Source organism: Petromyzon marinus, unplaced genomic scaffold, assembly GCF_048934315.1.
Source record: "Petromyzon marinus isolate PM22_M1 ecotype Great Lakes invasive population unplaced genomic scaffold, UKy_Petmar_22M1.pri1.0 PM_Scaffold_2, whole genome shotgun sequence".
Taxonomy (NCBI): Eukaryota; Metazoa; Chordata; class Hyperoartia; order Petromyzontiformes; family Petromyzontidae; genus Petromyzon; species Petromyzon marinus.
In genome coordinates, this window is record NW_027423168.1 from 2,256,473 (window position 1) to 2,328,561 (window position 72,089).

Consider the following 72,089-nt stretch of genomic DNA (forward strand, 5'->3'; position numbering starts at 1 on the left):
TTAGCTTGCAAGAACTAAGAGACACTGTGTGGCCATGTGGCCTTAATGAGAAAGACTCACTCCAGCTTAGCTTGCAAGAACTAAGAGATTCAGTATGGCCATGTGGCCTTAATGAGAGAGACTGACTCCAACTTAACTTGCAAGAACTAAGATACACTGTGTGGCCATGTGGCCTTAATGAGAGAGACTCACTCCAGCTTAGCTTGCAAGAACTAAGAGACACAGTGTGGCCATGTGGCCTTAATGAGAGAGACTGACTCCAGCTTAGCTTGCAAGAACTAAGAGACACAGTGTGGCCATGTGGCCTTAATGAGAGAGACTGATTCCAGCTTAGCTTGCAAGAACTAAGAGACACAGTGTGGCCATGTGGCCTTAATGAGAGAGACTGATTCCAGCTTAGCTTGCAAGAACTAAGAGACACAGTGTGGCCATGTGGCCTTAATGAGAGAGACTCACTCCAGCTTAGCTTGCAAGAACTAAGAGACACAGTGTGACCATGTGACCTTAATGAGAGAGACTGACTCCAGCTTAGCTTGCAAGAACTAAGAGACACTGCGTGGCCATGTGGCCTTAATGAGAGAGACTGACTCAAGCTTAGCTTGCAAGAACTAAGAGACACAGTGTGGCCATGTGGCCTTAATGAGAGAGACTCACTCCAGCTTAGCTTGCAAGAACTAAGAGACACTGTGTGGCCATGTGGCCTTAATGAGAAAGACTCACTCCAGCTCAGCTTGCAAGAACTAAGAGACTCAGTGTGGCCATGTGGCCTTAATGAGAGACTCACTCCAGCTTAGCTTGCAAGAACTAAGAGACACAGTGTGGCCATGTGGCCTTAATGAGAGAGACTGACTCCAGCTTAGCTTGCAAGAACTAAGAGACACAGTGTGACCATGTGACCTTAAAGAGAGAGACTGACTCCAGCTTAGCTTGCAAGAACTGAGAGACACTGTGTGGCCATGCGGCCTTAATGAGAGAGACTGACTCAAGCTTAGCTTGCAAGAACTAAGAGACACAGTGTGGCCATGTGGCCTTAATGAGAGAGACTCACTCCAGCTTAGCTTGCAAGAACTAAGAGACACAGTGTGGCCATGTGGCCTTAATGAGAGACTCACTCCAGCTTAGCTTGCAAGAACTAAGAGACAGTGTGGCCATGTAGCCTTAATGAGAGAGACTGACTCCAGCTTAGCTTGCAAGAACTAAGAGACAAAGTGTGGCCATGTGGCCTTAATGAGAGAGACTGACTCCAGCTTAGCTTGCAAGCACTAAGAGACACAGTGTGGCCATGTGGCCTTAATGAGAGAGACTGACTCCAGCTTAGATTGCAAGAACTAAGAGACACAGTGTGACCATGTGACCTTAATGAGAGAGACTGACTCCAGCTTAGCTTGCAAGAACTAAGAGACACAGTGTGGCCATGTGGCCTTAATGAGAGACTCACTCCAGCTTAGCTTGCAAGAACTAAGAGACGGTGTGGCCATGTAGCCTTAATGAGAGAGACTGACTCCAGCTTAGCTTGCAAGAACTAAGAGACACAGTGTGGCCATGTGGCCTTAATGAGAGAGACTGATTCCAGCTTAGCTTGCAAGAACTAAGAGACACAGTGTGGCCATGTGGCGTTAATGAGAGAGACTGACTCCAGCTTAGCTTGCAAGAACTAAGAGACACAGTGTGACCATGTGACCTTAATGAGAGAGACTGACTCCAGCTTAGCTTGCAAGAACTAAGAGACACTGTGTGGCCATGTGGCCTTAATGAGACAGACTGACTCAAGCTTAGCTTGCAAGAACTAAGAGACACAGTGTGGCCTTAATGAGAGAGACTCACTCCAGCTTAGCTTGCAAGAACTAAGAGACACTGTGTGGCCATGTGGCCTTAATGAGAGAGACTCACTCCAGCTTAGCTTGCAAGAACTAAGAGACTCAGTGTGGCCATGTGGCCTTAATGAGAGAGACTGACTCCAACTTAGCTTGCAAGAACTAAGAGACACTGTGTGGCCATGTGGCCTTAATGAGAGAGACTCACTCCAGCTTAGCTTGCAAGAACTAAGAGACACAGTGTGGCCATGTGGCCTTAATGAGAGACTCACTCCAGCTTAGCTTGCAAGAACTAAGAGACAGTGTGGCCATGTAGCCTTAATGAGAGAGACTGACTCCAGCTTAGCTTGCAAGAATTAAGAGACACAGTGTGCCCATGTGACCTTAATGAGAGAGACTGACTCCAGCTTACCTTGCAAGAACTAAGAGACACTGTGTGGCCATGTGGCCTTAATGAGAGAGACTGACTCAAGCTTAGCATGCAAGAACTAAGAGACACAGTGTGGCCATGTGGCCTTAATGAGAGAGACTCACTCCAGCTTAGCTTGCAAGAACTAAGAGACACTGTGTGGCCATGTGGCCTTAATGAGAGAGACTCACTCCAGCTTAGCTTGCAAGAACTAAGAGACACAGTGTGGCCATGTGGCCTTAATGAGAGACTCACTCCAGCTTAGCTTGCAAGAACTAAGAGACAGTGTGGCCATGTAGCCTTAATGAGAGAGACTGACTCCAGCTTAGCTTGCAAGAACTAAGAGACACAGTGTGGCCATGTGGCCTTAATGAGAGAGACTGACTCCAGCTTAGCTTGCAAGAACTAAGAGACACAGTGTGGCCATGTGGCCTTAATGAGAGAGACTGACTCCAGCTTAGCTTGCAAGAACTAAGAGACACAGTGTGACCATGTGACCTTAATGAGAGAGACTGACTCCAGCTTAGCTTGCAAGAACTAAGAGACACTGTGTGGCCATGTGGCCTTAATGAGAGAGACTGACTCCAGCTTAGCTTGCAAGAACTAAGAGACACAGTGTGACCATGTGACCTTAATGAGAGAGACTGACTCAAGCTTAGCTTGCAAGAACTAAGAGACACTGTGTGGCCATGTGGCCTTAATGAGAGAGACTGACTCAAGCTTAGCTTGCAAGAACTAAGAGACACAGTGTGGCCATGTGGCCTTAATGAGAGAGACTCACTCCAGCTTAGCTTGCAAGAACTAAGAGACACAGTGTGACCATGTGACCTTAATGAGAGAGACTGACTTCAGCTTAGCTTGCAAGAACTAAGAGACTCAGTATGGCCATGTGGCCTTAATGAGAGAGACTGACTCCAACTTAACTTGCAAGAACTAAGATACACTGTGTGGCCATGTGGCCTTAATGAGAGAGACTCACTTCAGCTTAGCTTGCAAGAACTAAGAGACACAGTGTGGCCATTTGGCCTTAATGAGAGACTCACTCCAGCTTAGCTTGCAAGAACTAAGAGACAGTGTGGCCATGTGGCCTTAATGAGAGAGACTGACTCAAGCTTAGCTTGTACGAACTAAGAGACACAGTGTGGCCATGTGGCCTTAATGAGAGAGACTCACTCCAGCTTAGCTTGCAAGAACTAAGAGATTCAGTATGGCCATGTGGCCTTAATGAGAGAGACTGACTCCAACTTAACTTGCAAGAACTAAGATACACTATGTGGCCATGTGGCCTTAATGAGAGAGACTGACTCCAGCTTAGCTTGCAAGAACTAAGAGACACAGTGTGGCCATGTGGCCTTAATGAGAGAGACTGACTCAAGCTTAGCTTGCAAGAACTAAGAGACACAGTGTGGCCATGTGGCCTTAATGAGAGAGACTCACTCCAGCTTAGCTTGCAAGAACTAAGAGACACAGTGTGACCATGTGACCTTAATGAGAGAGACTGACTTCAGCTTAGCTTGCAAGAACTAAGAGACTCAGTATGGCCATGTGGCCTTAATGAGAGAGACTGACTCCAACTTAACTTGCAAGAACTAAGATACACTGTGTGGCCATGTGGCCTTAATGAGAGAGACTCACTTCAGCTTAGCTTGCAAGAACTAAGAGACACAGTGTGGCCATGTGGCCTTAATGAGAGACTCACTCCAGCTTAGCTTGCAAGAACTAAGAGACAGTGTGGCCATGTGGCCTTAATGAGAGAGACTGACTCCAGCTTAGCTTGCAAGAACTAAGAGACACAGTGTGGCCATGTGGCCTTAATGAGAGAGACTGACTCCAGCTTAGCTTGCAAGAACTAAGAGACACAGTGTGGCCATGTGGCCTTAATGAGAGAGACTGATTCCAGCTTAGCTTGCAAGAACTAAGAGACACAGTGTGGCCATGTGGCCTTAATGAGAGACTCACTCCAGCTTAGCTTGCAGGAACTAAGAGACACAGTGTGACCATGTGACCTTAATGAGAGAGACTGACTCCAGCTTAGCTTGCAAGAACTAAGAGACACTGCGTGGCCATGTGGCCTTAATGAGAGAGACTGACTCAAGCTTAGCTTGTACGAACTAAGAGACACAGTGTGGCCATGTGGCCTTAATGAGAGAGACTCACTCCAGCTTAGCTTGCAAGAACTAAGAGACACTGTGTGGCCATGTGGCCTTAATGAGAAAGACTCACTCCAGCTTAGCTTGCAAGAACTAAGAGATTCAGTATGGCCATGTGGCCTTAATGAGAGAGACTGACTCCAACTTAACTTGCAAGAACTAAGATACACTGTGTGGCCATGTGGCCTTAATGAGAGAGACTCACTCCAGCTTAGCTTGCAAGAACTAAGAGACACAGTGTGGCCATGTGGCCTTAATGAGAGAGACTGACTCCAGCTTAGCTTGCAAGAACTAAGAGACACAGTGTGGCCATGTGGCCTTAATGAGAGAGACTGACTCCAGCTTAGCTTGCAAGAACTAAGAGACACAGTGTGGCCATGTGGCCTTAATGAGAGAGACTGATTCCAGCTTAGCTTGCAAGAACTAAGAGACACAGTGTGGCCATGTGGCCTTAATGAGAGAGACTCACTCCAGCTTAGCTTGCAAGAACTAAGAGACACAGTGTGACCATGTGACCTTAATGAGAGAGACTGACTCCAGCTTAGCTTGCAAGAACTAAGAGACACTGCGTGGCCATGTGGCCTTAATGAGAGAGACTGACTCAAGCTTAGCTTGCAAGAACTAAGAGACACAGTGTGGCCATGTGGCCTTAATGAGAGAGACTCACTCCAGCTTAGCTTGCAAGAACTAAGAGACACTGTGTGGCCATGTGGCCTTAATGAGAAAGACTCACTCCAGCTTAGCTTGCAAGAACTAAGAGACTCAGTATGGCCATGTGGCCTTAATGAGAGAGACTGACTCCAACTTAACTTGCAAGAACTAAGATACACTGTGTGGCCATGTGGCCTTAATGAAAGAGACTCACTCCAGCTTAGCTTGCAAGAACTAAGAGACACAGTGTGGCCATGTGGCCTTAATGAGAGACTCACTCCAGCTTAGCTTGCAAGAACTAAGAGACAGTGGGGCCATGTAGCCTTAATGAGAGAGACTGACTCCAGCTTAGCTTGCAAGACCTAAGAGACACAGTGTGGCCATGTGGCCTTAATGAGAGAGACTGACTCCAGCTTAGCTTGCAAGAACTAAGAGACACAGTGTGGCCATGTGGCCTTAATGAGAGAGACTCACTCCAGCTTAGCTTGCAAGAACTAAGAGACACAGTGTGGCCATGTGGACTTAATGAGAGACTCACTCCAGCTTAGCTTGCAAGAACTAAGAGACAGTGTGGCCATGTATCCCTAATGAGAGAGACTGACTCCAGGTTAGCTTGCAAGAACTAAGAGACACAGTGTGGCCATGTGGCCTTAATGAGAGAGACTGCCTCCAGCTTAGCTTGCAAGAACTAAGAGACACAGTGTGGCCATGTGGCCTTAATGAGAGAGAGTGATTCCAGCTTAACTTGCAAGAACTAAGAGACACTGTGTGGCCATGTGGCCTTAATGAGAAAGACTCACTCCAGCTTAGCTTGCAAGAACTAAGAGACTCAGTATGGCCATGTGGCCTTAATGAGAGACTCACTCCAGCTTAGCTTGCAAGAACTAAGAGACAGTGTGGCCATGTAGCCTTAATGAGAGAGACTGACTCCAGCTTAGCTTGCAAGAACTAAGAGACAGAGTGTGGCCATGTGGCCTTAATGAGAGAGACTGATTCCAGCTTAGCTTGCAAGAACTAAGAGACACAGTGTGGCCATGTGGCCTTAATGAGAGAGACTGATTCCAGCTTAGCTTGCAAGAACAAAGAGACACAGTGTGGCCATGTGGCCTTAATGAGAGAGACTGATTCCAGCTTAGCTTGCAAGAACTAAGAGACACAGTGTGGCCATGTGGCCTTAATGAGAGACTCACTCCAGCTTAGCTTGCAAGAACTAAGAGACACTGTGTGGCCATGTGGCCTTAATGAGAGAGACTCACTCCAGCTTAGCTTGCAAGAACTAAGAGACACTGTGTGGCTATGTGGCCTTAATGAGAGAGACTCACTCCAGCTTAGCTTGCAAGAACTAAGAGAATCAGTGTGGCCATGTGGCCTTAATGAGAGAGACTGACTCCAACTTAGCTTGCAAGAACTAAGAGACACTGTGTGGCCATGTGGCCTTAATGAGAGAGAATCCCTCCAGCTTAGCTTGCAAGAACTAAGAGACACAGTGTGGCCATGTGGCCTTAATGAGAGACTCACTCCAGCTTAGCTTGCAAGAACTAAGAGACAGTGTGGCCATGTAGCCTTAATGAGAGAGACTGACTCCAGCTTAGCTTGCAAGAACTAAGAGACACAGTGTGGCCATGTGGCCTTAATGAGAGAGACTGCCTCCAGCTTAGCTTGCAAGAACTAAGAGACACAGTGTGGCCATGTGGCCTTAATGAGAGAGACTGATTCCAGCTTAACTTGCAAGAACTAAGCGACACAGTGTGGCCATGTGGCCTTAATGAGAGAGACTGACTCCAGCTTAGCTTGCAAGAATTAAGAGACACAGTGTGCCCATGTGACCTTAATGAGAGAGACTGACTCCAGCTTACCTTGCAAGAACTAAGAGACACTGTGTGGCCATGTGGCCTTAATGAGAGAGACTGACTCAAGCTTAGCTTGCAAGAACTAAGAGACACAGTGTGGCCATGTGGCCTTAATGAGAGAGACTCACTCCAGCTTAGCTTGCAAGAACTAAGAGACACTGTGTGGCCATGTGGCCTTAATGAGAGAGACTCACTCCAGCTTAGCTTGCAAGAACTAAGAGACACAGTGTGGCCATGTGGCCTTAATGAGAGACTCACTCCAGCTCAGCTTGCAAGAACTAAGAGACAGTGTGGCCATGTAGCCTTAATGAGAGAGACTGACTCCAGCTTAGCTTGCAAGACCTAAGAGACACAGTGTGGCCATGTGGCCTTAATGAGAGAGACTGACTCCAGCTTAGCTTGCAAGAACTAAGAGACACAGTGTGGCCATGTGGCCTTAATGAGAGAGACTCACTCCAGCTTAGCTTGCAAGAACTAAGAGACACAGTGTGGCCATGTGGACTTAATGAGAGACTCACTCCAGCTTAGCTTGCAAGAACTAAGAGACAGTGTGGCCATGTATCCCTAATGAGAGAGACTGACTCCAGGTTAGCTTGCAAGAACTAAGAGACACAGTGTGGCCATGTGGCCTTAATGAGAGAGACTGCCTCCAGCTTAGCTTGCAAGAACTAAGAGACACAGTGTGGCCATGTGGCCTTAATGAGAGAGAGTGATTCCAGCTTAACTTGCAAGAACTAAGAGACACTGTGTGGCCATGTGGCCTTAATGAGAAAGACTCACTCCAGCTTAGCTTGCAAGAACTAAGAGACTCAGTATGGCCATGTGGCCTTAATGAGAGACTCACTCCAGCTTAGCTTGCAAGAACTAAGAGACAGTGTGGCCATGTAGCCTTAATGAGAGAGACTGACTCCAGCTTAGCTTGCAAGAACTAAGAGACAGAGTGTGGCCATGTGGCCTTAATGAGAGAGACTGATTCCAGCTTAGCTTGCAAGAACTAAGAGACACAGTGTGGCCATGTGGCCTTAATGAGAGAGACTGATTCCAGCTTAGCTTGCAAGAACAAAGAGACACAGTGTGGCCATGTGGCCTTAATGAGAGAGACTGATTCCAGCTTAGCTTGCAAGAACTAAGAGACACAGTGTGGCCATGTGGCCTTAATGAGAGACTCACTCCAGCTTAGCTTGCAAGAACTAAGAGACACTGTGTGGCCATGTGGCCTTAATGAGAGAGACTCACTCCAGCTTAGCTTGCAAGAACTAAGAGACACTGTGTGGCTATGTGGCCTTAATGAGAGAGACTCACTCCAGCTTAGCTTGCAAGAACTAAGAGAATCAGTGTGGCCATGTGGCCTTAATGAGAGAGACTGACTCCAACTTAGCTTGCAAGAACTAAGAGACACTGTGTGGCCATGTGGCCTTAATGAGAGAGAATCCCTCCAGCTTAGCTTGCAAGAACTAAGAGACACAGTGTGGCCATGTGGCCTTAATGAGAGACTCACTCCAGCTTAGCTTGCAAGAACTAAGAGACAGTGTGGCCATGTAGCCTTAATGAGAGAGACTGACTCCAGCTTAGCTTGCAAGAACTAAGAGACACAGTGTGGCCATGTGGCCTTAATGAGAGAGACTGCCTCCAGCTTAGCTTGCAAGAACTAAGAGACACAGTGTGGCCATGTGGCCTTAATGAGAGAGACTGATTCCAGCTTAACTTGCAAGAACTAAGCGACACAGTGTGGCCATGTGACCTTAATGAGAGAGACTGACTCCAGCTTACCTTGCAAGAACTAAGAGACACTGTGTGGCCATGTGGCCTTAATGAGAGAGACTGACTCAAGCTTAGCTTGCAAGAACTAAGAGACACAGTGTGGCCATGTGGCCTTAATGAGAGAGACTCACTCCAGCTTAGCTTGCAAGAACTAAGAGACACTGTGTGGCCATGTGGCCTTAATGAGAGAGACTCACTCCAGCTTAGCTTGCAAGAACTAAGAGACACAGTGTGGCCATGTGGCCTTAATGAGAGACTCACTCCAGCTCAGCTTGCAAGAACTAAGAGACAGTGTGGCCATGTAGCCTTAATGAGAGAGACTGACTCCAGCTTAGCTAGCAAGAACTAAGAGACACAGTGTGGCCATGTGGCCTTAATGAGAGAGACTGACTCCAGCTTAGCTTGCAAGAACTAAGAGACACAGTGTGGCCATGTGGCCTTAATGAGAGAGACTGACTCCAGCTTAGCTTGCAAGAACTAAGAGACACAGTGTGACCATGTGACCTTAATGAGAGAGACTGACTCCAGCTTAGCTTGCAAGAACTAAGAGACACTGTGTGGCCATGTGGCCTTAATGAGAGAGACTGACTCCAGCTTAGCTTGCAAGAACTAAGAGACACAGTGTGACCATGTGACCTTAATGAGAGAGACTGACTCAAGCTTAGCTTGCAAGAACTAAGAGACACTGTGTGGCCACGTGGCCTTAATGAGAAAGACTCACTCCAGCTTAGCTTGCAAGAACTAAGAGACTCAGTGTGGCCATGTGGCCTTAATGAGAAAGACTCACTCCAGCTTAGCTTGCAAGAACTAAGAGACTCAGTATGGCCATGTGGCCTTAATGAGAGAGACTGACTCCAACTTAACTTGCAAGAACTAAGATACACTGTGTGGCCATGTGGCCTTAATGAGAGAGACTCACTCCAGCTTAGCTTGCAAGAACTAAGAGACACAGTGTGGCCATGTGGCCTTAATGAGAGACTCACTCCAGCTTAGCTTGCAAGAACTAAGAGACAGTGTGGCCATGTAGCCTTAATGAGAGAGACTGACTCCAGCTTAGCTTGCAAGAACTAAGAGACACAGTGTGGCCATGTGGCCTTAATGAGAGAGACTGACTCCAGCTTAGCTTGCAAGAACTAAGAGACACAGTGTGGCCATGTGGCCTTAATGAGAGAGACTGATTCCAGCTTAGCTTGCAAGAACTAAGAGACACAGTGTGGCCATGTGGCCTTAATGAGAGAGACTGATTCCAGCTTAGCTTGCAAGAACTAAGAGACACAGTGTGGCCATGTGGCCTTAATGAGAGAGACTGACTACAGCTTAGCTTGCAAGAACTAAGAGACACAGTGTGACCATGTGACCTTAATGAGAGAGACTGACTCCAGCTTAGCTTGCAAGAACTAAGAGACACTGTGTGGCCATGTGGCCTTAATGAGAGAGACTGACTCAAGCTTAGCTTGCAAGAACTAAGAGACACAGTGTGGCCATGTGGCCTTAATGAGAGAGACTCACTCCAGCTTAGCTTGCAAGAACTAAGAGACACTGTGTGGCCATGTGGCCTTAATGAGAGAGACTCACTCCAGCTTAGCTTGCAAGAACTAAGAGAATCAGTGTGGCCATGTGGCCTTAATGAGAGAGACTGACTCCAACTTAGCTTGCAAGAACTAAGAGACACTGTGTGGCCATGTGGCCTTAATGAGAGAGAATCCCTCCAGCTTAGCTTGCAAGAACTAAGAGACACAGTGTGGCCATGTGGCCTTAATGAGAGACTCACTCCAGCTTAGCTTGCAAGAACTAAGAGACAGTGTGGCCATGTAGCCTTAATGAGAGAGACTGACTCCAGCTTAGCTTGCAAGAACTAAGAGACACAGTGTGGCCATGTGGCCTTAATGAGAGAGACTGCCTCCAGCTTAGCTTGCAAGAACTAAGAGACACAGTGTGGCCATGTGGCCTTAATGAGAGAGACTGATTCCAGCTTAACTTGCAAGAACTAAGCGACACAGTGTGGCCATGTGGCCTTAATGAGAGAGACTGACTCCAGCTTAGCTTGCAAGAATTAAGAGACACAGTGTGCCCATGTGACCTTAATGAGAGAGACTGACTCCAGCTTACCTTGCAAGAACTAAGAGACACTGTGTGGCCATGTGGCCTTAATGAGAGAGACTGACTCAAGCTTAGCTTGCAAGAACTAAGAGACACAGTGTGGCCATGTGGCCTTAATGAGAGAGACTCACTCCAGCTTAGCTTGCAAGAACTAAGAGACACTGTGTGGCCATGTGGCCTTAATGAGAGAGACTCACTCCAGCTTAGCTTGCAAGAACTAAGAGACACAGTGTGGCCATGTGGCCTTAATGAGAGACTCACTCCAGCTCAGCTTGCAAGAACTAAGAGACAGTGTGGCCATGTAGCCTTAATGAGAGAGACTGACTCCAGATTAGCTAGCAAGAACTAAGAGACACAGTGTGGCCATGTGGCCTTAATGAGAGAGACTGACTCCAGCTTAGCTTGCAAGAACTAAGAGACACAGTGTGGCCATGTGGCCTTAATGAGAGAGACTGACTCCAGCTTAGCTTGCAAGAACTAAGAGACACAGTGTGACCATGTGACCTTAATGAGAGAGACTGACTCCAGCTTAGCTTGCAAGAACTAAGAGACACTGTGTGGCCATGTGGCCTTAATGAGAGAGACTGACTCCAGCTTAGCTTGCAAGAACTAAGAGACACAGTGTGACCATGTGACCTTAATGAGAGAGACTGACTCAAGCTTAGCTTGCAAGAACTAAGAGACACTGTGTGGCCACGTGGCCTTAATGAGAAAGACTCACTCCAGCTTAGCTTGCAAGAACTAAGAGACTCAGTGTGGCCATGTGGCCTTAATGAGAAAGACTCACTCCAGCTTAGCTTGCAAGAACTAAGAGACTCAGTATGGCCATGTGGCCTTAATGAGAGAGACTGACTCCAACTTAACTTGCAAGAACTAAGATACACTGTGTGGCCATGTGGCCTTAATGAGAGAGACTCACTCCAGCTTAGCTTGCAAGAACTAAGAGACACAGTGTGGCCATGTGGCCTTAATGAGAGACTCACTCCAGCTTAGCTTGCAAGAACTAAGAGACAGTGTGGCCATGTAGCCTTAATGAGAGAGACTGACTCCAGCTTAGCTTGCAAGAACTAAGAGACACAGTGTGGCCATGTGGCCTTAATGAGAGAGACTGACTCCAGCTTAGCTTGCAAGAACTAAGAGACACAGTGTGGCCATGTGGCCTTAATGAGACAGACTGATTCCAGCTTAGCTTGCAAGAACTAAGAGACACAGTGTGGCCATGTGGCCTTAATGAGAGAGACTGATTCCAGCTTAGCTTGCAAGAACTAAGAGACACAGTGTGGCCATGTGGCCTTAATGAGAGAGACTGACTACAGCTTAGCTTGCAAGAACTAAGAGACACAGTGTGACCATGTGACCTTAATGAGAGAGACTGACTCCAGCTTAGCTTGCAAGAACTAAGAGACACTGTGTGGCCATGTGGCCTTAATGAGAGAGACTGACTCAAGCTTAGCTTGCAAGAACTAAGAGACACAGTGTGGCCATGTGGCCTTAATGAGAGAGACTCACTCCAGCTTAGCTTGCAAGAACTAAGAGACACTGTGTGGCCATGTGGCCTTAATGAGAGAGACTCACTCCAGCTTAGCTTGCAAGAACTAAGAGAATCAGTGTGGCCATGTGGCCTTAATGAGAGAGACTGACTCCAACTTAGCTTGCAAGAACTAAGAGACACTGTGTGGCCATGTGGCCTTAATGAGAGAGAATCCCACCAGCTTAGCTTGCAAGAACTAAGAGACACAGTGTGGCCATGTGGCCTTAATGAGAGACTCACTCCAGCTTAGCTTGCAAGAACTAAGAGACAGTGTGGCCATGTAGCCTTAATGAGAGAGACTGACTCCAGCTTAGCTTGCAAGAACTAAGAGACACAGTGTGGCCATGTGGCCTTAATGAGAGAGACTGCCTCCAGCTTAGCTTGCAAGAACTAAGAGACACAGTGTGGCCATGTGGCCTTAATGAGAGAGACTGATTCCAGCTTAACTTGCAAGAACTAAGCGACACAGTGTGGCCATGTGGCCTTAATGAGAGAGACTGACTCCAGCTTAGCTTGCAAGAACTAAGAGACTCAGTATGGCCATGTGGCCTTAATGAGAGAGACTGACTCCAACTTAACTTGCAAGAACTAAGATACACTGTGTGGCCATGTGGCCTTAATGAGAGAGACTCACTCCAGCTTAGCTTGCAAGAACTAAGAGACACAGTGTGGCCATGTGGCCTTAATGAGAGACTCACTCCAGCTTAGCTTGCAAGAACTAAGAGACAGTGTGGCCATGTAGCCTTAATGAGAGAGACTGACTCCAGCTTAGCTTGCAAGAACTAAGAGACACAGTGTGGCCATGTGGCCTTAATGAGAGAGACTGACTCCAGCTTAGCTTGCAAGAACTAAGAGACACAGTGTGGCCATGTGGCCTTAATGAGACAGACTGATTCCAGCTTAGCTTGCAAGAACTAAGAGACACAGTGTGGCCATGTGGCCTTAATGAGAGAGACTGATTCCAGCTTAGCTTGCAAGAACTAAGAGACACAGTGTGGCCATGTGGCCTTAATGAGAGAGACTGACTACAGCTTAGCTTGCAAGAACTAAGAGACACAGTGTGACCATGTGACCTTAATGAGAGAGACTGACTCCAGCTTAGCTTGCAAGAACTAAGAGACACTGTGTGGCCATGTGGCCTTAATGAGAGAGACTGACTCAAGCTTAGCTTGCAAGAACTAAGAGACACAGTGTGGCCATGTGGCCTTAATGAGAGAGACTCACTCCAGCTTAGCTTGCAAGAACTAAGAGACACTGTGTGGCCATGTGGCCTTAATGAGAGAGACTCACTCCAGCTTAGCTTGCAAGAACTAAGAGAATCAGTGTGGCCATGTGGCCTTAATGAGAGAGACTGACTCCAACTTAGCTTGCAAGAACTAAGAGACACTGTGTGGCCATGTGGCCTTAATGAGAGAGAATCCCTCCAGCTTAGCTTGCAAGAACTAAGAGACACAGTGTGGCCATGTGGCCTTAATGAGAGACTCACTCCAGCTTAGCTTGCAAGAACTAAGAGACAGTGTGGCCATGTAGCCTTAATGAGAGAGACTGACTCCAGCTTAGCTTGCAAGAACTAAGAGACACAGTGTGGCCATGTGGCCTTAATGAGAGAGACTGCCTCCAGCTTAGCTTGCAAGAACTAAGAGACACAGTGTGGCCATGTGGCCTTAATGAGAGAGACTGATTCCAGCTTAACTTGCAAGAACTAAGCGACACAGTGTGGCCATGTGGCCTTAATGAGAGAGACTGACTCCAGCTTAGCTTGCAAGAATTAAGAGACACAGTGTGCCCATGTGACCTTAATGAGAGAGACTGACTCCAGCTTACCTTGCAAGAACTAAGAGACACTGTGTGGCCATGTGGCCTTAATGAGAGAGAATGACTCAAGCTTAGCTTGCAAGAACTAAGAGACACAGTGTGGCCATGTGGCCTTAATGAGAGAGACTCACTCCAGCTTAGCTTGCAAGAACTAAGAGACACTGTGTGGCCATGTGGCCTTAATGAGAGAGACTCACTCCAGCTTAGCTTGCAAGAACTAAGAGACACAGTGTGGCCATGTGGCCTTAATGAGAGACTCACTCCAGCTCAGCTTGCAAGAACTAAGAGACAGTGTGGCCATGTAGCCTTAATGAGAGAGACTGACTCCAGCTTAGCTAGCAAGAACTAAGAGACACAGTGTGGCCATGTGGCCTTAATGAGAGAGACTGACTCCAGCTTAGCTTGCAAGAACTAAGAGACACAGTGTGGCCATGTGGCCTTAATGAGAGAGACTGACTCCAGCTTAGCTTGCAAGAACTAAGAGACACAGTGTGACCATGTGACCTTAATGAGAGAGACTGACTCCAGCTTAGCTTGCAAGAACTAAGAGACACTGTGTGGCCATGTGGTCTTAATGAGAGAGACTGACTCCAGCTTAGCTTGCAAGAACTAAGAGACACAGTGTGACCATGTGACCTTAATGAGAGAGACTGACTCAAGCTTAGCTTGCAAGAACTAAGAGACACTGTGTGGCCACGTGGCCTTAATGAGAAAGACTCACTCCAGCTTAGCTTGCAAGAACTAAGAGACTCAGTATGGCCATGTGGCCTTAATGAGAGAGACTGACTCCAACTTAACTTGCAAGAACTAAGATACACTGTGTGGCCATGTGGCCTTAATGAGAGAGACTCACTCGAGCTTAGCTTGCAAGAACTAAGAGACACAGTGTGGCCATGTGGCCTTAATGAGAGACTCACTCCAGCTTAGCTTGCAAGAACTAAGAGACAGTGTGGCCATGTAGCCTTAATGAGAGAGACTGACTCCAGCTTAGCTTGCAAGAACTAAGAGACACAGTGTGGCCATGTGGCCTTAATGAGAGAGACTGACTCCAGCTTAGCTTGCAAGAACTAAGAGACACAGTGTGGCCATGTGGCCTTAATGAGAGAGACTGATTCCAGCTTAGCTTGCAAGAACTAAGAGACACAGTGTGGCCATGTGGCCTTAATGAGAGAGACTGACTCCAGCTTAGCTTGCAAGAACTAAGAGACACAGTGTGACCATGTGACCTTAATGAGAGAGACTGACTCCAGCTTAGCTTGCAAGAACTAAGAGACACTGTGTGGCCATGTGGCCTTAATGAGAGAGACTGACTCAAGCTTAGCTTCCAAGAACTAAGAGACACAGTGTGGCCATGTGACCTTAATGAGAGAGACTCACTCCAGCTTAGCTTGCAAGAACTAAGAGACACTGTGTGGCCATAATGAGAGAGACTCACTCCAGCTTAGCTTGCAAGAACTAAGAGACTCAGTGTGGCCATGTGGCCTTAATGAGAGAGACTGACTCAAACTTAGCTTGCAAGAACTAAGAGACACTGTGTGGCCATAATGAGAGAGACTCACTCCAGCTTAGCTTGCAAGAACTAAGAGACACAGTGTGGCCATGTGGCTTTAATGAGAGACTCACTCCAGCTTAGCTTGCAAGAACTAAGAGACAGTGTGGCCATGTAGCCTTAATGAGAGAGACTGACTCCAGCTTAGCTTGCAAGAACTAAGAGACACAGTGTGGCCATGTGGCCTTAATGAGAGAGACTGCCTCCAGCTTAGATTGCAAGAACTAAGAGACTCAGTGTGGCCATGTGGCCTTAATGAGAGAGACTGATTCCAGCTTAACTTGCAAGAACTAAGCGACACAGTGTGGCCAGGTGGCCTTAATGAGAGAGACTGACTCCAGCTTAGCTTGCAAGAATTAAGAGACACAGTGTGCCCATGTGACCTTAATGAGAGAGACTGACTCCAGCTTACCTTGCAAGAACTAAGAGACACTGTGTGGCCATGTGGCCGTAATGAGAGAGACTGACTCAAGCTTAGCCTGCAAGAACTAAGAGACACAGTGTGGCCATGTGGCCTTAATGAGAGATACTCACTCCAGCTTAGCTTGCAAGAACTAAGAGACACTGTGTGGCCATGTGGCCTTAATGAGAGAGACTCACTCCAGCTTAGCTTGCAAGAACTAAGAGACACAGTGTGGCCATGTGGCCTTAATGAGAGACTCACTCCAGCTTAGCTTGCAAGAACTAAGAGACAGTGTGGCCATGTAGCCTTAATGAGAGAGACTGACTCCAGCTTAGCTAGCAAGAACTAAGAGACACAGTGTGGCCATGTGGCCTTAATGAGAGAGACTGACTCCAGCTCAGCTTGCAAGAACTAAGAGACACAGTGTGGCCATGTGGCCTTAATGAGAGAGACTGACTCCAGCTTAGCTTGCAAGAACTAAGAGACACAGTGTGACCATGTGACCTTAATGAGAGAGACTGACTCCAGCTTAGCTTGCAAGAACTAAGAGACACTGTGTGGCCATGTGGCCTTAATGAGAGAAACTGACTCAAGCTTAGCTTGCAAGAAATAAGAGACACAGTGTGGCCATGTGGCCTTAATGAGAGAGACTCACTCCAGCTTAGCTTGCAAGAACTAAGAGACACTGTGTGGCCATGTGGCCTTAATGAGAGAGACTCACTCCAGCTTAGCTTGCAAGAACTAAGAGACTCAGTGTGGCCATGTGGCCTTAATGAGAGAGACTGACTCCAGCTTAGCTTGCAAGAACTAAGAGACACAGTGTGGCCATGTGGCCTTAATGAGAGAGACTGACTCCAGCTTAGCTTGCAAGAATTAAGAGACACAGTGTGCCCATGTGACCTTAATGAGAGAGACTGACTCCAGCTTACCTTGCAAGAACTAAGAGACACTGTGTGGCCATGTGGCCGTAATGAGAGAGACTGACTCAAGCTTAGCCTGCAAGAACTAAGAGACACAGTGTGGCCATGTGGCCTTAATGAGACAGACTGATTCCAGCTTAGCTTGCAAGAACTAAGAGACACAGTGTGGCCATGTGGCCTTAATGAGAGAGACTGATTCCAGCTTAGCTTGCAAGAACTAAGAGACACAGTGTGGCCATGTGGCCTTAATGAGAGAGACTGACTACAGCTTAGCTTGCAAGAACTAAGAGACACAGTGTGACCATGTGACCTTAATGAGAGAGACTGACTCCAGCTTAGCTTGCAAGAACTAAGAGACACTGTGTGGCCATGTGGCCTTAATGAGAGAGACTGACTCAAGCTTAGCTTGCAAGAACTAAGAGACACAGTGTGGCCATGTGGCCTTAATGAGAGAGACTCACTCCAGCTTAGCTTGCAAGAACTAAGAGACACTGTGTGGCCATGTGGCCTTAATGAGAGAGACTCACTCCAGCTTAGCTTGCAAGAACTAAGAGAATCAGTGTGGCCATGTGGCCTTAATGAGAGAGACTGACTCCAACTTAGCTTGCAAGAACTAAGAGACACTGTGTGGCCATGTGGCCTTAATGAGAGAGAATCCCTCCAGCTTAGCTTGCAAGAACTAAGAGACACAGTGTGGCCATGTGGCCTTAATGAGAGACTCACTCCAGCTTAGCTTGCAAGAACTAAGAGACAGTGTGGCCATGTAGCCTTAATGAGAGAGACTGACTCCAGCTTAGCTTGCAAGAACTAAGAGACACAGTGTGGCCATGTGGCCTTAATGAGAGAGACTGCCTCCAGCTTAGCTTGCAAGAACTAAGAGACACAGTGTGGCCATGTGGCCTTAATGAGAGAGACTGATTCCAGCTTAACTTGCAAGAACTAAGCGACACAGTGTGGCCATGTGGCCTTAATGAGAGAGACTGACTCCAGCTTAGCTTGCAAGAATTAAGAGACACAGTGTGCCCATGTGACCTTAATGAGAGAGACTGACTCCAGCTTACCTTGCAAGAACTAAGAGACACTGTGTGGCCATGTGGCCTTAATGAGAGAGAATGACTCAAGCTTAGCTTGCAAGAACTAAGAGACACAGTGTGGCCATGTGGCCTTAATGAGAGAGACTCACTCCAGCTTAGCTTGCAAGAACTAAGAGACACTGTGTGGCCATGTGGCCTTAATGAGAGAGACTCACTCCAGCTTAGCTTGCAAGAACTAAGAGACACAGTGTGGCCATGTGGCCTTAATGAGAGACTCACTCCAGCTCAGCTTGCAAGAACTAAGAGACAGTGTGGCCATGTAGCCTTAATGAGAGAGACTGACTCCAGCTTAGCTAGCAAGAACTAAGAGACACAGTGTGGCCATGTGGCCTTAATGAGAGAGACTGACTCCAGCTTAGCTTGCAAGAACTAAGAGACACAGTGTGGCCATGTGGCCTTAATGAGAGAGACTGACTCCAGCTTAGCTTGCAAGAACTAAGAGACACAGTGTGACCATGTGACCTTAATGAGAGAGACTGACTCCAGCTTAGCTTGCAAGAACTAAGAGACACTGTGTGGCCATGTGGTCTTAATGAGAGAGACTGACTCCAGCTTAGCTTGCAAGAACTAAGAGACACAGTGTGACCATGTGACCTTAATGAGAGAGACTGACTCAAGCTTAGCTTGCAAGAACTAAGAGACACTGTGTGGCCACGTGGCCTTAATGAGAAAGACTCACTCCAGCTTAGCTTGCAAGAACTAAGAGACTCAGTATGGCCATGTGGCCTTAATGAGAGAGACTGACTCCAACTTAACTTGCAAGAACTAAGATACACTGTGTGGCCATGTGGCCTTAATGAGAGAGACTCACTCGAGCTTAGCTTGCAAGAACTAAGAGACACAGTGTGGCCATGTGGCCTTAATGAGAGACTCACTCCAGCTTAGCTTGCAAGAACTAAGAGACAGTGTGGCCATGTAGCCTTAATGAGAGAGACTGACTCCAGCTTAGCTTGCAAGAACTAAGAGACACAGTGTGGCCATGTGGCCTTAATGAGAGAGACTGACTCCAGCTTAGCTTGCAAGAACTAAGAGACACAGTGTGGCCATGTGGCCTTAATGAGAGAGACTGATTCCAGCTTAGCTTGCAAGAACTAAGAGACACAGTGTGGCCATGTGGCCTTAATGAGAGAGACTGACTCCAGCTTAGCTTTGAAGAACTAAGAGACACAGTGTGACCATGTGACCTTAATGAGAGAGACTGACTCCAGCTTAGCTTGCAAGAACTAAGAGACACTGTGTGGCCATGTGGCCTTAATGAGAGAGACTGACTCAAGCTTAGCTTCCAAGAACTAAGAGACACAGTGTGGCCATGTGACCTTAATGAGAGAGACTCACTCCAGCTTAGCTTGCAAGAACTAAGAGACACTGTGTGGCCATAATGAGAGAGACTCACTCCAGCTTAGCTTGCAAGAACTAAGAGACTCAGTGTGGCCATGTGGCCTTAATGAGAGAGACTGACTCAAACTTAGCTTGCAAGAACTAAGAGACACTGTGTGGCCATAATGAGAGAGACTCACTCCAGCTTAGCTTGCAAGAACTAAGAGACACAGTGTGGCCATGTGGCTTTAATGAGAGACTCACTCCAGCTTAGCTTGCAAGAACTAAGAGACAGTGTGGCCATGTAGCCTTAATGAGAGAGACTGACTCCAGCTTAGCTTGCAAGAACTAAGAGACACAGTGTGGCCATGTGGCCTTAATGAGAGAGACTGCCTCCAGCTTAGATTGCAAGAACTAAGAGACTCAGTGTGGCCATGTGGCCTTAATGAGAGAGACTGATTCCAGCTTAACTTGCAAGAACTAAGCGACACAGTGTGGCCAGGTGGCCTTAATGAGAGAGACTGACTCCAGCTTAGCTTGCAAGAATTAAGAGACACAGTGTGCCCATGTGACCTTAATGAGAGAGACTGACTCCAGCTTACCTTGCAAGAACTAAGAGACACTGTGTGGCCATGTGGCCGTAATGAGAGAGACTGACTCAAGCTTAGCCTGCAAGAACTAAGAGACACAGTGTGGCCATGTGGCCTTAATGAGAGAGACTCACTCCAGCTTAGCTTGCAAGAACTAAGAGACACTGTGTGGCCATGTGGCCTTAATGAGAGAGACTCACTCCAGCTTAGCTTGCAAGAACTAAGAGACACAGTGTGGCCATGTGGCCTTAATGAGAGACTCACTCCAGCTTAGCTTGCAAGAACTAAGAGACAGTGTGGCCATGTAGCCTTAATGAGAGAGACTGACTCCAGCTTAGCTAGCAAGAACTAAGAGACACAGTGTGGCCATGTGGCCTTAATGAGAGAGACTGACTCCAGCTCAGCTTGCAAGAACTAAGAGACACAGTGTGGCCATGTGGCCTTAATGAGAGAGACTGACTCCAGCTTAGCTTGCAAGAACTAAGAGACACAGTGTGACCATGTGACCTTAATGAGAGAGACTGACTCCAGCTTAGCTTGCAAGAACTAAGAGACTCAGTGTGGCCATGTGGCCTTAATGAGAGAGACTCACTCCAGCTTAGCTTGCAAGAACTAAGAGACTCAGTGTGGCCATGTGGCCTTAATGAGAGAGACTGACTCCAGCTTAGCTTGCAAGAACTAAGAGACACAGTGTGGCCATGTGGCCTTAATGAGAGAGACTGACTCCAGCTTAGCTTGCAAGAATTAAGAGACACAGTGTGCCCATGTGACCTTAATGAGAGAGACTGACTCCAGCTTACCTTGCAAGAACTAAGAGACACTGTGTGGCCATGTGGCCGTAATGAGAGAGACTGACTCAAGCTTAGCCTGCAAGAACTAAGAGACACAGTGTGGCCATGTGGCCTTAATGAGAGAGACTCACTCCAGCTTAGCTTGCAAGAACTAAGAGACACTGTGTGGCCATGTGGCCTTAATGAGAGAGACTCACTCCAGCTTAGCTTGCAAGAACTAAGAGACACAGTGTGGCCATGTGGCCTTAATGAGAGACTCACTCCAGCTTAGCTTGCAAGAACTAAGAGACAGTGTGGCCATGTAGCCTTAATGAGAGAGACTGACTCCAGCTTAGCTAGCAAGAACTAAGAGACACAGTGTGGCCATGTGGCCTTAATGAGAGAGACTGACTCCAGCTCAGCTTGCAAGAACTAAGAGACACAGTGTGACCATGTGACCTTAATGAGAGAGACTGACTCCAGCTTAGCTTGCAAGAACTAAGAGACACTGTGTGGCCATGTGGCCTTAATGAGAGAGACTGACTCAAGCTTAGCTTCCAAGAACTAAGAGACACAGTGTGGCCATGTGACCTTAATGAGAGAGACTCACTCCAGCTTAGCTTGCAAGAACTAAGAGACACTGTGTGGCCATAATGAGAGAGACTCACTCCAGCTTAGCTTGCAAGAACTAAGAGACTCAGTGTGGCCATGTGGCCTTAATGAGAGAGACTGACTCAAACTTAGCTTGCAAGAACTAAGAGACACTGTGTGGCCATAATGAGAGAGACTCACTCCAGCTTAGCTTGCAAGAACTAAGAGACACAGTGTGGCCATGTGGCCTTAATGAGAGACTCACTCCAGCTTAGCTTGCAAGAACTAAGAGACAGTGTGGCCATGTAGCCTTAATGAGAGAGACTGACTCCAGCTTAGCTTGCAAGAACTAAGAGACACAGTGTGGCCATGTGGCCTTAATGAGAGAGACTGCCTCCAGCTTAGATTGCAAGAACTAAGAGACTCAGTGTGGCCATGTGGCCTTAATGAGAGAGACTGATTCCAGCTTAACTTGCAAGAACTAAGCGACACAGTGTGGCCAGGTGGCCTTAATGAGAGAAACTGACTCCAGCTTAGTTTGCAAGAATTAAGAGACACAGTGTGCCCATGTGACCTTAATGAGAGAGACTGACTCCAGCTTACCTTGCAAGAACTAAGAGACACTGTGTGGCCATGTGGCCGTAATGAGAGAGACTGACTCAAGCTTAGCCTGCAAGAACTAAGAGACACAGTGTGGCCATGTGGCCTTAATGAGAGAGACTCACTCCAGCTTAGCTTGCAAGAACTAAGAGACACTGTGTGGCCATGTGGCCTTAATGAGAGAGACTCACTCCAGCTTAGCTTGCAAGAACTAAGAGACACAGTGTGGCCATGTGGCCTTAATGAGAGACTCACTCCAGCTTAGCTTGCAAGAACTAAGAGACAGTGTGGCCATGTAGCCTTAATGAGAGAGACTGACTCCAGCTTAGCTAGCAAGAACTAAGAGACACAGTGTGGCCATGTGGCCTTAATGAGAGAGACTGACTCCAGCTCAGCTTGCAAGAACTAAGAGACACAGTGTGGCCATGTGGCCTTAATGAGAGAGACTGACTCCAGCTTAGCTTGCAAGAACTAAGAGACACAGTGTGACCATGTGACCTTAATGAGAGAGACTGACTCCAGCTTAGCTTGCAAGAACTAAGAGACACTGTGTGGCCATGTGGCCTTAATGAGAGAGACTGACTCAAGCTTAGCTTGCAAGAAATAAGAGACACAGTGTGGCCATGTGGCCTTAATGAGAGAGACTCACTCCAGCTTAGCTTGCAAGAACTAAGAGACACTGTGTGGCCATGTGGCCTTAATGAGAGAGACTCACTCCAGCTTAGCTTGCAAGAACTAAGAGACTCAGTGTGGCCATGTGGCCTTAATGAGAGAGACTGACTCCAGCTTAGCTTGCAAGAACTAAGAGACACAGTGTGGCCATGTGGCCTTAATGAGAGAGACTGACTCCAGCTTAGCTTGCAAGAATTAAGAGACACAGTGTGCCCATGTGACCTTAATGAGAGAGACTGACTCCAGCTTACCTTGCAAGAACTAAGAGACACTGTGTGGCCATGTGGCCGTAATGAGAGAGACTGACTCAAGCTTAGCCTGCAAGAACTAAGAGACACAGTGTGGCCATGTGGCCTTAATGAGAGAGACTCACTCCAGCTTAGCTTGCAAGAACTAAGAGACACAGTGTGGCCATGTGGCCTTAATGAGAGACTCACTCCAGCTTAGCTTGCAAGAACTAAGAGACAGTGTGGCCATGTAGCCTTAATGAGAGAGACTGACTCCAGCTTAGCTAGCAAGAACTAAGAGACACAGTGTGGCCATGTGGCCTTAATGAGAGAGACTGACTCCAGCTCAGCTTGCAAGAACTAAGAGACACAGTGTGGCCATGTGGCCTTAATGAGAGAGACTGACTCCAGCTTAGCTTGCAAGAACTAAGAGACACAGTGTGACCATGTGACCTTAATGAGAGAGACTGACTCCAGCTTAGCTTGCAAGAACTAAGAGACACTGTGTGGCCATGTGGCCTTAATGAGAGAGACTGACTCAAGCTTAGCTTGCAAGAAATAAGAGACACAGTGTGGCCATGTGGCCTTAATGAGAGAGACTCACTCCAGCTTAGCTTGCAAGAACTAAGAGACACTGTGTGGCCATGTGGCCTTAATGAGAGAGACTCACTCCAGCTTAGCTTGCAAGAACTAAGAGACTCAGTGTGGCCATGTGGCCTTAATGAGAGAGACTGACTCCAGCTTAGCTTGCAAGAACTAAGAAACACAGTGTGGCCATGTGGCCTTAATGAGAGAGACTGACTCCAGCTTAGCTTGCAAGAATTAAGAGACACAGTGTGCCCATGTGACCTTAATGAGAGAGACTGACTCCAGCTTACCTTGCAAGAACTAAGAGACACTGTGTGGCCATGTGGCCTTAATGAGAGAGACTGACTCAAGCTTAGCTTGCAAGAACTAAGAGACACAGTGTGGCCATGTGGCCTTAATGAGAGAGACTCACTCCAGCTTAGCTTGCAAGAACTAAGAGACACTGTGTGGCCATGTGGCCTTAATGAGAGAGACTCACTCCAGCTTAGCTTGCAAGAACTAAGAGACACAGTGTGGCCATGTGGCCTTAATGAGAGACTCACTCCAGCTCAGCTTGCAAGAACTAAGAGACAGTGTGGCCATGTAGCCTTAATGAGAGAGACTGACTCCAGCTTAGCTAGCAAGAACTAAGAGACACAGTGTGGCCATGTGGCCTTAATGAGAGAGACTGACTCCAGCTTAGCTTGCAAGAACTAAGAGACACAGTGTGGCCATGTGGCCTTAATGAGAGAGACTGACTCCAGCTTAGCTTGCAAGAACTAAGAGACACAGTGTGACCATGTGACCTTAATGAGAGAGACTGACTCCAGCTTAGCTTGCAAGAACTAAGAGACACTGTGTGGCCATGTGGCCTTAATGAGAGAGACTGACTCCAGCTTAGCTTGCAAGAACTAAGAGACACAGTGTGACCATGTGACCTTAATGAGAGAGACTGACTCAAGCTTAGCTTGCAAGAACTAAGAGACACTGTGTGGCCACGTGGCCTTAATGAGAAAGACTCACTCCAGCTTAGCTTGCAAGAACTAAGAGACTCAGTGTGGCCATGTGGCCTTAATGAGAAAGACTCACTCCAGCTTAGCTTGCAAGAACTAAGAGACTCAGTATGGCCATGTGGCCTTAATGAGAGAGACTGACTCCAACTTAACTTGCAAGAACTAAGATACACTGTGTGGCCATGTGGCCTTAATGAGAGAGACTGCCTCCAGCTTAGATTGCAAGAACTAAGAGACTCAGTGTGGCCATGTGGCCTTAATGAGAGAGACTGATTCCAGCTTAACTTGCAAGAACTAAGCGACACAGTGTGGCCAGGTGGCCTTAATGAGAGAAACTGACTCCAGCTTAGTTTGCAAGAATTAAGAGACACAGTGTGCCCATGTGACCTTAATGAGAGAGACTGACTCCAGCTTACCTTGCAAGAACTAAGAGACACTGTGTGGCCATGTGGCCGTAATGAGAGAGACTGACTCAAGCTTAGCCTGCAAGAACTAAGAGACACAGTGTGGCCATGTGGCCTTAATGAGAGAGACTCACTCCAGCTTAGCTTGCAAGAACTAAGAGACACTGTGTGGCCATGTGGCCTTAATGAGAGAGACTCACTCCAGCTTAGCTTGCAAGAACTAAGAGACACAGTGTGGCCATGTGGCCTTAATGAGAGACTCACTCCAGCTTAGCTTGCAAGAACTAAGAGACAGTGTGGCCATGTAGCCTTAATGAGAGAGACTGACTCCAGCTTAGCTAGCAAGAACTAAGAGACACAGTGTGGCCATGTGGCCTTAATGAGAGAGACTGACTCCAGCTCAGCTTGCAAGAACTAAGAGACACAGTGTGGCCATGTGGCCTTAATGAGAGAGACTGACTCCAGCTTAGCTTGCAAGAACTAAGAGACACAGTGTGACCATGTGACCTTAATGAGAGAGACTGACTCCAGCTTAGCTTGCAAGAACTAAGAGACACTGTGTGGCCATGTGGCCTTAATGAGAGAGACTGACTCAAGCTTAGCTTGCAAGAAATAAGAGACACAGTGTGGCCATGTGGCCTTAATGAGAGAGACTCACTCCAGCTTAGCTTGCAAGAACTAAGAGACACTGTGTGGCCATGTGGCCTTAATGAGAGAGACTCACTCCAGCTTAGCTTGCAAGAACTAAGAGACTCAGTGTGGCCATGTGGCCTTAATGAGAGAGACTGACTCCAGCTTAGCTTGCAAGAACTAAGAGACACAGTGTGGCCATGTGGCCTTAATGAGAGAGACTGACTCCAGCTTAGCTTGCAAGAATTAAGAGACACAGTGTGCCCATGTGACCTTAATGAGAGAGACTGACTCCAGCTTACCTTGCAAGAACTAAGAGACACTGTGTGGCCATGTGGCCGTAATGAGAGAGACTGACTCAAGCTTAGCCTGCAAGAACTAAGAGACACAGTGTGGCCATGTGGCCTTAATGAGAGAGACTCACTCCAGCTTAGCTTGCAAGAACTAAGAGACACAGTGTGGCCATGTGGCCTTAATGAGAGACTCACTCCAGCTTAGCTTGCAAGAACTAAGAGACAGTGTGGCCATGTAGCCTTAATGAGAGAGACTGACTCCAGCTTAGCTAGCAAGAACTAAGAGACACAGTGTGGCCATGTGGCCTTAATGAGAGAGACTGACTCCAGCTCAGCTTGCAAGAACTAAGAGACACAGTGTGGCCATGTGGCCTTAATGAGAGAGACTGACTCCAGCTTAGCTTGCAAGAACTAAGAGACACAGTGTGACCATGTGACCTTAATGAGAGAGACTGACTCCAGCTTAGCTTGCAAGAACTAAGAGACACTGTGTGGCCATGTGGCCTTAATGAGAGAGACTGACTCAAGCTTAGCTTGCAAGAAATAAGAGACACAGTGTGGCCATGTGGCCTTAATGAGAGAGACTCACTCCAGCTTAGCTTGCAAGAACTAAGAGACACTGTGTGGCCATGTGGCCTTAATGAGAGAGACTCACTCCAGCTTAGCTTGCAAGAACTAAGAGACTCAGTGTGGCCATGTGGCCTTAATGAGAGAGACTGACTCCAGCTTAGCTTGCAAGAACTAAGAAACACAGTGTGGCCATGTGGCCTTAATGAGAGAGACTGACTCCAGCTTAGCTTGCAAGAATTAAGAGACACAGTGTGCCCATGTGACCTTAATGAGAGAGACTGACTCCAGCTTACCTTGCAAGAACTAAGAGACACTGTGTGGCCATGTGGCCTTAATGAGAGAGACTGACTCAAGCTTAGCTTGCAAGAACTAAGAGACACAGTGTGGCCATGTGGCCTTAATGAGAGAGACTCACTCCAGCTTAGCTTGCAAGAACTAAGAGACACTGTGTGGCCATGTGGCCTTAATGAGAGAGACTCACTCCAGCTTAGCTTGCAAGAACTAAGAGACACAGTGTGGCCATGTGGCCTTAATGAGAGACTCACTCCAGCTCAGCTTGCAAGAACTAAGAGACAGTGTGGCCATGTAGCCTTAATGAGAGAGACTGACTCCAGCTTAGCTAGCAAGAACTAAGAGACACAGTGTGGCCATGTGGCCTTAATGAGAGAGACTGACTCCAGCTTAGCTTGCAAGAACTAAGAGACACAGTGTGGCCATGTGGCCTTAATGAGAGAGACTGACTCCAGCTTAGCTTGCAAGAACTAAGAGACACAGTGTGACCATGTGACCTTAATGAGAGAGACTGACTCCAGCTTAGCTTGCAAGAACTAAGAGACACTGTGTGGCCATGTGGCCTTAATGAGAGAGACTGACTCCAGCTTAGCTTGCAAGAACTAAGAGACACAGTGTGACCATGTGACCTTAATGAGAGAGACTGACTCAAGCTTAGCTTGCAAGAACTAAGAGACACTGTGTGGCCACGTGGCCTTAATGAGAAAGACTCACTCCAGCTTAGCTTGCAAGAACTAAGAGACTCAGTGTGGCCATGTGGCCTTAATGAGAAAGACTCACTCCAGCTTAGCTTGCAAGAACTAAGAGACTCAGTATGGCCATGTGGCCTTAATGAGAGAGACTGACTCCAACTTAACTTGCAAGAACTAAGATACACTGTGTGGCCATGTGGCCTTAATGAGAGAGACTCACTCCAGCTTAGCTTGCAAGAACTAAGAGACACAGTGTGGCCATGTGGCCTTAATGAGAGACTCACTCCAGCTTAGCTTGCAAGAACTAAGAGACAGTGTGGCCATGTAGCCTTAATGAGAGAGACTGACTCCAGCTTAGCTTGCAAGAACTAAGAGACACAGTGTAGCCATGTGGCCTTAATGAGAGAGACTGACTCCAGCTTAGCTTGCAAGAACTAAGAGACACAGTGTGGCCATGTGGCCTTAATGAGAGAGACTGATTCCAGCTTAGCTTGCAAGAACTAAGAGACACAGTGTGGCCATGTGGCCTTAATGAGAGAGACTGATTCCAGCTTAGCTTGCAAGAACTAAGAGACACAGTGTGGCCATGTGGCCTTAATGAGAGAGACTGACTACAGCTTAGCTTGCAAGAACTAAGAGACACAGTGTGACCATGTGACCTTAATGAGAGAGACTGACTCCAGCTTAGCTTGCAAGAACTAAGAGACACTGTGTGGCCATGTGGCCTTAATGAGAGAGACTGACTCAAGCTTAGCTTGCAAGAACTAAGAGACACAGTGTGGCCATGTGGCCTTAATGAGAGAGACTCACTCCAGCTTAGCTTGCAAGAACTAAGAGACACTGTGTGGCCATGTGGCCTTAATGAGAGAGACTCACTCCAGCTTAGCTTGCAAGAACTAAGAGAATCAGTGTGGCCATGTGGCCTTAATGAGAGAGACTGACTCCAACTTAGCTTGCAAGAACTAAGAGACACTGTGTGGCCATGTGGCCTTAATGAGAGAGAATCCCTCCAGCTTAGCTTGCAAGAACTAAGAGACACAGTGTGGCCATGTGGCCTTAATGAGAGACTCACTCCAGCTTAGCTTGCAAGAACTAAGAGACAGTGTGGCCATGTAGCCTTAATGAGAGAGACTGACTCCAGCTTAGCTTGCAAGAACTAAGAGACACAGTGTGGCCATGTGGCCTTAATGAGAGAGACTGCCTCCAGCTTAGCTTGCAAGAACTAAGAGACACAGTGTGGCCATGTGGCCTTAATGAGAGAGACTGATTCCAGCTTAACTTGCAAGAACTAAGCGACACAGTGTGGCCATGTGGCCTTAATGAGAGAGACTGACTCCAGCTTAACTTGCAAGAATTAAGAGACACAGTGTGCCCATGTGACCTTAATGAGAGAGACTGACTCCAGCTTACCTTGCAAGAACTAAGAGACACTGTGTGGCCATGTGGCCTTAATGAGAGAGAATGACTCAAGCTTAGCTTGCAAGAACTAAGAGACACAGTGCGGCCATGTGGCCTTAATGAGAGAGACTCACTCCAGCTTAGCTTGCAAGAACTAAGAGACACTGTGTGGCCATGTGGCCTTAATGAGAGAGACTCACTCCAGCTTAGCTTGCAAGAACTAAGAGACACAGTGTGGCCATGTGGCCTTAATGAGAGACTCACTCCAGCTCAGCTTGCAAGAACTAAGAGACAGTGTGGCCATGTAGCCTTAATGAGAGAGACTGACTCCAGCTTAGCTAGCAAGAACTAAGAGACACAGTGTGGCCATGTGGCCTTAATGAGAGAGACTGACTCCAGCTTAGCTTGCAAGAACTAAGAGACACAGTGTGGCCATGTGGCCTTAATGAGAGAGACTGACTCCAGCTTAGCTTGCAAGAACTAAGAGACACAGTGTGACCATGTGACCTTAATGAGAGAGACTGACTCCAGCTTAGCTTGCAAGAACTAAGAGACACTGTGTGGCCATGTGGTCTTAATGAGAGAGACTAACTCCAGCTTAGCTTGCAAGAACTAAGAGACACAGTGTGACCATGTGACCTTAATGAGAGAGACTGACTCAAGCTTAGCTTGCAAGAACTAAGAGACACTGTGTGGCCACGTGGCCTTAATGAGAAAGACTCACTCCAGCTTAGCTTGCAAGAACTAAGAGACTCAGTGTGGCCATGTGGCCTTAATGAGAAAGACTCACTCCAGCTTAGCTTGCAAGAACTAAGAGACTCAGTATGGCCATGTGGCCTTAATGAGAGAGACTGACTCCAACTTAACTTGCAAGAACTAAGATACACTGTGTGGCCATGTGGCCTTAATGAGAGAGACTCACTCCAGCTTAGCTTGCAAGAACTAAGAGACACAGTGTGGCCATGTGGCCTTAATGAGAGACTCACTCCAGCTTAGCTTGCAAGAACTAAGAGACAGTGTGGCCATGTAGCCTTAATGAGAGAGACTGACTCCAGCTTAGCTTGCAAGAACTAAGAGACACAGTGTGGCCATGTGGCCTTAATGAGAGAGACTGACTCCAGCTTAGCTTGCAAGAACTAAGAGACACAGTGTGGCCATGTGGCCTTAATGAGAGAGACTGATTCCAGCTTAGCTTGCAAGAACTAAGAGACACAGTGTGGCCATGTGGCCTTAATGAGAGAGACTGACTCCAGCTTAGCTTGCAAGAACTAAGAGACACAGTGTGACCATGTGACCTTAATGAGAGAGACTGACTCCAGCTTAGCTTGCAAGAACTAAGAGACACTGTGTGGCCATAATGAGAGAGACTCACTCCAGCTTAGCTTGCAAGAACTAAGAGACTCAGTGTGGCCATGTGGCCTTAATGAGAGAGACTGACTCAAACTTAGCTTGCAAGAACTAAGAGACACTGTGTGGCCATGTGGCCTTAATGAGAGAGACTCACTCCAGCTTAGCTTGCAAGAACTAAGAGACACAGTGTGGCCATGTGGCCTTAATGAGAGACTCACTCCAGCTTAGCTTGCAAGAACTAAGAGACAGTGTGGCCATGTAGCCTTAATGAGAGAAACTGACTCCAGCTTAGCTTGCAAGAACTAAGAGACACAGTGTGGCCATGTGGCCTTAATGAGAGAGACTGCCTCCAGCTTAGATTGCAAGAACTAAGAGACTCAGTGTGGCCATGTGGCCTTAATGAGAGAGACTGATTCCAGCTTAACTTGCAAGAACTAAGCGACACAGTGTGGCCAGGTGGCCTTAATGAGAGAGACTGACTCCAGCTTAGCTTGCAAGAATTAAGAGACACAGTGTGCCCATGTGACCTTAATGAGAGAGACTGACTCCAGCTTACCTTGCAAGAACTAAGAGACACTGTGTGGCCATGTGGCCGTAATGAGAGAGACTGACTCAAGCTTAGCCTGCAAGAACTAAGAGACACAGTGTGTCCATGTGGCCTTAATGAGAGAGACTCACTCCAGCTTAGCTTGCAAGAACTAAGAGACACTGTGTGGCCATGTGGCCTTAATGAGAGAGACTCACTCCAGCTTAGCTTGCAAGAACTAAGAGACACAGTGTGGCCATGTGGCCTTAATGAGAGACTCACTCCAGCTTAGCTTGCAAGAACTAAGAGACAGTGTGGCCATGTAGCCTTAATGAGAGAGACTGACTCCAGCTTAGCTAGCAAGAACTAAGAGACACAGTGTGGCCATGTGGCCTTAATGAGAGAGACTGACTCCAGCTCAGCTTGCAAGAACTAAGAGACACAGTGTGGCCATGTGGCCTTAATGAGAGAGACTGACTCCAGCTTAGCTTGCAAGAACTAAGAGACACAGTGTGACCATGTGACCTTAATGAGAGAGACTGACTCCAGCTTAGCTTGCAAGAACTAAGAGACACTGTGTGGCCATGTGGCCTTAATGAGAGAGACTGACTCAAGCTTAGCTTGCAAAAAATAAGAGACACAGTGTGGCCATGTGGCCTTAATGAGAGAGACTCACTCCAGCTTAGCTTGCAAGAACTAAGAGACACTGTGTGGCCATGTGGCCTTAATGAGAGAGACTCACTCCAGCTTAGCTTGCAAGAACTAAGAGACTCAGTGTGGCCATGTGGCCTTAATGAGAGAGACTGACTCCAGCTTAGCTTGCAAGAACTAAGAGACAGTGTGGCCATGTAGCCTTAATGAGAGAGACTGACTCCAGCTTAGCTTGCAAGAACTAAGAGACACAGTGTGGCCATGTGGCCTTAATGAGAGAGACTGCCTCCAGCTTAGATTGCAAGAACTAAGAGACTCAGTGTGGCCATGTGGCCTTAATGAGAGAGACTGATTCCAGCTTAACTTGCAAGAACTAAGCGACACAGTGTGGCCAGGTGGCCTTAATGAGAGAGACTGACTCCAGCTTAGCTTGCAAGAATTAAGAGACACAGTGTGCCCATGTGACCTTAATGAGAGAGACTGACTCCAGCTTACCTTGCAAGAACTAAGAGACACTGTGTGGCCATGTGGCCGTAATGAGAGAGACTGACTCAAGCTTAGCCTGCAAGAACTAAGAGACACAGTGTGGCCATGTGGCCTTAATGAGAGAGACTCACTCCAGCTTAGCTTGCAAGAACTAAGAGACACTGTGTGGCCATGTGGCCTTAATGAGAGAGACTCACTCCAGCTTAGCTTGCAAGAACTAAGAGACACAGTGTGGCCATGTGGCCTTAATGAGAGACTCACTCCAGCTTAGCTTGCAAGAACTAAGAGACAGTGTGGCCATGTAGCCTTAATGAGAGAGACTGACTCCAGCTTAGCTAGCAAGAACTAAGAGACACAGTGTGGCCATGTGGCCTTAATGAGAGAGACTGACTCCAGCTCAGCTTGCAAGAACTAAGAGACACAGTGTGGCCATGTGGCCTTAATGAGAGAGACTGACTCCAGCTTAGCTTGCAAGAACTAAGAGACACAGTGTGACCATGTGACCTTAATGAGAGAGACTGACTCCAGCTTAGCTTGCAAGAACTAAGAGACACTGTGTGGCCATGTGGCCTTAATGAGAGAGACTGACTCAAGCTTAGCTTGCAAGAAATAAGAGACACAGTGTGGCCATGTGGCCTTAATGAGAGAGACTCACTCCAGCTTAGCTTGCAAGAACTAAGAGACACTGTGTGGCCATGTGGCCTTAATGAGAGAGACTCACTCCAGCTTAGCTTGCAAGAACTAAGAGACTCAGTGTGGCCATGTGGCCTTAATGAGAGAGACTGACTCCAGCTTAGCTTGCAAGAACTAAGAGACACAGTGTGGCCATGTGGCCTTAATGAGAGAGACTGACTCCAGCTTAGCTTGCAAGAACTAAGAGACACAGTGTGGCCATGTGGCCTTAATGAGAGAGACTGATTCCAGCTTAGCTTGCAAGAACTAAGAGACACAGTGTGGCCATGTGGCCTTAATGAGAGAGACTGACTCCAGCTTAGCTTGCAAGAACTAAGAGACACAGTGTGACCATGTGACCTTAATGAGAGAGACTGACTCCAGCTTAGCTTGCAAGAACTAAGAGACACTGTGTGGCCATGTGGCCTTAATGAGAGAGACTGACTCAAGCTTAGCTTGCAAGAACTAAGAGACACAGTGTGGCCATGTGACCTTAATGAGAGAGACTCACTCCAGCTTAGCTTGCAAGAACTAAGAGACACTGTGTGGCCATGTGGCCTTAATGAGAGAGACTCACTCCAGCTTAGCTTGCAAGAACTAAGAGACTCAGTGTGGCCATGTGGCCTTAATGAGAGAGACTGACTGTCTCAACTTAGCTTGCAAGAACTAAGAGACACTGTGTGGCCATGTGGCCTTAATGAGAGAGACTCACTCCAGCTTAGCTTGCAAGAACTAAGAGACACAGTGTGGCCATGTGGCCTTAATGAGAGACTCACTCCAGCTTAGCTTGCAAAAACTAAGAGACAGTGTGGCCATGTAGCCTTAATGAGAGAGACTCACTCCAGCTTAGCTTGCAAGAACTAAGAGACACTGTGTGGCCATGTGGCCTTAATGAGAGAGACTCACTCCAGCTTAGCTTGCAAGAACTAAGAGACTCAGTGTGGCCATGTGGCCTTAATGAGAGAGACTGACTGTCTCAACTTAGCTTGCAAGAACTAAGAGACACTGTGTGGCCATGTGGCCTTAATGAGAGAGACTCACTCCAGCTTAGCTTGCAAGAACTAAGAGACACAGTGTGCCCATGTGGCCTTAATGAGAGACTCACTCCAGCTTAGCTTGCAAAAACTAAGAGACAGTGTGGCCATGTAGCCTTAATGAGAGAGACTGACTCCAGCTTAGCTTGCAAGAACTAAGAGACACAGTGTGGCCATGTGGCCTTAATGAGAGAGACTGCCTCCAGCTTAGCTTGCAAGAACTAAGAGACACAGTGTGGCCATGTGGCCTTAATGAGAGAGACTGATTCCAGCTTAACTTGCAAGAACTAAGCGACACAGTGTGGCCATGTGGCCTTAATGAGAGAGACTGACTCCAGCTAAGCTTGCAAGAATTAAGAGACACAGTGTGCCCATGTGACCTTAATGAGAGAGACTGACTCCAGCTTACCTTTCAAGAACTAAGAGACACTGTGTGGCCATGTGGCCTTAATGAGAGAGACTGACTCAAGCTTAGCTTGCAAGAACTAAGAGACACAGTGTGGCCATGTGGCCTTAATGAGAGAGACTCACTCCAGCTTAGCTTGCAAGAACTAAGAGACACTGTGTGGCCATGTGGCCTTAATGAGAGAGACTCACTCCAGCTTAGCTTGCAAGAACTAAGAGACACAGTGTGGCCATGTGGCCTTAATGAGAGACTCACTCCAGCTTAGCTTGCAAGAACTAAGAGACAGTGTGGCCATGTAGCCTTAATGAGAGAGACTGACTCCAGCTTAGCTAGCAAGAACTAAGAGACACAGTGTGGCCATGTGGCCTTAATGAGAGAGACTGACTCCAGCTTAGCTTGCAAGAACTAAGAGACACAGTGTGGCCATGTGGCCTTAATGAGAGAGACTGACTCCAGCTTAGCTTGCAAGAACTAAGAGACACAGTGTGACCATGTGACCTTAATGAGAGAGACTGACTCCAGCTTAGCTTGCAAGAACTAAGAGACACTGTGTGGCCATGTGGCCTTAATGAGAGAGACTGACTCAAGCTTAGCTTGCAAGAACTAAGAGACACAGTGTGGCCATGTGGCCTTAATGAGAGAGACTCACTCCAGCTTAGCTTGCAAGAACTAAGAGACACTGTGTGGCCATGTGGCCTTAATGAGAGAGACTCACTCCAGCTTAGCTTGCAAGAACTAAGAGACTCAGTGTGGCCATGTGGGCTTAATGAGAGAGACTGACTCCAACTTAGCTTGCAAGAACTAAGAGACACTGTGTGGCCATGTGGCCTTAATGAGAGAGACTCCCTCCAGCTTAGCTTGCAAGAACTAAGAGACACAGTGTGGCCATGTGGCCTTAATGAGAGACTCACTCCAGCTTAGCTTGCAAGAACTAAGAGACAGTGTGGCCATGTAGCCTTAATGAGAGAGACTGACTCCAGCTTAGCTTGCAAGAACTAAGAGACACAGTGTGGCCATGTGGCCTTAATGAGAGAGACTGCCTCCAGCTTAGCTTGCAAGAACTAAGAGACACAGTGTGGCCATGTGGCCTTAATGAGAGAGACTGATTCCAGCTTAACTTGCAAGAACTAAGCGACACAGTGTGGCCATGTGGCCTTAATGAGAGAGACTGACTCCAGCTTAGCTTGCAAGAATTAAGAGACACAGTGTGCCCATGTGACCTTAATGAGAGAGACTGACTCCAGCTTACCTTGCAAGAACTAAGAGACACTGTGTGGCCATGTGGCCTTAATGAGAGAGACTGACTCAAGCTTAGCTTGCAAGAACTAAGAGACACAGTGTGGCCATGTGGCCTTAATGAGAGAGACTCACTCCAGCTTAGCTTGCAAGAACTAAGAGACACAGTGTGGCCATGTGGCCTTAATGAGAGAGACTGACTCCAGCTTAGCTTGCAAGAACTAAGAGACACAGTGTGACCATGTGACCTTAATGAGAGAGACTGACTCCAGCTTAGCTTGCAAGAACTAAGAGACACTGTGTGGCCATGTGGCCTTAATGAGAGAGACTGACTCAAGCTTAGCTTGCAAGAACTAAGAGACACAGTGTGGCCATGTGACCTTAATGAGAGAGACTCACTCCAGCTTAGCTTGCAAGAACTAAGAGACACTGTGTGGCCATGTGGCCTTAATGAGAGAGACTCACTCCAGCTTAGCTTGCAAGAACTAAGAGACTCAGTGTGGCCATGTGGCCTTAATGAGAGGGACTGACTGTCTCAACTTAGCTTGCAAGAACTAAGAGACACTGTGTGGCCATGTGGCCTTAATGAGAGAGACTCACTCCAGCTTAGCTTGCAAGAACTAAGAGACACAGTGTGGCCATGTGGCCTTAATGAGAGACTCACTCCAGCTTAGCTTGCAAAAACTAAGAGACAGTGTGGCCATGTAGCCTTAATGAGAGAGACTGACTCCAGCTTAGCTTGCAAGAACTAAGAGACACAGTGTGGCCATGTGGCCTTAATGAGAGAGACTGCCTCCAGCTTAGCTTGCAAGAACTAAGCGACACAGTGTGGCCATGTGGCCTTAATGAGAGAGACTGATTCCAGCTTAACTTGCAAGAACTAAGCGACACAGTGTGGCCATGTGGCCTTAATGAGAGAGACTGACTCCAGCTTAGCTTGCAAGAATTAAGAGACACAGTGTGCCCATGTGACCTTAATGAGAGAGACTGACTCCAGCTTAGCTTGCAAGAATTAAGAGACACAGTGTGGCCATGTGGCCTTAATGAGAGACTCACTCCAGCTTAGCTTGCAAAAACTAAGAGACAGTGTGGCCATGTAGCCTTAATGAGAGAGACTCACTCCAGCTTAGCTTGCAAGAACTAAGAGACACTGTGTGGCCATGTGGCCTTAATGAGAGAGACTCACTCCAGCTTAGCTTGCAAGAACTAAGAGACTCAGTGTGGCCATGTGGCCTTAATGAGAGAGACTGACTGTCTCAACTTAGCTTGCAAGAACTAAGAGACACTGTGTGGCCATGTGGCCTTAATGAGAGAGACTCACTCCAGCTTAGCTTGCAAGAACTAAGAGACACAGTGTGCCCATGTGGCCTTAATGAGAGACTCACTCCAGCTTAGCTTGCAAAAACTAAGAGACAGTGTGGCCATGTAGCCTTAATGAGAGAGACTGACTCCAGCTTAGCTTGCAAGAACTAAGAGACACAGTGTGGCCATGTGGCCTTAATGAGAGAGACTGCCTCCAGCTTAGCTTGCAAGAACTAAGAGACACAGTGTGGCCATGTGGCCTTAATGAGAGAGACTGATTCCAGCTTAACTTGCAAGAACTAAGCGACACAGTGTGGCCATGTGGCCTTAATGAGAGAGACTGACTCCAGCTTAGCTTGCAAGAATTAAGAGACACAGTGTGCCCATGTGACCTTAATGAGAGAGACTGACTCCAGCTTACCTTTCAAGAACTAAGAGACACTGTGTGGCCATGTGGCCTTAATGAGAGAGACTGACTCAAGCTTAGCTTGCAAGAACTAAGAGACACAGTGTGGCCATGTGGCCTTAATGAGAGAGACTCACTCCAGCTTAGCTTGCAAGAACTAAGAGACACTGTGTGGCCATGTGGCCTTAATGAGAGAGACTCACTCCAGCTTAGCTTGCAAGAACTAAGAGACACAGTGTGGCCATGTGGCCTTAATGAGAGACTCACTCCAGCTTAGCTTGCAAGAACTAAGAGACAGTGTGGCCATGTAGCCTTAATGAGAGAGACTGACTCCAGCTTAGCTAGCAAGAACTAAGAGACACAGTGTGGCCATGTGGCCTTAATGAGAGAGACTGACTCCAGCTTAGCTTGCAAGAACTAAGAGACACAGTGTGGCCATGTGGCCTTAATGAGAGAGACTGACTCCAGCTTAGCTTGCAAGAACTAAGAGACACAGTGTGACCATGTGACCTTAATGAGAGAGACTGACTCCAGCTTAGCTTGCAAGAACTAAGAGACACTGTGTGGCCATGTGGCCTTAATGAGAGAGACTGACTCAAGCTTAGCTTGCAAGAACTAAGAGACACAGTGTGGCCATGTGGCCTTAATGAGAGAGACTCACTCCAGCTTAGCTTGCAAGAACTAAGAGACACTGTGTGGCCATGTGGCCTTAATGAGAGAGACTCACTCCAGCTTAGCTTGCAAGAACTAAGAGACTCAGTGTGGCCATGTGGGCTTAATGAGAGAGACTGACTCCAACTTAGCTTGCAAGAACTAAGAGACACTGTGTGGCCATGTGGCCTTAATGAGAGAGACTCCCTCCAGCTTAGCTTGCAAGAACTAAGAGACACAGTGTGGCCATGTGGCCTTAATGAGAGACTCACTCCAGCTTAGCTTGCAAGAACTAAGAGACAGTGTGGCCATGTAGCCTTAATGAGAGAGACTGACTCCAGCTTAGCTTGCAAGAACTAAGAGACACAGTGTGGCCATGTGGCCTTAATGAGAGAGACTGCCTCCAGCTTAGCTTGCAAGAACTAAGAGACACAGTGTGGCCATGTGGCCTTAATGAGAGAGACTGATTCCAGCTTAACTTGCAAGAACTAAGCGACACAGTGTGGCCATGTGGCCTTAATGAGAGAGACTGACTCCAGCTTAGCTTGCAAGAATTAAGAGACACAGTGTGCCCATGTGACCTTAATGAGAGAGACTGACTCCAGCTTACCTTGCAAGAACTAAGAGACACTGTGTGGCCATGTGGCCTTAATGAGAGAGACTGACTCAAGCTTAGCTTGCAAGAACTAAGAGACACAGTGTGGCCATGTGGCCTTAATGAGAGAGACTCACTCCAGCTTAGCTTGCAAGAACTAAGAGACACAGTGTGGCCATGTGGCCTTAATGAGAGAGACTGATTCCAGCTTAGCTTGCAAGAACTAAGAGACACAGTGTGGCCATGTGGCCTTAATGAGAGAGACTGACTCCAGCTTAGCTTGCAAGAACTAAGAGACACAGTGTGACCATGTGACCTTAATGAGAGAGACTGACTCCAGCTTAGCTTGCAAGAACTAAGAGACACTGTGTGGCCATGTGGCCTTAATGAGAGAGACTGACTCAAGCTTAGCTTGCAAGAACTAAGAGACACAGTGTGGCCATGTGACCTTAATGAGAGAGACTCACTCCAGCTTAGCTTGCAAGAACTAAGAGACACTGTGTGGCCATGTGGCCTTAATGAGAGAGACTCACTCCAGCTTAGCTTGCAAGAACTAAGAGACTCAGTGTGGCCATGTGGCCTTAATGAGAGGGACTGACTGTCTCAACTTAGCTTGCAAGAACTAAGAGACACTGTGTGGCCATGTGGCCTTAATGAGAGAGACTCACTCCAGCTTAGCTTGCAAGAACTAAGAGACACAGTGTGGCCATGTGGCCTTAATGAGAGACTCACTCCAGCTTAGCTTGCAAAAACTAAGAGACAGTGTGGCCATGTAGCCTTAATGAGAGAGACTGACTCCAGCTTAGCTTGCAAGAACTAAGAGACACAGTGTGGCCATGTGGCCTTAATGAGAGAGACTGCCTCCAGCTTAGCTTGCAAGAACTAAGCGACACAGTGTGGCCATGTGGCCTTAATGAGAGAGACTGATTCCAGCTTAACTTGCAAGAACTAAGCGACACAGTGTGGCCATGTGGCCTTAATGAGAGAGACTGACTCCAGCTTAGCTTGCAAGAATTAAGAGACACAGTGTGCCCATGTGACCTTAATGAGAGAGACTGACTCCAGCTTACCTTGCAAGAACTAAGAGACACTGTGTGGCCATGTGGCCTTAATGAGAGAGACTGACTCAAGCTTAGCTTGCAAGAACTAAGAGACACAGTGTGGCCATGTGGCCTTAATGAGAGAGACTCACTCCAGCTTAGCTTGCAAGAACTAAGAGACACTGTGTGGCCATGTGGCCTTAATGAGAGAGACTCACTCCAGCTTAGCTTGCAAGAACTAAGAGACACAGTGTGGCCATGTGGCCTTAATGAGAGACTCACTCCAGCTTAGCTTGCAAGAACTAAGAGACAGTGTGGCCATGTAGCCTTAATGAGAGAGACTGACTCCAGCTTAGCTAGCAAGAACTAAGAGACACAGTGTGGCCATGTGGCCTTAATGAGAGAGACTGACTCCAGCTTAGCTTGCAAGAACTAAGAGACACAGTGTGGCCATGTGGCCTTAATGAGAGAGACTGACTCCAGCTTAGCTTGCAAGAACTAAGAGACACAGTGTGACCATGTGACCTTAATGAGAGAGACTTACTCCAGCTTAGCTTGCAAGAACTAAGAGACACTGTGTGGCCATGTGGCCTTAATGAGAGAGACTGACTCAAGCTTAGCTTGCAAGAACTAAGAGACACAGTGTGGCCATGTGGCCTTAATGAGAGAGACTCACTCCAGCTTAGCTTGCAAGAACTAAGAGACACTGTGTGGCCATGTGGCCTTAATGAGAGAGACTCACTCCAGCTTAGCTTGCAAGAACTAAGAGACTCAGTGTGGCCATGTGGCCTTAATGAGAGAGACTGACTCCAACTTAGCTTGCAAGAACTAAGAGACACTGTGTGGCCATGTGGCCTTAATGAGAGAGACTCCCTCCAGCTTAGCTTGCAAGAACTAAGAGACACAGTGTGGCCATGTGGCCTTAATGAGAGACTCACTCCAGCTTAGCTTGCAAGAACTAAGAGACAGTGTGGCCATGTAGCCTTAATGAGAGAGACTGACTCCAGCTTAGCTTGCAAGAACTAAGAGACACAGTGTGGCCATGTGGCCTTAATGAGAGAGACTGCCTCCAGCTTAGCTTGCAAGAACTAAGAGACACAGTGTGGCCATGTGGCCTTAATGAGAGAGACTGATTCCAGCTTAACTTGCAAGAACTAAGCGACACAGTGTGGCCATGTGGCCTTAATGAGAGAGACTGACTCCAGCTTAGCTTGCAAGAATTAAGAGACACAGTGTGCCCATGTGACCTTAATGAGAGAGACTGACTCCAGCTTACCTTGCAAGAACTAAGAGACACTGTGTGGCCATGTGGCCTTAATGAGAGAGACTGACTCAAGCTTAGCTTGCAAGAACTAAGATACATAGTGTGGCCATGTGGCCTTAATGAGAGAGACTCACTCCAGCTTAGCTTGCAAGAACTAAGAGACACTGTGTGGCCATGTGGCCTTAATGAGAGAGACTCACTCCAGCTTAGCTTGCAAGAACTAAGAGACACAGTGTGGCCATGTGGCCTTAATGAGAGACTCACTCCAGCTTAGCTTGCAAGAACTAAGAGACAGTGTGGCCATGTAGCCTTAATGAGAGAGACTGACTCCAGCTTAGCTAGCAAGAACTAAGAGACAGTGTGGCCATGTGGCCTTAATGAGAGAGACTGATTCCAGCTTAGCTTGCAAGAACTAAGAGACACAGTGTGGCCATGTGGCCTTAATGAGAGAGACTGACTCCAGCTTAGCTTGCAAGAACTAAGAGACACAGTGTGACCATGTGACCTTAATGAGAGAGACTGACTCCAGCTTAGCTTGCAAGAACTAAGAGACACTGTGTGGCCATGTGGCCTTAATGAGAGAGACTGACTCCAGCTTAGCTTGCAAAAACTAAGAGACACAGTGTGACCATGTGACCTTAATGAGAGAGACTGACTCAAGCTTAGCTTGCAAGAACTAAGAGACACTGTGTGGCCATGTGGCCTTAATGAGAGAGACTGACTCAAGCTTAGCTTGCAAAAACTAAGAGACACAGTGTGGCCATGTGGCCTTAATGAGAGAGACTCACTCCAGCTTAGCTTGCAAGAACTAAGAGACACTGTGTGGCCATGTGGCCTTAATGAGAGAGACTCACTCCAGCTTAGCTTGCAAGAACTAAGAGACTCAGTGTGGCCATGTGGCCTTAATGAGAGAGACTGACTCCAACTTAGCTTGCAAGAACTAAGAGACACTGTGTGGCCATGTGGCCTTAATGAGAGAGACTCCCTCCAGCTTAGCTTGCAAGAACTAAGAGACACAGTGTGGCCATGTGGCCTTAATGAGAGACTCACTCCAGCTTAGCTTGCAAGAACTAAGAGACAGTGTGGCCATGTAGCCTTAATGAGAGAGACTGACTCCAGCTTAGCTTGCAAGAACTAAGAGACACAGTGTGGCCATGTGGCCTTAATGAGAGAGACTGCCTCCAGCTTAGCTTGCAAGAACTAAGAGACACAGTGTGGCCATGTGGCCTTAATGAGAGAGACTGATTCCAGCTTAACTTGCAAGAACTAAGCGACACAGTGTGGCCATGTGGCCTTAATGAGAGAGACTGACTCCAGCTTAGCTTGCAAGAATTAAGAGACACAGTGTGCCCATGTGACCTTAATGAGAGAGACTGACTCCAGCTTACCTTGCAAGAACTAAGAGACACTGTGTGGCCATGTGGCCTTAATGAGAGAGACTGACTCAAGCTTAGCTTGCAAGAACTAAGAGACACAGTGTGGCCATGTGGCCTTAATGAGAGAGACTCACTCCAGCTTAGCTTGCAAGAACTAAGAGACACTGTGTGGCCATGTGGCCTTAATGAGAGAGACTCACTCCAGCTTAGCTTGCAAGAACTAAGAGACACAGTGTGGCCATGTGGCCTTAATGAGAGACTCACTCCAGCTTAGCTTGCAAGAACTAAGAGACAGTGTGGCCATGTAGCCTTAACGATAGAGACTGACTCCAGCTTAGCTAGCAAGAACTAAGAGACAGTGTGGCCATGTGGCCTTAATGAGAGAGACTGATTCCAGCTTAGCTTGCAAGAACTAAGAGACACAGTGTGGCCATGTGGCCTTAATGAGAGAGACTGACTCCAGCTTAGCTTGTAAGAACTAAGAGACACAGTGTGACCATGTGACCTTAATGAGAGAGACTGACTCCAGCTTAGCTTGCAAGAACTAAGAGACACTGTGTGGCCATGTGGCCTTAATGAGAGAGACTGACTCCAGCTTAGCTTGCAAAAACTAAGAGACACAGTGTGACCATGTGACCTTAATGAGAGAGACTGACTCAAGCTTAGCTTGCAAGAACTAAGAGACACTGTGTGGCCATGTGGCCTTAATGAGAGAGACTGACTCAAGCTTAGCTTGCAAGAACTAAGAGACACAGTGTGGCCATGTGGCCTTAATGAGAGAGACTCACTCCAGCTTAGCTTGCAAGAACTAAGAGACACTGTGTGGCCATGTGGCCTTAATGAGAAAGACTCACTCCAGCTTAGCTTGCAAGAACTAAGAGACTCAGTGTGGCCATGTGGCCTTAATGAGAAAGACTCACTCCAGCTTAGCTTGCAAGAACTAAGAGACACAGTGTGACCATGTGACCTTAATGAGAGATACTGACTCCAGCTTAGCTTGCAAGAACTAAGAGACACTGTGTGGCCATGTGGCCTTAATGAGAGAGACTCACTCCAGCTTAGCTTGCAAGAACTAAGAGACTCAGTGTGGCCATGTGGCCTTAATGAGAGAGACTGACTGTCTCAACTTAGCTTGCAAGAACTAAGAGACACTGTGTGGCCATGTGGCCTTAATGAGAGAGACTCACTCCAGCTTAGCTTGCAAGAACTAAGAGACACAGTGTGCCCATGTGGCCTTAATGAGAGACTCACTCCAGCTTAGCTTGCAAAAACTAAGAGACAGTGTGGCCATGTAGCCTTAATGAGAGAGACTGACTCCAGCTTAGCTTGCAAGAACTAAGAGACACAGTGTGGCCATGTGGCCTTAATGAGAGAGACTGCCTCCAGCTTAGCTTGCAAGAACTAAGAGACACAGTGTGGCCATGTGGCCTTAATGAGAGAGACTGATTCCAGCTTAACTTGCAAGAACTAAGCGACACAGTGTGGCCATGTGGCCTTAATGAGAGAGACTGACTCCAGCTTAGCTTGCAAGAATTAAGAGACACAGTGTGCCCATGTGACCTTAATGAGAGAGACTGACTCCAGCTTACCTTTCAAGAACTAAGAGACACTGTGTGGCCATGTGGCCTTAATGAGAGAGACTGACTCAAGCTTAGCTTGCAAGAACTAAGAGACACAGTGTGGCCATGTGGCCTTAATGAGAGAGACTCACTCCAGCTTAGCTTGCAAGAACTAAGAGACACTGTGTGGCCATGTGGCCTTAATGAGAGAGACTCACTCCAGCTTAGCTTGCAAGAACTAAGAGACACAGTGTGGCCATGTGGCCTTAATGAGAGACTCACTCCAGCTTAGCTTGCAAGAACTAAGAGACAGTGTGGCCATGTAGCCTTAATGAGAGAGACTGACTCCAGCTTAGCTAGCAAGAACTAAGAGACACAGTGTGGCCATGTGGCCTTAATGAGAGAGACTGACTCCAGCTTAGCTTGCAAGAACTAAGAGACACAGTGTGGCCATGTGGCCTTAATGAGAGAGACTGACTCCAGCTTAGCTTGCAAGAACTAAGAGACACAGTGTGACCATGTGACCTTAATGAGAGAGACTGACTCCAGCTTAGCTTGCAAGAACTAAGAGACACTGTGTGGCCATGTGGCCTTAATGAGAGAGACTGACTCAAGCTTAGCTTGCAAGAACTAAGAGACACAGTGTGGCCATGTGGCCTTAATGAGAGAGACTCACTCCAGCTTAGCTTGCAAGAACTAAGAGACACTGTGTGTCCATGTGGCCTTAATGAGAGAGACTCACTCCAGCTTAGCTTGCAAGAACTAAGAGACTCAGTGTGGCCATGTGGGCTTAATGAGAGAGACTGACTCCAACTTAGCTTGCAAGAACTAAGAGACACTGTGTGGCCATGTGGCCTTAATGAGAGAGACTCCCTCCAGCTTAGCTTGCAAGAACTAAGAGACACAGTGTGGCCATGTGGCCTTAATGAGAGACTCACTCCAGCTTAGCTTGCAAGAACTAAGAGACAGTGTGGCCATGTAGCCTTAATGAGAGAGACTGACTCCAGCTTAGCTTGCAAGAACTAAGAGACACAGTGTGGCCATGTGGCCTTAATGAGAGAGACTGCCTCCAGCTTAGCTTGCAAGAACTAAGAGACACAGTGTGGCCATGTGGCCTTAAAGAGAGAGACTGATTCCAGCTTAACTTGCAAGAACTAAGCGACACAGTGTGGCCATGTGGCCTTAATGAGAGAGACTGACTCCAGCTTAGCTTGCAAGAATTAAGAGACACAGTGTGCCCATGTGACCTTAATGAGAGAGACTGACTCCAGCTTACCTTGCAAGAACTAAGAGACACTGTGTGGCCATGTGGCCTTAATGAGAGAGACTGACTCAAGCTTAGCTTGCAAGAACTAAGAGACACAGTGTGGCCATGTGGCCTTAATGAGAGAGACTGATTCCAGCTTAGCTTGCAAGAACTAAGAGACACAGTGTGGCCATGTGGCCTTAATGAGAGAGACTGACTCCAGCTTAGCTTGCAAGAACTAAGAGACACAGTGTGACCATGTGACCTTAATGAGAGAGACTGACTCCAGCTTAGCTTGCAAGAACTAAGAGACACTGTGTGGCCATGTGGCCTTAATGAGAGAGACTCACTCCAGCTTAGCTTGCAAGAACTAAGAGACACAGTGTGGCCATGTGGCCTTAATGAGAGAGACTGATTCCAGCTTAGCTTGCAAGAACTAAGAGACACAGTGTGGCCATGTGGCCTTAATGAGAGAGACTGACTCCAGCTTAGCTTGCAAGAACTAAGAGACACAGTGTGACCATGTGACCTTAATGAGAGAGACTGACTCCAGCTTAGCTTGCAAGAACTAAGAGACACTGTGTGGCCATGTGGCCTTAATGAGAGAGACTGACTCAAGCTTAGCTTGCAAGAACTAAGAGACACTGTGTGGCCATGTGACCTTAATGAGAGAGACTCACTCCAGCTTAGCTTGCAAGAACTAAGAGACACTGTGTGGCCATGTGGCCTTAATGAGAGAGACTCACTCCAGCTTAGCTTGCAAGAACTAAGAGACTCAGTGTGGCCATGTGGCCTTAATGAGAGGGACTGACTGTCTCAACTTAGCTTGCAAGAACTAAGAGACACTGTGTGGCCATGTGGCCTTAATGAGAGAGACTCACTCCAGCTTAGCTTGCAAGAACTAAGAGACACAGTGTGGCCATGTGGCCTTAATGAGAGACTCACTCCAGCTTAGCTTGCAAAAACTAAGAGACAGTGTGGCCATGTAGCCTTAATGAGAGAGACTGACTCCAGCTTAGCTTGCAAGAACTAAGAGACACAGTGTGGCCATGTGGCCTTAATGAGAGAGACTGCCTCCAGCTTAGCTTGCAAGAACTAAGCGACACAGTGTGGCCATGTGGCCTTAATGAGAGAGACTGATTCCAGCTTAACTTGCAAGAACTAAGCGACACAGTGTGGCCATGTGGCCTTAATGAGAGAGACTGACTCCAGCTTAGCTTGCAAGAATTAAGAGACACAGTGTGCCCATGTGACCTTAATGAGAGAGACTGACTCCAGCTTACCTTGCAAGAACTAAGAGACACTGTGTGGCCATGTGGCCTTAATGAGAGAGACTGACTCAAGCTTAGCTTGCAAGAACTAAGAGACACAGTGTGGCCATGTGGCCTTAATGAGAGAGACTCACTCCAGCTTAGCTTGCAAGAACTAAGAGACACTGTGTGGCCATGTGGCCTTAATGAGAGAGACTCACTCCAGCTTAGCTTGCAAGAACTAAGAGACACAGTGTGGCCATGTGGCCTTAATGAGAGACTCACTCCAGCTTAGCTTGCAAGAACTAAGAGACAGTGTGGCCATGTAGCCTTAATGAGAGAGACTGACTCCAGCTTAGCTAGCAAGAACTAAGAGACACAGTGTGGCCATGTGGCCTTAATGAGAGAGACTGACTCCAGCTTAGCTTGCAAGAACTAAGAGACACAGTGTGGCCATGTGGCCTTAATGAGAGAGACTGACTCCAGCTTAGCTTGCAAGAACTAAGAGACACAGTGTGACCATGTGACCTTAATGAGAGAGACTTACTCCAGCTTAGCTTGCAAGAACTAAGAGACACTGTGTGGCCATGTGGCCTTAATGAGAGAGACTGACTCAAGCTTAGCTTGCAAGAACTAAGAGACACAGTGTGGCCATGTGGCCTTAATGAGAGAGACTCACTCCAGCTTAGCTTGCAAGAACTAAGAGACACTGTGTGGCCATGTGGCCTTAATGAGAGAGACTCACTCCAGCTTAGCTTGCAAGAACTAAGAGACTCAGTGTGGCCATGTGGCCTTAATGAGAGAGACTGACTCCAACTTAGCTTGCAAGAACTAAGAGACACTGTGTGGCCATGTGGCCTTAATGAGAGAGACTCCCTCCAGCTTAGCTTGCAAGAACTAAGAGACACAGTGTGGCCATGTGGCCTTAATGAGAGACTCACTCCAGCTTAGCTTGCAAGAACTAAGAGACAGTGTGGCCATGTAGCCTTAATGAGAGAGACTGACTCCAGCTTAGCTTGCACGAACTAAGAGACACAGTGTGGCCATGTGGCCTTAATGAGAGAGACTGCCTCCAGCTTAGCTTGCAAGAACTAAGAGACACAGTGTGGCCATGTGGCCTTAATGAGAGAGACTGATTCCAGCTTAACTTGCAAGAACTAAGCGACACAGTGTGGCCATGTGGCCTTAATGAGAGAGACTGACTCCAGCTTAGCTTGCAAGAATTAAGAGACACAGTGTGCCCATGTGACCTTAATGAGAGAGACTGACTCCAGCTTACCTTGCAAGAACTAAGAGACACTGTGTGGCCATGTGGCCTTAATGAGAGAGACTGACTCAAGCTTAGCTTGCAAGAACTAAGAGACATAGTGTGGCCATGTGGCCTTAATGAGAGAGACTCACTCCAGCTTAGCTTGCAAGAACTAAGAGACACTGTGTGGCCATGTGGCCTTAATGAGAGAGACTCACTCCAGCTTAGCTTGCAAGAACTAAGAGACACAGTGTGGCCATGTGGCCTTAATGAGAGACTCACTCCAGCTTAGCTTGCAAGAACTAAGAGACAGTGTGGCCATGTAGCCTTAATGAGAGAGACTGACTCCAGCTTAGCTAGCAAGAACTAAGAGACAGTGTGGCCATGTGGCCTTAATGAGAGAGACTGATTCCAGCTTAGCTTGCAAGAACTAAGAGACACAGTGTGGCCATGTGGCCTTAATGAGAGAGACTGACTCCAGCTTAGCTTGCAAGAACTAAGAGACACAGTGTGACCATGTGACCTTAATGAGAGAGACTGACTCCAGCTTAGCTTGCAAGAACTAAGAGACACTGTGTGGCCATGTGGCCTTAATGAGAGAGACTGACTCCAGCTTAGCTTGCAAAAACTAAGAGACACAGTGTGACCATGTGACCTTAATGAGAGAGACTGACTCAAGCTTAGCTTGCAAGAACTAAGAGACACTGTGTGGCCATGTGGCCTTAATGAGAGAGACTGACTCAAGCTTAGCTTGCAAAAACTAAGAGACACAGTGTGGCCATGTGGCCTTAATGAGAGAGACTCACTCCAGCTTAGCTTGCAAGAACTAAGAGACACTGTGTGGCCATGTGGCCTTAATGAGAGAGACTCACTCCAGCTTAGCTTGCAAGAACTAAGAGACTCAGTGTGGCCATGTGGCCTTAATGAGAGAGACTGACTCCAACTTAGCTTGCAAGAACTAAGAGACACTGTGTGGCCATGTGGCCTTAATGAGAGAGACTCCCTCCAGCTTAGCTTGCAAGAACTAAGAGACACAGTGTGGCCATGTGGCCTTAATGAGAGACTCACTCCAGCTTAGCTTGCAAGAACTAAGAGACAGTGTGGCCATGTAGCCTTAATGAGAGAGACTGACTCCAGCTTAGCTTGCAAGAACTAAGAGACACAGTGTGGCCATGTGGCCTTAATGAGAGAGACTGCTTCCAGCTTAGCTTGCAAGAACTAAGAGACACAGTGTGGCCATGTGGCCTTAATGAGAGAGACTGATTCCAGCTTAACTTGCAAGAACTAAGCGACACAGTGTGGCCATGTGGCCTTAATGAGAGAGACTGACTCCAGCTTAGCTTGCAAGAATTAAGAGACACAGTGTGCCCATGTGACCTTAATGAGAGAGACTGACTCCAGCTTACCTTGCAAGAACTAAGAGACACTGTGTGGCCATGTGGCCTTAATGAGAGAGACTGACTCAAGCTTAGCTTGCAAGAACTAAGAGACACAGTGTGGCCATGTGGCCTTAATGAGAGAGACTCACTCCAGCTTAGCTTGCAAGAACTAAGAGACACTGTGTGGCCATGTGGCCTTAATGAGAGAGACTCACTCCAGCTTAGCTTGCAAGAACTAAGAGACACAGTGTGGCCATGTGGCCTTAATGAGAGACTCACTCCAGCTTAGCTTGCAAGAACTAAGAGACAGTGTGGCCATGTAGCCTTAATGATAGAGACTGACTCCAGCTTAGCTAGCAAGAACTAAGAGACAGTGTGGCCATGTGGCCTTAATGAGAGAGACTGATTCCAGCTTAGCTTGCAAGAACTAAGAGACACAGTGTGGCCATGTGGCCTTAATGAGAGAGACTGACTCCAGCTTAGCTTGTAAGAACTAAGAGACACAGTGTGACCATGTGACCTTAATGAGAGAGACTGACTCCAGCTTAGCTTGCAAGAACTAAGAGACACTGTGTGGCCATGTGGCCTTAATGAGAGAGACTGACTCCAGCTTAGCTTGCAAAAACTAAGAGACACAGTGTGACCATGTGACCTTAATGAGAGAGACTGACTCAAGCTTAGCTTGCAAGAACTAAGAGACACTGTGTGGCCATGTGGCCTTAATGAGAGAGACTGACTCAAGCTTAGCTTGCAAGAACTAAGAGACACAGTGTGGCCATGTGGCCTTAATGAGAGAGACTCACTCCAGCTTAGCTTGCAAGAACTAAGAGACACTGTGTGGCCATGTGGCCTTAATGAGAAAGACTCACTCCAGCTTAGCTTGCAAGAACTAAGAGACTCAGTGTGGCCATGTGGCCTTAATGAGAAAGACTCACTCCAGCTTAGCTTGCAAGAACTAAGAGACACAGTGTGACCATGTGACCTTAATGAGAGAGACTGACTCCAGCTTAGCTTGCAAGAACTAAGAGACACTGTGTGGCCATGTGGCCTTAATGAGAGAGACTGACTCAAGCTTAGCTTGCAAGAACTAAGAGACACAGTGTGGCCATGTGACCTTAATGAGAGAGACTCACTCCAGCTTAGCTTGCAAGAACTAAGAGACACTGTGTGGCCATGTGGCATTAATGAGAGAGACTCACTCCAGCTTAGCTTGCAAGAACTAAGAGACTCAGTGTGGCCATGTGGCCTTAATGAGAGAGACTGACTCCAACTTAGCTTGCAAGAACTAAGAGACACTGTGTGGCCATGTGGCCTTAATGAGAGAGACTCACTCCAGCTTAGCTTGCTAGAACTAAGAGACACAGTGTGGCCATGTGGCCTTAATGAGAGACTCACTCCAGCTTAGCTTGCAAGAACTAAGAGACAGTGTGGCCATGTAGCCTTAATAAGAGAGACTGACTCCAGCTTAGTTTGCAAGAACTAAGAGACACAGTGTGGCCATGTGGCCTTAATGAGAGAGACTGCCTCCAGCTTAGCTTGCAAGAACTAAGAGACACAGTGTGGCCATGTGGCCTTAATGAGAGAGACTGATTCCAGCTTAACTTGCAAGAACTAAGCGACACAGTGTGGCCATGTGGCCTTAATGAGAGAGACTGACTCCAGCTTAGCTTGCAAGAATTAAGAGACACAGTGTGCCCATGTGACCTTAATGAGAGAGACTGACTCCAGCTTAACTTCCAAGAACTAAGAGACACTGTGTGGCCATGTGGCCTTAATGAGAGAGACTGACTCCAGCTTAGCTTGCAAGAACTAAGAGACACAGTGTGACCATGTGACCTTAATGAGAGAGACTGACTCAAGCTTAGCTTGCAAGAACTAAGAGACACTGTGTGGCCATGTGGCCTTAATGAGAGAGACTGACTCAAGCTTAGCTTGCAAGAACTAAGAGACACAGTGTGGCCATGTGGCCTTAATGAGAGAGACTCACTCCAGCTTAGCTTGCAAGAACTAAGAGACACTGTGTGGCCATGTGGCCTTAATGAGAAAGACTCACTCCAGCTTAGCTTGCAAGAACTAAGAGACTCAGTGTGGCCATGTGGCCTTAATGAGAAAGACTCACTCCAGCTTAGCTTGCAAGAACTAAGAGACTCAGTATGGCCATGTGGCCTTAATGAGAGAGACTGACTCCAACTTAACTTGAAGAACTAAGATACACTGTGTGGCCATGTGGCCTTAATGAGAGAGACTCACTCCAGCTTAGCTTGCAAGAACTAAGAGACACAGTGTGGCCATGTGGCCTTAATGAGAGACTCACTCCAGCTTAGCTTGCAAGAACTAAGAGACGGTGTGGCCATGTAGCCTTAATGAGAGAGACTGACTCCAGCTTAGCTTGCAAGAACTAAGAGACACAGTGTGGCCATGTGGCCTTAATGAGAGAGACTGACTCCAGCTTAGCTTGCAAGAACTAAGAGACACAGTGTGGCCATGTGGCCTTAATGAGAGAGACTGATTCCAGCTTAGCTTGCAAGAACTAAGAGACACAGTGTGGCCATGTGGCCTTAATGAGAGAGACTGACTCCAGCTTAGCTTGCAAGAACTAAGAGACACAGTGTGACCATGTGACCTTAATGAGAGAGACTGACTCCAGCTTAGCTTGCAAGAACTAAGAGACACTGTGTGGCCATGTGGCCTTAATGAGAGAGACTGACTCAAGCTTAGCTTGGAAGAACTAAGAGACACAGTGTGGACATGTGACCTTAATGAGAGAGACTCACTCCAGCTTAGCTTGCAAGAACTAAGAGACACTGTGTGGCCATGTGGCATTAATGAGAGAGACTCACTCCAGCTTAGCTTGCAAGAACTAAGAGACTCAGTGTGGCCATGTGGCCTTAATGAGAGAGACTGACTCCAACTTAGCTTGCAAGAACTAAGAGACACTGTGTGGCCATGTGGCCTTAATGAGAGAGACTCACTCCAGCTTAGCTTGCTAGAACTAAGAGACACAGTGTGGCCATGTGGCCTTAATGAGAGACTCACTCCAGCTTAGCTTGCAAGAACTAAGAGACAGTGTGGCCATGTAGCCTTAATGAGAGAGACTGACTCCAGCTTAGCTTGCAAGAACTAAGAGACACAGTGTGGCCATGTGGCCTTAATGAGAGAGACTGCCTCCAGCTTAGCTTGCAAGAACTAAGAGACACAGTGTGGCCATGTGGCCTTAATGAGAGAGACTGATTCCAGCTTAACTTGCAAGAACTAAGCGACACAGTGTGGCCATGTGGCCTTAATGAGAGAGACTGACTCCAGCTTAGCTTGCAAGAATTAAGAGACACAGTGTGCCCATGTGACCTTAATGAGAGAGACTGACTCCAGCTTACCTTGCAAGAACTAAGAGACACTGTGTGGCCATGTGGCCTTAATGAGAGAGACTGACTCAAGCTTAGCTTGCAAGAACTAAGAGACACAGTGTGGCCATGTGGCCTTAATGAGAGAGACTCACTCCAGCTTAGCTTGCAGGAACTAAGAGACACAGTGTGGCCATGTGGCCTTAATGAGAGACTCACTCCAGCTTAGCTTGCAAGAACTAAGAGACAGTGTGGCCATGTAGCCTTAATGAGAGAGACTGACTCCAGCTTAGCTAGCAAGAACTAAGAGACACAGTGTGGCCATGTGGCCTTAATGAGAGAGACTGACTCCAGCTTAGCTTGCAAGAACTAAGAGACACAGTGTGGCCATGTGGCCTTAATGAGACCGACTGATTCCAGCTTAGCTTGCAAGAACTAAGAGACACAGTGTGGCCATGTGGCCTTAATGAGAGAGACTGACTCCAGCTTAGCTTGCAAGAACTAAGAGACACAGTGTGACCATGTGACCTTAATGAGAGAGACTGACTCCAGCTTAGCTTGCAAGAACTAAGAGACACTGTGTGGCCATGTGGCCTTAATGAGAGAGACTGACTCAAGCTTAGCTTGCAAGAACTAAGAGACACAGTGTGGCCATGTGGCCTTAATGAGAGAGACTCACTCCAGCTTAGCTTGCAAGAACTAAGAGACACTGTGTGGCCATGTGGCCTTAATGAGAGAGACTCACTCCAGCTTAGCTTGCAAGAACTAAGAGACTCAGTGTGGCCATGTGGCCTTAATGAGACCGACTGATTCCAGCTTAGCTTGCAAGAACTAAGAGACACAGTGTGGCCATGTGGCCTTAATGAGAGAGACTGACTCCAGCTTAGCTTGCAAGAACTAAGAGACACAGAGTGGCCATGTGGCCTTAATGAGAGAGACTCACTCCAGCTTAGCTTGCAAGAACTAAGAGACACTGTGTGGCCATGTGGCCTTAATGAGAGAGACTCACTCCAGCTTAGCTTGCAAGAACTAAGAGACTCAGTGTGGCCATGTGGCCTTAATGAGAGAGACTGACTCCAGCTTAGCTTGCAAGAACTAAGAGACACAGTGTGGCCATGTGGCCTTAATGAGAGAGACTGACTCCAGCTTAGCTTGCAAGAACTAAGAGACACAGTGTGGCCATGTGGCCTTAATGAGAGAGACTGATTCCAGCTTAGCTTGCAAGAACTAAGAGACACTGTGTGGCCATGTGGCCTTAATGAGAGAGACTGACTCCAGCTTAGCTTGCAAGAACTAAGAAACACAGTGTGACCATGTGACCTTAATGAGAGAGACTGACTCAAGCTTAGCTTGCAAGAACTAAGAGACACTGTGTGGCCATGTGGCCTTAATGAGAGAGACTGACTCAAGCTTAGCTTGCAAGAACTAAGAGACACAGTGTGGCCATGTGGCCTTAATGAGAGAGACTCACTCCAGCTTAGCTTGCAAGAACTAAGAGACACTGTGTGGCCATGTGGCCTTAATGAGAAAGACTCACTCCAGCTTAGCTTGCAAGAACTGAGAGACTCAGTGTGGCCATGTGGCCTTAATGAGAAAGACTCACTCCAGCTTAGCTTGCAAGAACTAAGAGACTCAGTATGGCCATGTGGCCTTAATGAGAGAGACTGACTCCAACTTAACTTGCAAGAACTAAGATACACTGTGTGGCCATGTGGCCTTAATGAGAGAGACTCACTCCAGTTTAGCTTGCAAGAACTAAGAGACACAGTGTGGCCATGTGGCCTTAATGAGAGGCTCACTCCAGCTTAGCTTGCAAGAACTAAGAGACAGTGTGGCCATGTAGCCTTAATGAGAGAGACTGACTCCAGCTTAGCTTGCAAGAACTAAGAGACACAGTGTGGCCATGTGGCCTTAATGAGAGAGACTGACTCCAGCTTAGCTTGCAAGAACTAAGAGACACAGTGTGGCCATGTGGCCTTAATGAGAGAGACTGATTCCAGCTTAGCTTGCAAGAACTAAGAGACACAGTGTGGCCATGTGGCCTTAATGAGAGAGACTGACTCCAGCTTAGCTTGCAAGAACTAAGAGACACAGTGTGACCATGTGACCTTAATGAGAGAGACTGACTCCAGCTTAGCTTGCAAGAACTAAGAGACACTGTGTGGCCATGTGGCCTTAATGAGAGAGACTGACTCAAGCTTAGCTTGCAAGAACTAAGAGACACAGTGTGGCCATGTGACCTTAATGAGAGAGACTCACTCCAGCTTAGCTTGCAAGAACTAAGAGACACTGTGTGGCCATGTGGCCTTAATGAGAGAGACTCACTCCAGCTTAGCTTGCAAGAACTAAGAGACTCAGTGTGGCGATGTGGCCTTAATGAGAGAGACTGACTCCAACTTAGCTTGCAAGAACTAAGAGACTCAGTGTGGCGATGTGGCCTTAATGAGAGAGACTGACTCCAGCTTAGCTTGCAAGAATTAAGAGACACAGTGTGCCCATGTGACCTTAATGAGAGAGACTGACTCCAGCTTACCTTGCAAGAACTAAGAGACACTGTGTGGCCATGTGGCCTTAATGAGAGAGACTGACTCAAGCTTAGCTTGCAAGAACTAAGAGACACAGTGTGGCCATGTGGCCTTAATGAGAGAGACTCACTCCAGCTTAGCTTGCAAGAACTAAGAGACACAGTGTGGCCATGTGGCCTTAATGAGAGACTCACTCCAGCTTAGCTTGCAAGAACTAAGAGACAGTGTGGCCATGTAGCCTTAATGAGAGAGACTGACTCCAGCTTAGCTAGCAAGAACTAAGAGACACAGTGTGGCCATGTGGCCTTAATGAGAGAGACTGACTCCAGCTTAGCTTGCAAGAACTAAGAGACACAGTGTGGCCATGTGGCCTTAATGAGACCGACTGATTCCAGCTTAGCTTGCAAGAACTAAGAGACACAGTGTGGCCATGTGGCCTTAATGAGAGAGACTGACTCCAGCTTAGCTTGCAAGAACTAAGAGACACAGTGTGACCATGTGACCTTAATGAGAGAGACTGACTCCAGCTTAGCTTGCAAGAACTAAGAGACACTGTGTGGCCATGTGGCCTTAATGAGAGAGACTGACTCAAGCTTAGCTTGCAAGAACTAAGAGACACAGTGTGGCCATGTGGCCTTAATGAGAGAGACTCACTCCAGCTTAGCTTGCAAGAACTAAGAGACACTGTGTGGCCATGTGGCCTTAATGAGAGAGACTCACTCCAGCTTAGCTTGCAAGAACTAAGAGACTCAGTGTGGCCATGTGGCCTTAATGAGACCGACTGATTCCAGCTTAGCTTGCAAGAACTAAGAGACACAGTGTGGCAATGTGGCCTTAATGAGAGAGACTGACTCCAGCTTAGCTTGCAAGAACTAAGAGACACAGTGTGGCCATGTGGCCTTAATGAGAGAGACTCACTCCAGCTTAGCTTGCAAGAACTAAGAGACACTGTGTGGCCATGTGGCCTTAATGAGAGAGACTCACTCCAGCTTAGCTTGCAAGAACTAAGAGACTCAGTGTGGCCATGTGGCCTTAATGAGAGAGACTGACTCCAGCTTAGCTTGCAAGAACTAAGAGACACAGTGTGGCCATGTGGCCTTAATGAGAGAGACTGACTCCAGCTTAGCTTGCAAGAACTAAGAGACACAGTGTGGCCATGTGGCCTTAATGAGAGAGACTGATTCCAGCTTAGCTTGCAAGAACTAAGAGACACTGTGTGGCCATGTGGCCTTAATGAGAGAGACTGACTCCAGCTTAGCTTGCAAGAACTAAGAAACACAGTGTGACCATGTGACCTTAATGAGAGAGACTGACTCAAGCTTAGCTTGCAAGAACTAAGAGACACTGTGTGGCCATGTGGCCTTAATGAGAGAGACTGACTCAAGCTTAGCTTGCAAGAACTAAGAGACACAGTGTGGCCATGTGGCCTTAATGAGAGAGACTCACTCCAGCTTAGCTTGCAAGAACTAAGAGACACTGTGTGGCCATGTGGCCTTAATGAGAAAGACTCACTCCAGCTTAGCTTGCAAGAACTGAGAGACTCAGTGTGGCCATGTGGCCTTAATGAGAAAGACTCACTCCAGCTTAGCTTGCAAGAACTAAGAGACTCAGTATGGCCATGTGGCCTTAATGAGAGAGACTGACTCCAACTTAACTTGCAAGAACTAAGATACACTGTGTGGCCATGTGGCCTTAATGAGAGAGACTCACTCCAGTTTAGCTTGCAAGAACTAAGAGACACAGTGTGGCCATGTGGCCTTAATGAGAGGCTCACTCCAGCTTAGCTTGCAAGAACTAAGAGACAGTGTGGCCATGTAGCCTTAATGAGAGAGACTGACTCCAGCTTAGCTTGCAAGAACTAAGAGACACAGTGTGGCCATGTGGCCTTAATGAGAGAGACTGACTCCAGCTTAGCTTGCAAGAACTAAGAGACACAGTGTGGCCATGTGGCCTTAATGAGAGAGACTGATTCCAGCTTAGCTTGGAAGAACTAAGAGACACAGTGTGGCCATGTGGCCTTAATGAGAGAGACTGACTCCAGCTTAGCTTGCAAGAACTAAGAGACACAGTGTGACCATGTGACCTTAATGAGAGAGACTGACTCCAGCTTAGCTTGCAAGAACTAAGAGACACTGTGTGGCCATGTGGCCTTAATGAGAGAGACTGACTCAAGCTTAGCTTGCAAGAACTAAGAGACACAGTGTGGCCATGTGACCTTAATGAGAGAGACTCACTCCAGCTTAGCTTGCAAGAACTAAGAGACACTGTGTGGCCATGTGGCCTTAATGAGAGAGACTCACTCCAGCTTAGCTTGCAAGAACTAAGAGACTCAGTGTGGCGATGTGGCCTTAATGAGAGAGACTGACTCCAACTTAGCTTGCAAGAACTAAGAGACACTGTGTGGCCATGTGGCCTTAATGAGAGAGACTCACTCCAGCTTAGCTTGCAAGAACTAAGAGACACAGTGTGGCCATGAGGCCTTAATGAGAGACTCACTCCAGCTTAGCTTGCAAGAACTAAGAGACAGTGTGGCCATGTAGCCTTAATGAGAGAGACTGACTCCAGCTTACCTTGCAAGAACTAAGAGACACAGTGTGGCCATGTGGCCTTAATGAGAGAGACTGCCTCCAGCTTAGCTTGCAAGAACTAAGAGACACAGTGTGGCCATGTGGCCTTAATGAGAGAGACTGATTCCAGCTTACCTTGCAAGAACTAAGAGACACTGTGTGGCCATGTGGCCTTAATGAGAGAGACTGACTCAAGCTTAGCTTGAAAGAACTAAGAGACACAGTGTGGCCATGTGGCCTTAATGAGAGAGACTCACTCCAGCTTAGCTTGCAAGAACTAAGAGACACTGTGTGGCCATGTGGCCTTAATGAGAGAGACTCACTCCAGCTTAGCTTGCAAGAACTAAGAGACACAGTGTGGCCATGTGGCCTTAATGAGAGACTCACTCCAGCTTAGCTTGCAAGAACTAAGAGACAGTGTGGCAATGTAGCCTTAATGAGAGAGACTGACTCCAGCTTAGCTAGCAAGAACTAAGAGACACAGTGTGGCCATGTGGCCTTAATGAGAGAGACTGACTCCAGCTTAGCTTGCAAGAACTAAGAGACACAGTGTGGCCATGTGGCCTTAATGAGAGAGACTGATTCCAGCTTAGCTTGCAAGAACTAAGAGACACAGTGTGGCCATGTGGCCTTAATGAGAGAAACTGACTCCAGCTTAGCTTGCAAGAACTAAGAGACACAGTGTGACCATGTGACCTTAATGAGAGAGACTGACTCCAGCTTAGCTTGCAAGAACTAAGAGACACTGTGTGGCCATGTGGCCTTAATGAGAGAGACTGACTCAAGCTTAGCTTGCAAGAACTAAGAGACACAGTGTGGCCATGTGGCCTTAATGAGAGAGACTCACTCCAGCTTAGCTTGCAAGAACTAAGAGACACTGTGTGGCCATGTGGCCTTAATGAGAGAGACTCACTCCAGCTTAGCTTGCAAGAACTAAGAGACTCAGTGTGGCCATGTGGCCTTAATGAGAGAGACTGACTCCAGCTTAGCTTGCAAGAACTAAGAGACACAGTGTGGCCATGTGGCCTTAATGAGAGAGACTGACTCCAGCTTAGCTTGCAAGAACTAAGAGACACAGTGTGGCCATGTGGCCTTAATGAGAGAGACTGATTCCAGCTTAGCTTGCAAGAACTAAGAGACACAGTGTGGCCATGTGGCCTTAATGAGAGAGACTGACTCCAGCTTAGCTTGCAAGAACTAAGAGACACAGTGTGACCATGTGACCTTAATGAGAGAGACTGACTCAAGCTTAGCTTGCAAGAACTAAGAGACACTGTGTGGCCATGTGGCCTTAATGAGAGAGACTGACTCAAGCTTAGCTTGCAAGAACTAAGAGACACAGTGTGGCCATGTGACCTTAATGAGAGAGACTCACTCCAGCTTAGCTTGCAAGAACTAAGAGACTCAGTGTGGCCATGTGGCCTTAATGAGAGAGACTGACTCCAACTTAGCTTGCAAGAACTAAGAGACACTGTGTGGCCACGTGGCCTTAATGAGAGAGACTCACTCCAGCTTAGCTTGCAAGAACTAAGAGACACTGTGTGGCCATGTGGCCTTAATGAGAGAGACTGACTCAAGCTTAGCTTGCAAGAACTAAGAGACACAGTGTGGCCATGTGGCCTTAATGAGAGAGACTCACTCCAGCTTAGCTTGCAAGAACTAAGAGACTCAGTGTGGCCATGTGGCCTTAATGAGAGAGACTGACTCCAAATTAGCTTGCAAGAACTAAGAGACACTGTGTGGCCATGTGGCCTTAATGAGAGAGACTCACTCCAGCTTAGCTTGCAAGAACTAAGAGACACAGTGTGGCCATGTGGCCTTAATGAGAGACTCACTCCAGCTTAGCTTGCAAGAACTAAGAGACAGTGTGGCCATGTAACCTTAATGAGAGAGACTGACTCCAGCTTAGCTTGCAAGAACTAAGAGACCCAGTGTGGCCATGTGGCCTTAATGAGAGAGACTGCCTCCAACTTAGCTTGCAAGAACTAAGAGACACTGTGTGGCCATGTGGCCTTAATGAGAGAGACTGACTCAAGCTTAGCTTGCAAGAACTAAGAGACACAGTGTGGCCATGTGGCCTTAATGAGAGAGACTCACTCCAGCTTAGCTTGCAAGAACTAAGAGACACTGTGTGGCCATGTGGCCTTAATGAGAGAGACTCACTCCAGCTTAGCTTGCAAGAACTAAGAGACTCAGTGTGGCCATGTGGCCTTAATGAGAGAGACTGACTCCAGCTAAGCTTGCAAGAACTAAGAGACACTGTGTGGCCATGTGGCCTTAATGAGAGAGACTGACTCCAGCTTAGCTTGCAAGAACTAAGAGACACAGTGTGGCCATGTGGCCTTAATGAGAGACTCACTCCAGCTTAGCTTGCAAGAACTAAGAGACACAGTGTGGCCATGTGGCCTTAATGAGAGAGACTGACTCCAGCTTAGCTTGCAAGAACTAAGAGACACAGTGTGACCATGTGACCTTAATGAGAGAGACTGACTCCAGCTTAGCTTGCAAGAACTAAGAGACACAGTGTGGCCATGTGGCCTTAATGAGAGAGACTGACTCAAGCTTAGCTTGCAAGAACTAAGAGACACAGTGTGGCCATGTGACCTTAATGAGAGAGACTCACTCCAGCTTAGCTTGCAAGAACTAAGAGACTCAGTGTGGCCATGTGGCCTTAATGAGAGAGACTGACTCCAACTTAGCTTGCAAGAACTAAGAGACACTGTGTGGCCATGTGGCCTTAATGAGAGAGACTCACTCCAGCTTAGCTTGCAAGAACTAAGAGACACTGTGTGGCCATGTGGCCTTAATGAGAGAGACTGACTCAAGCTTAGCTTGCAAGAACTAAGAGACACAATGTGGCCATGTGGCCTTAATGAGAGAGACTCACTCCAGCTTAGCTTGCAAGAACTAAGAGACTTGGTGTGGCCATGTGGCCTTAATGAGAGAGACTGACTCCAACTTAGCTTGCAAGAACTAAGAGACACTGTGTGGCCATGTGGCCTTAATGAGAGAGACTCACTCCAGCTTAGCTTGCAAGAACTAAGAGACACAGTGTGGCCATGTGGCCTTAATGAGAGACTCACTCCAGCTTAGCTTGCAAGAACTAAGAGACAGTGTGGCCATGTAGCCTTAATGAGAGAGACTGACTCCAGCTTAGCTTGCAAGAACTAAGAGACACAGTGTGGCCATGTGGCCTTAATGAGAGAGACTGCCTCAGCTTAGCTTGCAAGAACTAAGAGACACAGTGTGGCCATGTGGCCTTAATGAGAGAGACTGATTCCAGCTTAACTTGCAAGAACTAAGCGACACAGTGTGGCCATGTGGCCTTAAGGAGAGAGACTGACTCCAGCTTAGCTTGCAAGAATTAAGAGACACAGTGTGCCCATGTGACCTTAATGAGAGAGACTGACTCCAACTTAACTTGCAAGAACTAAGAGACACTGTGTGGCCATGTGGCCTTAATGAGAGAGACTGACTCAAGCTTAGCTTGCAAGAACTAAGAGACACAGTGTGGCCATGTGGCCTTAATGAGAGAGACTCACTCCAGCTAAGCTTGCAAGAACTAAGAGACAGTGTGGCCATGTAGCCTTAATGAGAGAGACTGACTCCAGCTTAGCTTGCAAGAACTAAGAGACACAGTGTGGCCATGTGGCCTTAATGAGAGACTCACTCCAGCTTAGCTAGCAAGAACTAAGCGACACAGTGTGGCCATGTGGCCTTAATGAGAGAGACTGACTCCAGCTTAGCTTGCAAGAACTAAGAGACACAGTGTGGCCATGTGGCCTTAATGAGAGAGACTGATTCCAGCTTAGCTTGCAAGAACTAAGAGACACAGTGTGGCCATGTGGCCTTAATGAGAGAGACTGACTCAAGCTTAGCTTGCAAGAACTAAGAGACACAATGTGGCCATGTGGCCTTAATGAGAGAGACTCACTCCAGCTTAGCTTGCAAGAACTAAGAGACTCAGTGTGGCCATGTGGCCTTAATGAGAGAGACTGACTCCAACTTAGCTTGCAAGAACTAAGAGACACTGTGTGGCCATGTGGCCTTAATGAGAGAGACTCACGCCAGCTTAGCTTGCAAGAACTAAGAGACACAGTGTGGCCATGTGGCCTTAATGAGAGACTCACTCCAGCTTAGCTTGCAAGAACTAAGAGACAGTGTGGCCATGTAGCCTTAATGAGAGAGACTGACTCCAGCTTAGCTTGCAAGAACTAAGAGACACAGTGTGGCCATGTGGCCTTAATGAGAGAGACTGCCTCAGCTTAGCTTGCAAGAACTAAGAGACACAGTGTGGCCATGTGGCCTTAATGAGAGAGACTGATTCCAGCTTAACTTGCAAGAACTAAGCGACACAGTGTGGCCATGTGGCCTTAAGGAGAGAGACTGACTCCAGCTTAGCTTGCAAGAATTAAGAGACACAGTGTGCCCATGTGACCTTAATGAGAGAGACTGACTCCAACTTAACTTGCAAGAACTAAGAGACACTGTGTAGCCATGTGGCCTTAATGAGAGAGACTGACTCAAGCTTAGCTTGCAAGAACTAAGAGACACAGTGTGGCCATGTGGCCTTAATGAGAGAGACTCACTCCAGCTAAGCTTGCAAGAACTAAGAGACAGTGTGGCCATGTAGCCTTAATGAGAGAGACTGACTCCAGCTTAGCTTGCAAGAGCTAAGAGACACAGTGTGGCCATGTGGCCTTAATGAGAGACTCACTCCAGCTTAGCTTGTAAGAACTAAGAGACAGTGTGGCCATGTAGCCTTAATGAGAGAGACTGACTCCAGCTTAGCTAGCAAGAACTAAGAGACACAGTGTGGCCATGTGGCCTTAATGAGAGAGACTGACTCCAGCTTAGCTTGCAAGAACTAAGAGACACAGTGTGGCCATGTGGCCTTAATGAGAGAGACTGATTCCAGCTTAGCTTGCAAGAACTAAGAGACACAGTGTGGCCATGTGGCCTTAATGAGAGAGACTGACTCCAGCTTAGCTTGCAAGAACTAAGAGACACAGTGTGACCATGTGACCTTAATGAGAGAGACTGACTCCAGCTTAGCTTGCAAGAACTAAGAGACACTGTGTGGCCATGTGGCCTTAATGAGAGAGACTGACTCAAGCTTAGCTTGCAAGAACTAAGAGACACAGTGTGGCCATGTGGCCTTAATGAGAGAGACTCACTCCAGCTTAGCTTGCAAGAACTAAGAGACACTGTGTGGCCATGTGGCCTTAATGAGAGAGACTCACTCCAGCTTAGCTTGCAAGAACTAAGAGACTCAGTGTGGCCATGTGGCCTTAATGAGAGAGACTGACTCCAACTTAGCTTGCAAGAACTAAGAGACACTGTGTGGCCATGTGGCCTTAATGAGAGAGACTCACTCCAGCTTAGCTTGCAAGAACTAAGAGACACAGTGTGGCCATGTGGACTTAATGAGAGACTCACTCCAGCTTAGCTTGCAAGAACTAAGAGACAGTGTGGCCATGTAGCCTTAATGAGAGAGACTGACTCCAGCTTAGCTTGCAAAAACTAAGAGACACAGTGTGGCCATGTGGCCTTAATGAGAGAGACTGCCTCCAGCTTAGCTTGCAAGAACTAAGAGACACAGTGTGGCCATGTGGCCTTAATGAGAGAGACTGATTCCAGCTTAACTTGCAAGAACTAAGAGACACTGTGTTGCCATGTGGCCTTAATGAGAAAGACTCACTCCAGCTTAGCTTGCAAGAACTAAGAGACTCAGTATGGCCATGTGGCCTTAATGAGAGAGACTGACTCCAACTTAACTTGCAAGAACTAAGATACACTGTGTGGCCATGTGGCCTTAATGAGAGAGACTCACTCCAGCTTAGCTTGCAAGAACTAAGAGACACAGTGTGGCCATGTGGCCTTAATGAGAGACTCACTCCAGCTTAGCTTGCAAGAACTAATAGACAGTGTGGCCATGTAGCCTTAATGAGAGAGACTGACTCCAGCTTAGCTTGCAAGAACTAAGAGACAGTGTGGCCATGTAGCCTTAATGAGAGAGACTGACTCCAGCTTAGCTAGCAAGAACTAAGAGACACAGTGTGGCCATGTGGCCTTAATGAGAGAGACTGACTCCAGCTTAGCTTGCAAGAACTAAGAGACACAGTGTGGCCATGTGGCCTTAATGAGAGAGACTGATTCCAGCTTAGCTTGCAAGAACTAAGAGACACAGTGTGGCCATGTGGCCTTAATGAGAGAGACTGATTCCAGCTTAGCTTGCAAGAACTAAGAGACACAGTGTGGCCATGTGGCCTTAATGAGAGAGACTGACTCCAGCTTAGCTTGCAAGAACTAAGAGACACAGTGTGACCATGTGACCTTAATGAGAGAGACTGACTCCAGCTTAGCTTGCAAGAACTAAGAGACACTGTGTGGCCATGTGGCCTTAATGAGAGAGACTGACTCAAGCTTAGCTTGCAAGAACTAAGAGACACAGTGTGGCCATGTGGCCTTAATGAGAGAGACTCACTCCAGCTTAGCTTGCAAGAACTAAGAGACACTGTGTGGCCATGTGGCCTTAATGAGAGAGACTCACTCCAGCTTAGCTTGCAAGAACTAAGAGACTCAGTGTGGCCATGTGGCATTAATGAGAGAGACTGACTCCAACTTAGCTTGCAAGAACTAAGAGACACTGTGTGGCCATGTGGCCTTAATGAGAGAGCCTCACTCCAGCTTAGCTTGCAAGAACTAAGAGACACAGTGTGGCCATGTGGACTTAATGAGAGACTCACTCCAGCTTAGCTTGCAAGAACTAAGAGACAGTGTGGCCATGTAGCCTTAATGAGAGAGACTGACTCCAGCTTAGCTTGCAAGAACTAAGAGACACAGTGTGGCCATGTGGCCTTAATGAGAGAGACTGCCTCCAGCTTAGCTTGCAAGAACTAAGAGACACAGTGTGGCCATGTGGCCTTAATAAGAGAGACTGATTCCAGCTTAACTTGCAAGAACTAAGAGACACTGTGTGGCCATGTGGCCTTAATGAGAAAGACTCACTCCAACTTAGCTTGCAAGAAATAAGACACTCAGTATGGCCATGTGGCCTTAATGAGAGAGACTGACTCCAACTTAACTTGCAAGAACTAAGATACACTGTGTGGCTGTGTGGCCATGTGGCCTTAATGAGAGAGACTCACTCCAGCTTAGCTTGCAAGAACTAAGAGACACAGTGTGGCCATGTGGCCTTAATGAGAGACTCACTCCAGCTTAGCTTGCAAGAACTAAGAGACAGTGTGGCCATGTAGCCTTAATGAGAGAGACTGACTCCAGCTTAGCTTGCAAGAACTAAGAGACACAGTGTGGCCATGTGGCCTTAATGAGAGAGACTGACTCCAGCTTAGCTTGCAAGAACTAAGAGACACAGTGTGGCCATGTGGCCTTAATGAGAGAGACTGATTCCAGCTTAGCTTGCAAGAACTAAGAGACACAGTGTGGCCATGTGGCCTTAATGAGAGAGACTGACTCCAGCTTAGCTTGCAAGAACTAAGAGACACAGTGTGACCATGTGACCTTAATGAGAGAGACTGACTCCAGCTTAGCTTGCAAGAACTAAGAGACACTGTGTGGCCATGTGGCCTTAATGAGAGAGACTGACTCAAGCTTAGCTTGCAAGAACTAAGAGACACAGTGTGGCAATGTGGCCTTAATGAGAGAGACTCACTCCAGCTTAGCTTGCAAGAACTAAGAGACACTGTGTGGCCATGTGGCCTTAATGAGAGAGACTCGCTCCAGCTTAGCTTGCAAGAACTAAGAGACTCAGTGTGGCCATGTGGCCTTAATGAGAGAGACAGACTCCAACTTAGCTTGCAAGAACTAAGAGACACTGTGTGGCCATGTGGCCTTAATGAGAGAGACTCACTACAGCTTAGCTTGCAAGAACTAAGAGACACAGTGTGGCCATGTGGCCTTAATGAGAGACTCACTCCAGCTTAGCTTGCAAGAACTAAGAGACAGTGTGGCCATGTAGCCTTAATGAGAGAGACTGACTCCAGCTTAGCTTGCAAGAACTAAGAGACACAGTGTGGCCATGTGGCCTTAATGAGAGAGACTGCCTCCAGCTTAGCTTGCAAGAACTAAGAGACACAGTGTGGCCATGTGGCCTTAATGAGAGAGACTGATTCCAGCTTAACTTGCAAGAACTAAGCGACACAGTGTGGCCATGTAGCCTTAATGAGAGAGACTGACTCCAGCTTAGCTTGCAAGAACTAAGAGACACAGTGTGGCCATGTGGCCTTAATGAGAGAGACTGCCTCCAGCTTAGCTTGCAAGAACTAAGAGACACAGTGTGGCCATGTGGCCTTAATGAGAGAGACTGATTCCAGCTTAACTTGCAAGAACTAAGAGACACTGTGTGGCCATGTGGCCTTAATGAGAAAGACTCACTCCAGCTTAGCTTGCAAGAACTAAGAGACTCAGTATGGCCATGTGGCCTTAATGAGAGAGACTGACTCCAACTTAACTTGCAAGAACTAAGATACACTGTGTGGCCATGTGGCCTTAATGAGAGAGACTCACTCCAGCTTAGCTTGCAAGAACTAAGAGACACAGTGTGGCCATGTGGCCTTAATGAGAGAGACTGATTCCAGCTTAACTTGCAAGAACTAAGAGACACTGTGTGGCCATGTGGCCTTAATGAGAAAGACTCACTCCAGCTTAGCTTGCAAGAACTAAGAGACTCAGTATGGCCATGTGGCCTTAATGAGAGAGACTGACTCCAGCTTAGCTTGCAAGAACTAAGAGACACAGTGTGGCCATGTGGCCTTAATGAGAGAGACTGACTCCAGCTTAGCTTGCAAGAACTAAGAGACACAGTGTGACCATGTGACCTTAATGAGAGAGACTGACTCCAGCTTAGCTTGCAAGAACTAAGAGACACTGTGTGGCCATGTGGCCTTAATGAGAGAGACTGACTCAAGCTTAGCTTGCAAGAACTAAGAGACACAGTGTGGCAATGTGGCCTTAATGAGAGAGACTCACTCCAGCTTAGCTTGCAAGAACTAAGAGACACTGTGTGGCCATGTGGCCTTAATGAGAGAGACTCGCTCCAGCTTAGCTTGCAAGAACTAAGAGACTCAGTGTGGCCATGTGGCCTTAATGAGAGAGACTGACTCCAACTTAGCTTGCAAGAACTAAGAGACACTGTGTGGCCATGTGGCCTTAATGAGAGAGACTCACTACAGCTTAGCTTGCAAGAACTAAGAGACACAGTGTGGCCATGTGGCCTTAATGAGAGACTCACTCCAGCTTAGCTTGCAAGAACTAAGAGACAGTGTGGCCATGTAGCCTTAATGAGAGAGACTGACTCCAGCTTAGCTTGCAAGAACACAGAGACACAGTGTGGCCATGTGGCCTTAATGAGAGAGACTGCCTCCAGCTTAGCTTGCAAGAACTAAGAGACACAGTGTGGCCATGTGGCCTTAATGAGAGAGACTGATTCCAGCTTAACTTGCAAGAACTAAGCGACACAGTGTGGCCATGTAGCCTTAATGAGAGAGACTGACTCCAGCTTAGCTTGCAAGAACTAAGAGACACAGTGTGGCCATGTGGCCTTAATGAGAGAGACTGCCTCCAGCTTAGCTTGCAAGAACTAAGAGACACAGTGTGGCCATGTGGCCTTAATGAGAGAGACTGATTCCAGCTTAACTTGCAAGAACTAAGAGACACTGTGTGGCCATGTGGCCTTAATGAGAAAGACTCACTCCAGCTTAGCTTGCAAGAACTAAGAGACTCAGTATGGCCATGTGGCCTTAATGAGAGAGACTGACTCCAACTTAACTTGCAAGAACTAAGATACACTGTGTGGCCATGTGGACTTAATGAGAGAGACTCACTCCAGCTTAGCTTGCAAGAACTAAGAGACACAGTGTGGCCATGTGGCCTTAATGAGAGAGACTGATTCCAGCTTAACTTGCAAGAACTAAGAGACACTGTGTGGCCATGTGGCCTTAATGAGAAAGACTCACTCCAGCTTAGCTTGCAAGAACTAAGAGACTCAGTATGGCCATGTGGCCTTAATGAGAGAGACTGACTCCAGCTTAGCTTGCAAGAACTAAGATACACTGTGTGGCCATGTGGCCTTAATGAGAGAGACTGACTCCAGCTTAGCTTGCAAGAACTAAGAGACACAGTGTGGCCATGTGGCCTTAATGAGAGAGACTGATTCCAGCTTAGCTTGCAAGAACTAAGAGACACAGTGTGGCCATGTGGCCTTAATGAGAGAGACTGACTCCAGCTTAGCTTGCAAGAACTAAGAGACACAGTGTGACCATGTGACCTTAATGAGAGAGACTGACTCCAGCTTAGCTTGCAAGAACTAAGAGACACTGTGTGGCCATGTGGCCTTAATGAGAGAGACTGACTCAAGCTTAGCTTGCAAAAACTAAGAGACACAGTGTGGCCATGTGGCCTTAATGAGAGAGACTGATTCCAGCTTAACTTGCAAGAACTAAGCGACACAGTGTGGCCATGTGGCCTTAATGAGAGAGACTGACTCCAGCTTAGCTTGCAAGAATTAAGAGACACAGTGTGCCCATGTGACCTTAATGAGAGAGACTGACTCCAGCTTACCTTGCAAGAACTAAGAGACACTGTGTGGCCATGTGGCCTTAATGAGAGAGACTGACTCAAGCTTAGCTTGCAAGAACTAAGATACACGGTGTGGCCATGTGACCTTAATGAGAGAGACTCACTCCAGCTTAGCTTGCAAGAACTAAGAGACACTGTGTGGCCATGTGGCCTTAATGAGAGAGACTCACTCCAGTTTAGCTTGCAAGAACTAAGAGACACAGTGTGGCCATGTGGCCTTAATGAGAGACTCACTCCAGCTTAGCTTGCAAGAACTCAGAGACAGTGTGACCATGTAGCCTTAATGAGAGAGACTGACTCCAGCTTAGCTAGCAAGAACTAAGAGACACAGTGTGGCCATGTGGCCTTAATGAGAGAGACTGACTCCAGCTTAGCTTGCAAGAACTAAGAGACACAGTGTGGCCATGTGGCCTTAATGAGAGAGACTGATTCCAGCTTAGCTTGCAAGAACTAAGAGACACAGTGTGGCCATGTGGCCTTAATGAGAGAGACTGACTCCAGCTTAGCTTGCAAGAACTAAGAGACACAGTGTGACCATGTGACCTTAATGAGAGAGACTGACTCCAGCTTAGCTTGCAAGAACTAAGAGACACTGTGTGGCCATGTGGCCTTAATGAGAGAGACTGACTCCAGCTTAGCTTGCAAGAACTAAGAGACACAGTGTGGCCATGTGGCCTTAATGAGAGACTCACTCCAGCTTAGCTTGCAAGAACTAAGAGACAGTGTGGCCATGTAGCCTTAATGAGAGAGACTGACTCCAGCTTAGCTTGCAAGAACTAAGAGACACAGTGTGGCCATGTGGCCTTAATGAGAGAGACTGCCTCCAGCTTAGATTGCAAGAACTAAGAGACACAGTGTGGCCATGTGGCCTTAATGAGAGAGACTGATTCCAGCTTAACTTGCAAGAACTAAGCGACACAGTGTGGCCATGTGGCCTTAATGAGAGAGACTGACTCCAGCTTAGCTTGCAAGAATTAAGAGACACAGTGTGCCCATGTGACCTTAATGAGAGAGACTGACTCCAGCTTACCTTGCAAGAACTAAGAGACACTGTGTGGCCATGTGGCCTTAATGAGAGAGACTGACTCAAGCTTAGCTTGCAAGAACTAAGATACAAGGTGTGGCCATGTGACCTTAATGAGAGAGACTCACTCCAGCTTAGCTTGCAAGAACTAAGAGACACTGTGTGGCCATGTGGCCTTAATGAGAGAGACTCAATCCAGTTTAGCTTGCAAGAACTAAGAGACACAGTGTGGCCATGTGGCCTTAATGAGAGACTCACTCCAGCTTAGCTTGCAAGAACTCAGAGACAGTGTGGCCATGTAGCCTTAATGAGAGAGACTGACTCCAGCTTAGCTAGCAAGAACTAAGAGACACAGTGTGGCCATGTGGCCTTAATGAGAGAGACTGACTCCAGCTTAGCTTGCAAGAACTAAGAGACACAGTGTGGCCATGTGGCCTTAATGAGAGAGACTGATTCCAGCTTAGCTTGCAAGAACTAAGAGACACAGTGTGGCCATGTGGCCTTAATGAGAGAGACTGACTCCAGCTTAGCTTGCAAGAACTAAGAGACACAGTGTGACCATGTGACCTTAATGAGAGAGACTGACTCCAACTTAGCTTGCAAGAACTAAGAGACACTGTGTGGCCATGTGGCCTTAATGAGAGAGACTGATTCCAGCTTAACTTGCAAGAACTAAGCGACACAGTGTGGCCATGTGGCCTTAATGAGAGAGACTGACTCCAGCTTAGCTTGCAAGAATTAAGAAACACAGTGTGCCCATGTGACCTTAATGAGAGAGACTGACTCCAGCTTACCTTGCAAGAACTAAGAGACACTGTGTGGCCATGTGGCCTTAATGAGAGAGACTGACTCAAGCTTAGCTTGCAAGAACTAAGATACACGGTGTGGCCATGTGACCTTAATGAGAGAGACTCACTCCAGCTTAGCTTGCAAGAACTAAGAGACACTGTGTGGCCATGTGGCCTTAATGAGAGAGACTCACTCCAGTTTAGCTTGCAAGAACTAAGAGACACAGTGTGGCCATGTGGCCTTAATGAGAGACTCACTCCAGCTTAGCTTGCAAGAACTCAGAGACAGTGTGACCATGTAGCCTTAATGAGAGAGACTGACTCCAGCTTAGCTAGCAAGAACTAAGAGACACAGTGTGGCCATGTGGCCTTAATGAGAGAGACTGACTCCAGCTTAGCTTGCAAGAACTAAGAGACACAGTGTGGCCATGTGGCCTTAATGAGAGAGACTGATTCCAGCTTAGCTTGCAAGAACTAAGAGACACAGTGTGGCCATGTGGCCTTAATGAGAGAGACTGACTCCAGCTTAGCTTGCAAGAACTAAGAGACACAGTGTGACCATGTGACCTTAATGAGAGAGACTGACTCCAGCTTAGCTTGCAAGAACTAAGAGACACTGTGTGGCCATGTGGCCTTAATGAGAGAGACTGACTCCAGCTTAGCTTGCAAGAACTAAAAGACACAGTGTGGCCATGTGGCCTTAATGAGAGACTCACTCCAGCTTAGCTTGCAAGAACTAAGAGACAGTGTGGCCATGTAGCCTTAATGAGAGAGACTGACTCCAGCTTAGCTTGCAAGAACTAAGAGACACAGTGTGGCCATGTGGCCTTAATGAGAGAGACTGCCTCCAGCTTAGCTTGCAAGAACTAAGAGACACAGTGTGGCCATGTGGCCTTAATGAGAGAGACTGATTCCAGCTTAACTTGCAAGAACTAAGCGACACAGTGTGGCCATGTGGCCTTAATGAGAGAGACTGACTCCAGCTTAGCTTGCAAGAATTAAGAGACACAGTGTGCCCATGTGACCTTAATGAGAGAGACTGACTCCAGCTTACCTTGCAAGAACTAAGAGACACTGTGTGGCCATGTGGCCTTAATGAGAGAGACTGACTCAAGCTTAGCTTGCAAGAACTAAGATACACGGTGTGGCCATGTGACCTTAATGAGAGAGACTCACTCCAGCTTAGCTTGCAAGAACTAAGAGACACTGTGTGGCCATGTGGCCTTAATGAGAGAGACTCACTCCAGTTTAGCTTGCAAGAACTAAGAGACACAGTGTGGCCATGTGGCCTTAATGAGAGACTCACTCCAGCTTAGCTTGCAAGAACTCAGAGACAGTGTGGCCATGTAGCCTTAATGAGAGAGACTGACTCCAGCTTAGCTAGCAAGAACTAAGAGACACAGTGTGGCCATGTGGCCTTAATGAGAGAGACTGACTCCAGCTTAGCTTGCAAGAACTAAGAGACACAGTGTGGCCATGTGGCCTTAATGAGAGAGACTGATTCCAGCTTAGCTTGCAAGAACTAAGAGACACAGTGTGGCCATGTGGCCTTAATGAGAGAGACTGACTCCAGCTTAGCTTGCAAGAACTAAGAGACACAGTGTGACCATGTGACCTTAATGAGAGAGACTGACTCCAACTTAGCTTGCAAGAACTAAGAGACACTGTGTGGCCATGTGGCCTTAATGAGAGAGACTGACTCCAGCTTAGCTTGCAAGAACTAAGAGACACAGTGTGACCATGTGACCTTAATGAAAGAGACTGACTCAAGCTTAGCTTGCAAGAACTAAGAGACACTGTGTGGCCATGTGGCCTTAATGAGAGAGACTGACTCCAGCTTAGCTTGCAAGAACTAAGAGACACTGTGTGGCCATGTGGCCTTAATGAGAAAGACTCACTCCAGCTTAGCTTGCAAGAACTAAGAGACTCAGTGTGGCCATGTGGCCTTAATGAGAGAGACTGACTCCAGCTTAGCTAGCAAGAACTAAGAGACACAGTGTGGCCATGTGGCCTTAATGAGAGAGACTGACTCCAGCTTAGCTTGCAAGAACTAAGAGACACAGTGTGGCCATGTGGCCTTAATGAGAGAGACTGATTCCAGCTTAGCTTGCAAGAACTAAGAGACACAGTGTGGCCATGTGGCCTTAATGAGAGAGACTGACTCCAGCTTAGCTTGCAAGAACTAAGAGACACAGTGTGACCATGTGACCTTAATGAGAGAGACTGACTCCAGCTTAGCTTGCAAGAACTAAGAGACACTGTGTGGCCATGTGGCCTTAATGAGAGAGACTGACTCCAGCTTAGCTTGCAAGAACTAAGAGACACAGTGTGGCCATGTGGCCTTAATGAGAGACTCACTCCAGCTTAGCTTGCAAGAACTAAGAGACAGTGTGGCCATGTAGCCTTAATGAGAGAGACTGACTCCAGCTTAGCTTGCAAGAACTAAGAGACACAGTGTGGCCATGTGGCCTTAATGAGAGAGACTGCCTCCAGCTTAGCTTGCAAGAACTAAGAGACACAGTGTGGCCATGTGGCCTTAATGAGAGAGACTGATTCCAGCTTAACTTGCAAGAACTAAGCGACACAGTGTGGCCATGTGGCCTTAATGAGAGAGACTGACTCCAGCTTAGCTTGCAAGAATTAAGAGACACAGTGTGCCCATGTGACCTTAATGAGAGAGACTGACTCCAGCTTACCTTGCAAGAACTAAGAGACACTGTGTGGCCATGTGGCCTTAATGAGAGAGACTGACTCAAGCTTAGCTTGCAAGAACTAAGATACACGGTGTGGCCATGTGACCTTAATGAGAGAGACTCACTCCAGCTTAGCTTGCAAGAACTAAGAGACACTGTGTGGCCATGTGGCCTTAATGAGAGAGACTCACTCCAGCTTAGC